Source organism: Astatotilapia calliptera, chromosome 16, assembly GCF_964374335.1.
Source record: "Astatotilapia calliptera chromosome 16, fAstCal68.1, whole genome shotgun sequence".
Lineage (NCBI taxonomy): Eukaryota > Metazoa > Chordata > Actinopteri > Cichliformes > Cichlidae > Astatotilapia > Astatotilapia calliptera.
This window is the reverse complement of record NC_137437.1, coordinates 6,373,836-6,434,783: the sequence shown is the minus strand read 5'-3', so window position 1 is coordinate 6,434,783 and position 60,948 is coordinate 6,373,836. Positions and strand designations below refer to the sequence as shown.

The 60,948-nt window shown below is 40.2% G+C and overlaps 1 long non-coding RNA gene and 1 pseudogene across 2 annotated transcripts; both read left to right on the top strand.

Moving 5' to 3' along the window:
- The first annotated feature begins 5,477 nt into the window (after positions 1-5,477).
- LOC113007748 (uncharacterized) lies at positions 5,478-12,112 on the top strand. Its single transcript, XR_003269939.2, has 3 exons — positions 5,478-5,624; positions 8,245-8,308; positions 11,745-12,112. It is a non-coding gene; the product is annotated as an uncharacterized LOC113007748 (long non-coding RNA).
- Positions 12,113-37,609: 25,497 nt separating this feature from the next.
- Positions 37,610-39,360, top strand: LOC113007347 (zona pellucida-like domain-containing protein 1 pseudogene; annotated as a pseudogene). Its single transcript, XR_013902507.1, has one exon. The product of XR_013902507.1 is annotated as a zona pellucida-like domain-containing protein 1 pseudogene (transcript).
- Positions 39,361-60,948: the final 21,588 nt, after the last annotated feature.

The following is a 60,948-nucleotide window of genomic DNA, read 5'->3' as shown; positions in this document are numbered from 1 at the left end:
AGTTATTAGATTTGCAAGACTGAAAACATCCAATAAGTATGACTGAGACTTACAAGCATATACTGCTCACAGTTATATGTCACCTTATTACTCAGCTTCTAATGGGTCAGTTGTTTATAACTTTAAATTCCTGCTGAAGTTCTGCAATTTAACTCTACAAAAAGCAAGAAATGAAAAATGGGGTTAAAACATGCTAAAAGTGTAAAAAAAACCCACTAGACTGCATGACAAGCAAGCAGTATGTGCATGAACGTGAAAAAAACATACTCCAAATTGATTAAATGTGTGTATAATAATTCTATATGATCGTCTGTTCTCTTGGTTTTATACTTTCCAACAGATTTTTTTTAAGTTGCTGCAGGCATTTGCTCTCATTCAGCCACAAGAGGATTAGTGAATTTTATACTGATTTTGGCTGCAAAGCCTGGCCTGTTGCTGGCATTCCTGTTCATCCCAAAGGTGTTGGAACTGGAGTTAGAATCGGGGTTCTGTGCATGCCAGTTAAGTTCTTCCCTAATAAACCAGAGAAGCTGTTCTTTTCACGGATCTGACTTTGTGCATGAGGTTGTGTTTATATTGAAACAGAGAATACTGCTACAGAACTGGAGGCACGCTTTTGTCTAAAAGTGTTTTGTGTAGTATTAATGTGAAAAAGCATTTATAAAATCTGCTGAATGCGGCAATAGACAGAGCTGACCTAGGGGAGCCATATTGGTCAATCCCATATGTACAGAAATGGTCTATAATTCAGGTGGGGGTCGAACACAGAACATGCACAAAATAGTCCTCGGTTAATTCATTTGTATTCAAGTGCAGTCTTTTGAGAGGGGCTCATAGTAGAGCTGATACCCTTCCACACTGAAAAGAGCCAGTTGAGGTGGTTCTACCATCTGATGAGGATGCCTCCTGAGTGAGATGTCCTAGGCCTTGGGGGAGGCCCAGGACACCGTGGAGAGATTACATCTTTCAGCCCGACGACTGGGATAAGCTGGAGGAGATAGTTGGGGAATGAGAGGTCTGGGTTTCCTGGTTCAGGGGGCCCCCTGCAACCAAGGCCCGGATAAGTGGAACAAAATTGACTGATGAATGAAAATGTTAAAAATCACATTTTACTTTAGTTTTTGGAAATACTGCAAATACACTATGTACAAAAATGCCAACATTTCATGGGAAAAATTGTCCTCCGTGGATGCCAGTTGTGCCTATGAAATACTGCTAATGCAGGCTGGTTTTAGAAGCACACACTTGCAAGATGGTACCTGTTTCAAGGTGGTTAAACCACAACAGAAACATATCTGGTTGTGGTAGCTGAAGGTGGCTGCTGTCAGATGGCCACTATAGAAATTCTCTGTTGTTGTCTTCATATAGGGGTATAATTCAAGCTTGGACTGTGAGCGGTCCTGGGTTTCAATCCTGGAAGAGCCCCCAAATAAAGCTCAAAGGAACCTGACATAAAAGATGCCACAATGCTGCTGCTATTAAACAAACTTTTATAATCAAAATATTTACATACAATTGAAAAACTGAAACAAAAAGGGAAGCGCCCCGGCTAAAACAATCAAAAGAGGAAGACGACCTCGAACCAGTCACATAATGGCCTGTCGGATTCATGCTTCTCCACTGAAATTGTTCTTGTAAACTCAGCTAACGGATAATAAACTGAAGCCAGAATTGCTGGTGACTCCTAACTCAGCCTGTACCTAATAAATAAAGTTGTAAAAGCAACAGAAACTTATGGGTGCTGATGAAGGTGAAGGAGGAGGAGGAGAGAGAGACCGAGAAGCTAGCTCTGTGGGTTCATATTCATGTGGCAAGCCCTCAGCAACTAATCAGCACTAATCAGTTGGTCCAACTGATTGGACCACCGCTCTGAGGTCATGTGTAACAATACATAAAATCAAAATGGCAGAATAAATTGGCTCGTTTAGCTTTCTGTAATGAACGTTAGTTTGTTTGATTTTTACCAAAATCAAAACCACTGAACAAACTGAACTATAAGCTAAACTGGAACTTTATTTAATGAAATGCATCCACTTTATTTTGATTCATCTTCTGTCCTTCCATTTGTCTCACAGTATTCAATACTGAATTATTAGCATTAAGAGTCTGCTTCTGAGGTCAGGTTTTTTTTTAAATCACCAGCGGATGGTTTGTTATCTTGCTTCAGTTGTTGTTTGCATTTTCCAAAGGGCTGAGGATTGTTTTTCCTTTTAGAGAGTGAAAAGGTTGTTTGGACTAGGTCTGATACCTACAGTCGATTTAATTTTTAAAAACCCCTGTAACCCCCACAAAACAAGCAAACCACTCAGCTACACACACACACACACACACACACACACACACACACACACACACACACACACACACACACACACACACACGCACGCACGCACACACACACACACACACACACACACACACACACACACACACACACACACACGTGCTTGTCCAACATTACCTCTATGGCCTCTGACTAATCCTATAATACTAATGCTGTCAAAACATACAATCTCACACACTGCCACATGCATTCACACACAAAAATGCACATGCTAATCTGCCTAACCTAACCTAATAACACCACTGGCTTGTGCAGTATAGGGGACTGCGGGGGGGAGGGGGTCCAAGCTCACAAACTTCTGTCAAAGCCTTCATTTCAAGCCAGACGCACACACACATGAAAGCTTGCTTTAAAAAGGAGGACAGGCACCGACTGCTTCATATTAGTGTTTAATGAAGTTAAAAGACCTCTCCCCACCTCTCTCACTCCGCAATCCAATAACTCAATTGAAGTCGTCTTTCCTTTCATGGCTCAGAGATGGTGTTCCTGCGGCCTGGGACCACAGGCCATAAAAACAGATTGTGCCATCACCGTCACAGCCCTGATAGCTGCCTCTGGCCATCACTGATGCCTCACTCACATGAGATTGACTCAATGAAATTATTAAGCAGACCTCCATCTATAAGCACACATTTCTCTAGCTTTGTTTTCTATGCCCCAACTTATTGTTTTCTTTTCATACTACCTGCCCTCTCTCATCTCAGCCCTCTCCTCTCGGGCAGTCCAGGCTTCGCTTTCTGTGGTTCGGATTTTACCCTCCGGCCAAGGGTTCAGCCGCACCGATGCCAAGACAAGCACGTCGGGTGCTTTTATCTTCACGGCGTACCAAAATGTTGGTGGGAGCAGGGAGCTGATTCCAAATCTGATCTTAAAGGCTGACTGTCAAAATAGTACCACACAGACTAATGTGCAGGGGAACGTTTGGAGATTATTTTATTTTCTGTAACCCTCTTCGGCTTTTTAGACGCTAGAAAAAAATCGAGAGGTCGTTTTTCTTTGAAGATTTTCAAGATAAAATGCAATGCAAGTAATTCAAACAATTACCAGTGTAGGACTGTTTTAATGGACCTGCATTGACTCACATAAGCATTATGCTGAGTTTGTCCAACCCAGACTGCGCTCTTTATGACAGCAAGGCTCTGCGACTATGTCCCTGTAAGCTGGATCTGGATAAGTGGCAGAAAATGGATGGAGAAATAAATAAGAGAAGGTGGACATGCATCTTTACCTCAGCTGCTTTGTTTAAGGTATTTCATCCAAAGTGAAATATTCATCAGCCACAGAGACCAGATTTGAGGTTGTAAAGTTGCTTTTTCCTACCTTCAAATGGGTGAAATGTCTAAATAACAGAAAAAGTCTTCTGTAAAGTCAAAGGTTTGCTCTGTATTTTCTGTTAATGTTAAACAGAAGTTAAATTCTTCATGACTTCAGAAACTCTCTGATGGTTTAATAACCCCACAGTGTATACGACCAAAAACCTTTATATAGTTTATTATAGTATTGGCTGCCTACATCACATGTAGGACCCTTATTTTACATGTTGGAGATTCAATCACAATCTCAGTCACACTACCTTTTTGAGTGAAACATTTTAGCTTGACTTCTTTCCTTACTCCTGTGTTTTTCCACCTTGTCTTCCTGCCTTGTTCAACACTTCTCCATTTTCTGCACCATTACTCCCTCCCACTCTCTAACACATCATCTCTTTCCTCCTCCACAGTGACAGATCTCTGCTTAGCACCTTCACAAGTTGCTGATAACTTTTTTAGCACCAAATAAACCCTCCTACATTTAGTCTCCAGAGCCTGCCGCCGTGCTTCCGATCAGATGACAGGGAGGGATAGAAAAACAGATGAAATCTCCTCTTCTTTCAACACTTGTTTTTGTGCAGCGCTGAATAGAGGGAAAGCCATATGAGATACGCTGCAGGGAATTTTAGTATTAATAATTCATAATAATTATTACTAAACAGGCTAGTACCTATTTGGACCCCTGTTTGGAAACTGGCTTAATTCTTTATGGCATAGATTCAACAAGGAGCTGGAAACATTCCTCAGAGATTTTAAACCATGTTGACATATCTCAGCTGTCATAGGGCAAGAGGTGGGGTACACGCTGGCCGCGAAAGGTTTAGCGTCTGTAGCTGGGCTAAAAGAGAGACAGACAATCATTCTCATCAAAAACCAATTCAGAATCACCAGTTAGCTTAACATGCCTCTCTTTGGTCTGTAGAGAAGCCAGTCAGCCAAGGAGAGGACATGCAAACTCCCCACACAAAGGCCCCAGCCAGCCAATGGATTCAAACTCATAGCCATCTTATTGTACGGTGACAGTGCTGCAACTACAACTATTGCACAATGCTACCCAAGTATGACACTACATCTGATGTATAAATATTTCTATAATGTCTAAATAAACACATGCACAGATCTCTCAATGACACTGTTTATTCCCCAACTTTATGAATAATTTAATATATAGTCCAGTTCAACCTGGTGTTATCCCAGTGTCAAATACTGCTGCTCTGGCAGATGCTACTTGTTTCTGAGAGATGTGTCCTCTGAAACAAGTAGCATGGTGATTTGACTTAAAACAGAAGTATTAACAACACTTCAGGCTGGAAATAATCCTTACTCAGTGAATTAAAATGAGATGCTACCAAGTGTCTGCATGTGAATCTCACTATTGTCCTGACCTACAGCGTGCAAAACCACAAACGCCAATCGACGCCTCATTCATATCTGTGAAACAGCTGTGACAAAGCATTTGAAACACTAATCTATAATGATGAGCTGTCTAACTGGATTCAACAAAGAAAGCTGGTATTTTAGTTTGGTTCCTTTAGGTTTATTCACTATGGTCGATGTTTAATTTTCCAAGACATTAATGTGATGGGTCCACAGGACTACTGTCATGGTCCTGGGTTTTGGACCCTGGGTTTTGGGTTTGTGGACTGAATTCTTATTCATTATTTATTGTTCCAATTGGTTCTTCATTTGATTGTGTCTGTTATAACAGTATGTTATTTATTTGTTTCCGTTCTATAGGTTTTTTGGGAAGGTATAAAGTTGTGGAGCCACTTCCTGCTTTATTTTGATAGTATTTTGTCTATTGTGCTTTGTATTTAATTTTACTTCCCTTGTTTTGTGATTAGTTTCAGCTGTGTTCTCCACCTGTTTCCACTTCTCTCATTACCTTTTGTATTTCTCAGTTTCCCCTTATCCATTGGGGAGTTGTCTCTCTAACTGTGGATCATCTAGTGCCAGGTTCTCTTGTAGATGTAAGTTTATGCATTTATAATTTTTAGCATTTGCTGATCTATGGACTCCTTGTTTTCTGTAAACTACATCGCGGATTCTGCACTTTATAACCTGGGAAATCAACATTAAAGATCGCTTTAGCTTCACTTCCTACCTCCGGCATCCTGTGTTTGGGTCCGTAAATATCTCGCCAATCCACAGCAAATTATGGCAAACCTTACAGACCTCACTTGATCAGACTTTCAAAAGAATGAAAAGAATCAATCTGTGGAGGAAGGTGATAGAAGACTTAAGTACGGCTCTGGGTTTCTTATGATGGTGCTTTTCTGTCTTTATTCCCTTCCTTGCTTTATCTGTCTACATTTGATATTTTAACTATCGCACACCAGCCACTCAGAGTCAGTGTCTTTTATTATTAAACACCTGCAGCAGGGGTTTTAAATTCTCTCAAGTAACATTTTATCTGGCTAACATGCTGCTTTGAGGGTGATAAATCTTCCTTTATGCTCACAGCGACTCCCACGGTTCGATTACACCACCTTGGCAGTACATTTTATTTCATATCCCCAAATTACTGTCTTAAAAAATATCTACGAGGCTGCATAAATCCTTCAATCATCACGCCGTTGTTAAAGTCCAGTGAAAGTCCATGTTGATTCAAGCCCCCTGCATTTCATCCTTCACCTTAGCTAAAAAAGCAGCAGCAGCCAATGATGTAACTCCTGTGTTGAGACTTGCTTTACGCTCAGATAAATCAAAGTGATTTCAGATCAGACTGCTGCTGAATTCCGGTTCTATGGGGTGTTGAGAAGGATAAGGAGCTCTATCCACTGATGATAGAGGTGGTAGAGGTCTCCCAGGCAGAATGCCACTGACTGGTAGGGGGCCTCATATTAAAGCGGTCTCATTCTCTGCTTGAATTGAATATAAATTTACACTGGAGGAGATTAAGCGCCCGTATCACATGAGAGCATTGTGTGTCCAAACTGTAAAAATAAAGTGCGTGTGACGCCACCGCTGCTTTCACTTCCTCTTACTGCACACTTGTGGCACATTTTTGCTAGGTTGGGTAAGAGTATCTTGTTCAGCGCCTGCGGAGATACCGGCAATGGATAAATCTACCGACTGCACAAATAGAACAGACGGGAGGAGAGAGACAGAAGGTGGGAGACAGGGATGTCCAGTCCTAACGAGAGGCCGTAACTCATGTCAGAGGGGAGAGCTGTGAGTTATGACCTTTTAAGCCACAGTGGGGTTAAATGTTTTCATTTCCAAACCAGCTGACACTCGACCTAAAGAGTGCGTGGACAGCTTGATGTGTCGGCGGCATAATTTACGACCGTGATCACTGTCTTTGTTATTTTTGCCCTCTGAACTCCTCCCTGCTGCGTGCCTGCCTCCCACCTCATCTCCAAACTGTGCATTTCTCGCTCGCTAGCCTGTAGCTCGATAGTCTCTGACTTTCTTCGACCAAATCTGGTCTCAGGCTAGAAGTGTAGGTGCAAATGAGAGGAGAAGGATGCTTGAACTGGAGTCACTCGGACTCTTGGCTGACATTTGGGATTTTATTTAACTTGAGAGAAACTGTTTGAAACATGAACCCTCATCTGCAGGAGTGGGTTTCACTTTGACGTAAGGAACCGAGGAACTTGTTTTTGATCAGACTGATAAGATGCTCATGTAATCCTTGTGAATGTCTTGCCTCTAAGTAAGAAGATTCTTACTTAGAAGCAGGACCTTTCTGTACACATACATGTTTTCCCAACGGTTGCGGGAGTTTCCAAAAAACTTCCAAATTTGCCTTTGGCTGAGGCACTGATTTACAAATAGATGTGGTAGCTGGGAAGCCCTGGCTGCCCTCTTTTCTTAGTCCCTAGGATGGTTTAAAAGGAGAGTGCAAATTTCCTTATGGGAATCATGAGCTTTTCTTTTTTTCATTCCCCCTCATCCATCTCCAGCACAACAGTGGGTCATACACCCTGGCTGAGCTTAATTTGCTTGGGTGACTCTTTTTCCATAAGCGTTCACTGTGGCTTCACACCGAGTCAGGACATCCAAATTTCCACCAGCCTCTCCTATAAAATATTGATCTCATCACCGTGTAAATAAACACGATGATGGATGGCAGAGGTCATTTTTTCTGTTGCCCAGAGTCCCTGCTTTGTGTGAATCCATCTCCCTTTGAAGGCAGCATGTGGTAGCTGTCTGACAGAATTGGGCAAAACACAACTTTGAGTCTTTGAAATATGTGAGGAAAAACATGAGGTTCAAATGAGTCGCAGCTCTGTGGCAAGTGGTGTTTCCATTAAATGGTGTGTGGGTGGTTCAGGGATGTACTAGAGGGTAACTCGCTTTATTGACCATTTGTGGAATTGAAATAGTTATAAATCTTACTCTGAACAGGGCATAAACGTTTATAAAGTATATGAAAATGAGTGAAAAAATTAGAGCAAATACAAAAGTAATTTCTTCATATTATGTCTTTGAAAGATATTTGCTGAGCAGTATGCAGTATTTTCCACTGAAGCGCATCCTGATGCTGGCTCGTGCTCTGGAATGTATACTTTATATACACCCTCCCTCATCTTGGTGAATAATATCGTGTTTCCAACATGCAAATGTTGAATCTCTTTGAACCAGGTCCTGCTGGACTGTCCTGCTCTGATACCCAACTTCACTCATTTTTTTTCAAAGCAAGTTTAAAGTAAGTAAATCCTTTAAAGTATTTTTTAAAATAATCATTTAATATGATACTTTTTCACTGCATGTTTCTTCTAATGTGGGGATCTTAAGTTTAAGAAGTATTCCCGAAGAGCTTCTTAACCTTTGCATTGAAATCACAAAGTAACACAAGAGTAGTGTTGGGTATACTGTATTGTACTGTAATTGCATTCCATTTTTCAGTAACACAGTGATGTAATGCATTACTCTACTTTACATTGCAGCTATGATTATGCCATTACTTGCCTTACAAAGGTTCAGGATAGAGAGACAACAAAAGCATCAAATTAACAGCTTTTTTTCTCCCTGCGTGCTTGTTGTACAACCAGCTGATTTCAGTTGTCTGGAAAGGAGGAAAATGGTGGGGCAGTCTGCAGCTTTGGCAGTCGAGATATGAAATGACTTTTTACTGTTACTGTTTGAAAGGACAAGACCGCTATGGTACACAGGAAACAGAAATAGTGCATCCAAGACAGAAATATCTGCTTTATGTATGAGATCTTTGCGAGCATCTGCACAGACAGCAACACAATGCTAGAAAAGAGCCCTGGTTCTCTTCCATAGTGTGTTTTGTGTCCCGCCTCACTGCCCTCACCCCCAACCAGTCACAGCAGATGGTTGCCCCTCCCTGAGCCTGAGTCTTCTGTAGGTTTCTTCCTGTTAAAGGGAGTTTTTCCTTCCCACAGTTGCCAAAGTTCTTGCTGATAGGGAGTCATTTCATTGTTGGGGTTTTCTCTCTATTATTGGAGGGTTTCCCTTTACAATATAAAACACCTTGAGGCGACTGTGTTTTGATTTGAAAGCTGAATGTATGCCAACCCCAGACAGCAGGGTGGCTGTAGCTCAGGAGGTTGAGCAGGTCACCTACTAATCGGGAGGTTGGTGGTTCGAACTCCTCCAATCTGCTTGCCAAGTATCCTTGGGCAAGGTACTAACCTCAAGTATCGGAGTATGAATGTGTGTGAATTTAGACACCACTAAGTTTAGAGAAAGCGCTTTGAGTACTCTAGAAGAGTAGAAAATCACTATAATTGAATCAGTCCGTTTACCAACCGGAGCCTGATCTTCAGCAGGTAACAAAGGCTGTGATGAGCAGCATTATAGCTCTATTTTGACCTGTTCATGTTTCTACAGTGAAATCATTGAGATGATCATCACAGTGAAGCCTTTGGACTGGTTGTCATCTTTGCTTTGTGTTGTCAGTCTGTTTGTACATGTTGTTGTCATATTGTTGATAATGCATTTCAAGTCATTTTATTGAGTAACATGATAATAATGTCACAAGCAGAGGTGTGGACTCGAGTCACATGACTTGGACTCGAGTCAGACTCGAGTCATTAATTTTATGACTTTAGACTTGACTTGAAAAAATGTTCTAAGACTTGTGACTTGACTTGGACTTTTACACCAATGACTTGGGACTTGAATTGGACTTGAACCGGTTTACTTGAAAAGACTTGATATTTTACCCAAAATATAAAATTTAACATGCATATTATATAGAGATTGAAAATGTGACGTCATTCAGGGGTAAACCGCAAAGGATTCTGGGAACTCGTGGCAAGCGGTACTAGCGCACGCAGGCTTTCAATTGAAATCAGTTACACAGCGATAAAAAGAAACACAAAAATGTCAAGAAGCCGTTGTATTATTAACTGCAATAGCCGGTCGCATGACAGCCACGGGAAGCCGACGGGTAAAGAGATCGGTTGTTATCGGATTACGTCGTTGAAGAGAAATTGTTCGAGCCATGTTTCCGAAGTAACAAAGATGCGACGGATGGCCTGGATTGCAGCCATTCAAAGATCAAATATAACATCCCAGAACACTCCAGCTCACAGGTTAGTCTGCTCCAAGCATTTACACGAAGGTCAGTGTTTTTTAGTAGTTAATACGTCATTTTCATAACATAATTAGTGATATAGGTTACAAGCAAGTCTGGCGCTGAACAGAAATTGTCGCGCTATGCTCCTTTATTTATTGTGCATAAATAGTGAATTGTCCTGACACAATATTGTGTTTCGCTTCTGTTATTATGGTACACTGACAAAAACATATACTTTTATTCACAGGATAAAACAGGTTTTTTGTATCACTAATTGCCCAGTACGATTACAGCATACAATATTGTTGTCACTGCTACATTTCTGTGATGCTACCAGAAATTATTTCCACTGCTAATTAATTACCGCTGAGCTCAAAGGTCCTATTAATAAACGGTTAAGGAATGTGTATTTATGACGACGATTTGTGAGACTGGTAAACTTATGATACGTACGATGGTCTTTACTTTCTACACGGTGCAGTTCAAGGTCCTGCACCCATCCGGCGGTAAACTGTACCTGGGCTTGTTGCAGTGACCTGAAGTTACTAAACTTCATGAGTGTATGCACTCACTCCAAGAACCGTATGATTATAAATATGCATATAAATATGCTACGATGAGATAGCTGACTTCATCTAACTAGCAAATGTTTTCAAGGCTACGTTGGTGATACAGTTTTTTTTTAATGTGTATGATATTTTTGTCATGCGATTTTAAAGCCGGTCCTACAACCGCATCCAAGAATAACATGCAGCTTATCTCAGAACTGTCGGTGAAAATTATTCTTGGAGCTAGGTTTAATTGAGCTGCATTTTAAAGAGGTGCAATTTCACAATTTGTGTATATTTTCTAAGTTAACTATTTTGTCATGTGTTGAGAAAAACACAGATTTTAAAATTACATGGTCTAATATTTACATTTAGCATAACTGCAACATTATTTTTTCGTTTTTTTTTTTTTTAAAGACTCGAAAGGACTTGAAATTCAAAGTTTCAGACTTGTGACTTGACTCGGACTTTTACACCAGTGACTTGAGACTCGACTCTGACTTGCCTGACATTACTTGAGACTTGACTTGAGACTTGAGGATAAAGACTTGAGACTTGCAAAACAATGACTTGGTCCCACCTCTGGTCACAAGTAATATAACAAATGTTTACCACATTACTTTTTTTTGAGTAACAGCCGCAACACGGCTGCAGAGTGCTTATGTTATATTTCCCTACATATTATAGTGTCTCGTCTGGTGTGGAGGTTTTTTGTAATTAACAGCTGTCTGACGATTAGTAATGGAAGATTTTAATTTAAGCTTTTCATGGACCAAGTCACATTTATGATTGGTCCAGACCAGTTAAGTGTTTGACCTTTAATCTTCAAACATAAAAAAGGTTGAATTACCCCTGTGACTCACCGATGAGTGCAAATTCATATGTGACATATTTAAGTAGCCTTGTCTTGATTTCCATACTAAAAGCTTGTCATTTTTAGTTTTGTGTCACATCTCGCAGCAGCGTTAGTTATTTCTTTCGCCTTGTCATCACTTTTTTCCATCTCGCTAACAACAATTCCTGCTTCTTCTACGTCTACATTTCAGTTCTCCTTCCTCTCCTACATGGCGTTCTCTGAATCTCGCTGCGTCTCAACATGAGAGCAGAGATGCTGAGTGGCAAGCTCATAAATTTTGCCTGGTGTGAAACAGAAGATGACCTCCCTGGAAGGCTGAGAGGTTTTTCATCACTGGAACCTTTTTAGTGCCCTCCACCGCCACTACCACATGTCACCAAATCCATGCTCCACTACGTGTTTATGTGTTTGCATTTGGGATGTCAGAGTGCAGAAGAGGAGTGCTTGAGTTAAAAGTGCCAGAAGAAAAGGGGTGGGTGAAGAAGAAAACAATAAAGAGGAGTAATTCGTATTTGGATCCAAAGTAAAGAATAAAAAGACTTTACTTGACAAGATTAACATGCAGTTGAAGCTGAGGTTTTTTACGACAGGGTGCCAACGAATAAACGCAATTCAGAGATGACACCGCCTCTGCGGGCATTTGCATGGCAAGGGGACAGCGCCGTTCTCTAAATTCCACCAGGCTGATCTGGTGTCAGATAGTTCAAGCATTTTAGCCTTGCCCCCCCTCCCCCCTCCCTCAAGGGGAGGAAAGAATATCCTATTCTGCAAGAAACACGAACATGGCAGGACGATAAGGTTCTCCGGGACAGCTGTGGCCTAATCTCAAATCCATAGCAGCCGTTACCCAACGCTAGCCGTCAGAGTCAGTTATCTGATAGCTCTGTGGAAATGACAGAATATGTTTTAACATACATAAAAATCAATTTTCTTGTGCTAGTGGTATCTAATTACTTCTATGAAGCTTGACAGTTTGGTTGAACATAACAAATACATTTTGTATCAAACATCCATTATTTGTTTTTACTGATGTCTTTAATTCACTTTTATGAATTCAAATGATTCATGATTATGTTGAGAACTTCAATAATCCATTATGCTTGTGCTCTCTTAAAACGTTATCCAGGAGTCAATGGAAAATCTTAGGTCCTGTATTTCCTCATATTACAAGCTCATTTTATAAATGGTGGATGACAGCATCAAACAAGCAAACAGGGTGTTGTGCACGCTGAAGTTGGCTGAGTGTAAAAGTAAAGCTGTTGATCTACCAGCCACTATATATTCTTAGCCTCACCTATGATCGCGAGTTCTAGGTAGGGACCAAAAGAATGAGATCACAGATACAACTGGGCTTCCTCTGAAGGGTGAGGAGGAGGAGGTTGGTCATCCAGAAGTATAGCCACTGCTTTTCCACAAAGAAAGGACCCAGTAAGGGTGTATTGGGAATGCCTTAATCGACTTAGATTCCTGCCTCTGCAACCTGGACTGGCAAAAGAGGTAGAAAATGCCATTGCAATGTGCCCATCCATGGATGGATAGATGGCTGGATGGATGGCCACTCTTCAATCAAGCACCTAGAGGTATTTTTTAAAGTTAAAAGTACTGGCACTGTACAGAATGACTGTGCAAAAGCGCTGTAACAGATCACTAATGAAATAAAAAGAAAAACAAAACAAACAAACACCAAAACAGGCAGCCAGCAGCAGGAAATAAAAGTGAGGATTTAAGGTGGAGTTAAAGATACAGTTTCTAAAATCTCACCACTAGATGTCAGTAGAATGCAGATTGCAGTTAACTGATTTCTGTTTTCTTACCACTCCCAATTCTACCAATCTTAGCTACGGTTGTCTGTCCTACAGACAACCCCAGCTGACGTTTTTCTATAGTGAATATAGGGTGTGAATCTGCTGCTTACCTTAGCTGGTTTCCACATCCGTTTTCCACTGTACAATTTGAGAAAGAAGTCCAGTACAAGTGGTTGAGTCAGTGAAGCTGACTTCTGCCCAGTAACAGCAATAGTTAGGTTAGTTAGTACTTTTCTTTTGGTAAGTTCTGCTATTGTTATTGCTGCTGTTAGCCTCCGTTAGCTGCTGTTAACTGTTTTTAGTTAACTTTCTTTGAAGTGGATGTAACATTATTGGATTCGGCAGTTAATAAACTCTCATATGATGTAAGGATTTAATCAAACTGAATATCAGAGGGAAAGTGTGATATTCAACACACTCAAGCCTAACTTGAGCTGCCATTATGCTAGCTTATAACCAGCTGCTGTTGTTTAGATGGCTTGCTGTCCAGAGACAGGAGCTTTGCATATCTAATCTGCTATCAGTATCAGAAATAAATAAACATGTTTATGCATGTTTAAACCAGTACTCATGATTATGTGTTTTTAATGGCTTCATGAGAACGCATCATTTGGTTGGATAATGTAATTACACACTGATCAATATATTTTTGAGTAGGCTGACGTTACCTTTAAGATAACAACCTGGGTGGACACGCAGACTTCATTTAGGGATGGATAATTGGGCACAGGTTAATCAAGAGAATAACAAGGGTGGGAAAGGAGGAAAGATGGATTGTAAATACACAAAAAGCAGTGATCATAACATGAGACTGTGACAAACATTCATTCAGGCATGTAGTACTGAGACGGACTGCAACAAACCAGCTAAATATCGAACTTAATCCATCTGTGAAATTTAAAAGCTCTGTAAATGTCTTGTCTGAAAGCTCTTTCTGAAGTCAGATACAAACATGCACTATAGAAATGAGACCTTTTATGGCTATCATCACAATAACATTTACCAAATGTAAAAACCATTTCAGAATGCTTATTTCAAAAATACTTTGTACTGCTTTTTCACATATGGTGCGACAGATATTTAAAGCACAACCTCCAAGAGCAACTGGAGGCACTAATTTGAGAAACAAGAGGAAGCAGAACACGATGCAAGCGAAGCTATGATCCCTCCCCAGAGGTATGAAGTGTCTCACTTCATCAGCTTGTCCCGTCCTGTGCCAAGTTAAACCTTTACCCCCTCATCTCTGTCTGTTACCGTCTCAGCACACTGTGGGCTCACAAAAAGACTGCGATCGAAATAACGCGAAAGAACAGATGGTGTTAGCACTGCGCGCATGCTAAAAATATAAGAAATACTTAAGATCCAACAAAGCAAATGTTATATTTTGCTCTTTTTTTCTCATCTTGAATGAACTTTAGGAGTGGCAGGCAGGTGTGCAATTCAGTCATTAGTCTCACAAGTCCTCAAGAGAGGCTCAGCACTCATCCAAATTCATAGAGTCACTCAAACACCCACTTAGGATTTGTGTACATGTGAGGAGAATGCTGGCAAGACACAGATGGAGGAATGCAAACAGACAAGCATGGAGAACAGACAGAAGGGTTGATAGATAGAAAGCGATGCCAGCCAGCTACCCCAGGGTGTCGGTGCGTCTGAATACACTGTATGATTTATGTGCTGCTTGAGATGTGGACAGTAGAGGGGGACAGAAAGTCAAGATCATTACCGATCCAGTGTGGGATCTCTGGAATACTCAAGACCTTCCCCCCTATTCCTGCCTTAGCTGTGTTTTCTCATCAAACTGGTTGCACGATTACTTTTATCTTGGAGGCAACAGCTGGAAAATGGAATAAAGCATCATTTGCATAACAGGCTTGCAAAAACAACAATTTGAAGCACTCGATACAAGGACTGAAGTGATGTTTACATTTAGTGAAATTCAATGAGTTGTTATGATGACAGGTAAAATGACCTTTGGCAGCTTGATGTGCACAAGTCTGGAGTTATCTCAGGTTTGAGGTGAGCCAGTGAAGTGTCTACCCGTGGGTTGTTCAAGGCTAACAATAGGGAGGACAGCTTCTTTCCTTATTAGGTGACCTGATGAAACATAACCTACAATTCATGGTCAGGTGCATCATGTTCATATACTGTGGTCACAGTGTTTTAGACACGGGTTTAAAAAAAAAAAGGTTTCACAGTGTTCTTGTTAATGTTCATGTTTGTAAACCCACAGGCCCTAATAGAGAAAGGATGAACATGCGGACAGATGCACAAGAATGCGAGTTATCTCAGTGACAGGTCTGGAAGGCACATCCAATCCTCAGCTTTAAATTTATCCCAGCATTTGAAAGACTGGACGTAGTGTCAGAGCTGTCACCGTCCTCCTGCCCTTGTCTCTGTCTCTTCTTCTTTCGCCTCCTCATCCCTTTCACTTGTCCAGTCCTTCATCACCATCTGAGCACCTTCTCCATCTCCACTTTATCTTCTCACATAGCAGTTTCTTCTCACATGTCCTGTTTGGTGGATACATTTAACCCAAGATCCTTGCGCACACCATGGCTGTGTACGCTTTTAGCATGTTTTTTTTTTTTACATTTCCAAAGAAACAGATGAGTGGGAAAATGAGGGCAATACACACGTCCTCCTCTGAATGGTTACTTTACCTTGCCGAAATCTGAAGTAGCAGAGAAATTATATCTTGCCTGGTTCTGTCAGAGCTTTCTTCCTGTCAAAAGCGAGTTTTTTCTTCCCACTGTTGCCAAAGTACTTGCTGATAGGGGGTCTGATTGTTGAGGCTTTCTCTACTTTACAATATAGCACACTTTAAGGTGACTGTTGCTATGGTTTGGTACTATATAAATAAAATTTACAGTATTGATTCCTCATTGAGGATGGGGCTTCGTTAAATAATTATTAAATAACTGAGAGGTTATTTGTCAGCTGCCTCAAAAATAAATATTTTTCCTTTCATGGTAAATGCAGTAATGAGCTTTTCCGGATTATAAACATCTGGATTATTTGATTTTGTTCACGTCTTTTGTCTTGGGATTTTTTTCTGCTAACCAGTCCATTGCAGTTGTGGGTGTTCTGCATGGGATTGGCAGATGCGGACTGTTCATCTTCCTCAGGGATTTTTCCTGTGAGTGTTGGCAACAGTGGCACATCCTGTGACAGTAACTCACTGTGCATGCTGAGAGATGCAAAAGATATGCCGCTCAACCTGTCCACTCTGTGACCTGCGCCAAATAACCCTCAGAAGGCCACCTCTGACCCTTAACCTCAACAATTGCTCATATGCATGCGAAAAGGAACCCTTTCTATGCAGTGCAAAACACGAGCTAACTCAGACTCACACAGTTGAACACAATGGCAGGAGAATCGGTATATTCTAGCATGCCTGTGAGACTACAGCAGATACAAAATATCTCTCTCTCACCCTCTCTCTCTGTCACACACACACACACACCTGCTAGTGCGGCTAACCCCTAGAAGCCAAGGATCACAGAGTCCCTTTGTCAAACAGGGAAATTAGCGCTGGCTCTCACTCGTTAGAGACCCATTGTAGCATTAGCACATTGTCATGGTCACTGAGCCTTTTCACTTTAGCGCTGTGGCACTTCAGCTCAAACGTTTCCCTTAAGGGAAAGCACTTTTAAATATTTTTAGCAAAAGTAAGGAAGCAGTTTTACTTGACTTCAGTGTAAAGGCTACAATATAGCCTTGCAGAAATTCCAGTCTAATTTTTCTCAACAAAAACCTTTGCTCTTAGGCAGTGACTAAAGACTTGGGAAAGAAGTGTCACCAATACAAAAGAGGACATCCAAACGCCACATGACACTGTAGGCATACTTGTTTGGCTTCTTTGAGAAATGCCGTGCATGTGAGAGCTGAAGTCTCTTTCTTGTCTGGTCCATGCTGTAAGCAACTGGTGTGTTGTGTTCATTAGCAACATGTAAAGCTACAGTTTCTAAAGCTGTTGGTAAAAGAATCACAGTTTATCTCTAAAGAAAAGTCAATAAATACAATCACAATTAAAAGACTCACATCCGACCATTCTGCACTATTTTACTGTAGCACAGGTTGTGAGGTCAGAAGAGCAGTTTTATGAATACAGAACAAATATAAACATATAAAGAGCGCAGTCTTACTTATAGTTTGGTCATTAGCCAAACCCTTCTCCTCAATCTGATCACCATGTACACTTAATAACCAATCTGAACAAGCTGTAACTGAGAAAAAGATCATTTTAACAACCTTAAAGGGGAAATACTGGGGTCTTAAGTGTTCATTTATGTACACTGCTATGCAAAGATTTGAACATGTGTTTGTAATGTAAAACCTGCAAAAAGGTCAATAGCCTTTGGCTGAGAATATGACTTAGCTAACATGTGCATGCATATATGTGCATGTGGGAAGGTGTTGAGTATAATGTTCAGTGTTAGTTTCAAGGTCACAGGCCTGGGTAGCTTTCACCCACCCGGTAACACACACATACACGCAGAAACACACAGAGGATGGTAATAGCAGTGTTGACAGACATGCGCGACCAGCTGAGCTGGAAGCCTCGGTTGCAGTTGAAAGCTTCGAAAAGGCCGTGCGGACACTTTTAAACATCAGCAAACTTAAAGCAGTAAAGAGAAAGACATCTGTAAACAAGAGCCGGAATAGACGGGGGATTACTAGAAATGTTGAGGACTTGCAGTCTATCTGTCTGTCTGCGTGACAAATGACCTGTTTATTAACGTCAGTACAATTATTAAATAGTAATTCCTTCTTCATTTTTCACTTGGTAAAACTCAAAACATGAATAAAACTTTGCAGCATTGCTAAGTATATTTAAAAAGCAACATATATTTAACCTGTGAAACAGACATGAATATTGAATATAATGTTAAACAGCTCAATTCATAATAGTGATAAATTAAGCTGAGGCACTTGCACTGATAATGCACGACACACTTTAAAGGTGAGGTAAAAATCAGTCTTTACCTTTAAATATGTCATTTTTAAATAATGCAGAGTATCACTGTTGAATAAATAGAACAGTAAATACAAATCTATAGCAACTAAATTTGAACATTCAAACATAAACAGTTTTGCACCTTTTATAATTGTGACGGAAAGTTTCTAACCTCTTCATTTGCATATATGTCATTTAAAAACAGTTACATTTTTGCATTTAGTGCTAATATAAAGGTGTTTAATGTGGCAACAATGAATATCAATACTCAATGCTGCTTCATATCATTTAGTTGACTCATATCAACAGTAAATAATAATGCATTTATTTGATCTTTTATTTTATATCAACATTTTTGAAACATAGCTAACATTCATACACAAACTCATGGCTTCACATTTGTCTCTCTGACCCTCAGGAGACATCGCGACTTTTTCTCAGTACAAACTGATGTGCTCGTGGAATCTTACAGCTCGCCGTCTTCTACCTTGTAAGACCAGCGTCTGGGTTTGTCACGCTCATGCGCCAAATTCTACCAAACATGCAGCACCAGTGTCTGTGAGTGTTTGTGTTAAGTGTGTCTATGTGTGAAGGTGTTTCTCAGTCTGCGAGTGCTAAGTTGTGCTTGTGTTTGTGTGACAGTGTGAGTGTGAAGCCGACAGGTTTCACCGCCTCGCTCATCCGCGGTCTCGGCTTGAGTCTCTCCTCTAGAGAATCCAGCTTGTGGTCTTCAGTTCCTGAGACTCTGTCACCTTGTGGACGATGGTAAACGCATTTAGGCCGTTCATCCCACTCGAGCGTTATTTGCCTATACAAAATTACACTGGAGCTTTTAAGACTTAACACAACCGTTGCCCATTAAATTTGTGAAATATATCAATTTGGACAGAAGTGGTTAAACTCATTTGGCTCGGTGTATTTTATCATATAAATAAGGAAATGTTGTCTAAAACTCAAATTCTGATAAAGTTTGATTTACACAGTTTGAATGTTTGTAAAAAATAAATCAGTGACTGGTCTCTTGTCTAAAAGTTTAATTGTAGCCTTGTCAATAACCAACATTTACAGACAACTATACTTCGAATCTTGTCTCATTTTAGTAATAATGGATTGCCTTTATATAGCGCTTTTCGAGACCCTCAAAGCGCTTTACAGTTCCACTATTCATTCACTCTCACATTCACACACTGGTGGAGGCAGCTACAGTTGTAGCCACAGCTGCCCTGGGGCAGACTGACAGGCTGTCGTATCGCGCCATCCGCAAGTGTTTTGCCCAAGGACACAACGACCGAGACTGTCCGAGCCGGGGCTCAAACCAGCAACCTTCTGATTACAAGACAAACTGCCAACTCTTGAGCCACGATCGCCCCAAGTAGAATCACTGGATCATATCAGTCACACTGTGGATTGAAAAAGATGCAAAGCTTAAATTCTTCTATATTGGAAATGGGACTATGGACAAAAATCGTTAAATCTTTAAACTATATTTAAAGGGAAGTCTTTAATACTCTTCTGTAGTTACAGAAACAAGCAATAGCTGTATTGGCAATACTGCATAGTAAAGTTTTTTTTTTTTAATTTATCATGTAATTGCGTACTATATTTTTTTACAAAAATAATCCAGTAATTTGGCTTTACCTTCAGTGCATAATGGTGAAAAACATCATCGTTGATCCCAGTAATAACGCTTCAGTAGGATACATTTCTATGCAACTTTAATCAGATTGTATTTTTTTCTATATGACTATTTTAGCGCTGTAGGGCAGCAATTATCTAATACAAAGATACATTTTATCCCTCTTACCACAGATTTTATTATTTTCTAGAAAGAATTAACGTTTTCTATGGATTCCCCTACTACTGTTACCAACAATAATAATCCTGAAAAAGAAAACCAGAAAAAGCAGGGTAAAAAGGGTTTGGGCCCATCCTGTGTGTCTCCTGGCAGAGAGGGCTGGTTGTGCTGATCCAAGAGCAGCTGGAGAAACACAAGGTCACATGGGATCAGGCTTTCCCTCCAAACAGCTGGTCAAACAAACCCAGCTTGGCCAGACACATACACACACATGGGGACTCAAGCATACGCAATATACATAAACACCCATGCTTAAAGTGTGCAAAATGTAAAATGTGTGAATGTAATATATATGCATATGCTCACCGGTCACCGCACAGAAACTATGTTAGTATAACACACACTGTGTGAAAGGTTTCCGGGAGGCCGTAGAAAGTGATAAATGGGCATTCGTCACTCTTGCATCTCACAAATGTTAATGCTTCAGGTGCAGAAAGAAAAGCAACCACCATGCATTAGTTCAGGATTAGGTTCAAACATTTCAAAATGACAGTATGGACGTTCCATATGAAACATGGAAATTACAAGAATCAGAGCTAGGTGGGTGAGTCACACGTCAGCAGTGACTTTTTTAGGATTTAGACATTTCGGGGTTTTCTAGTGCATTGGCACAAAAAAGCAAACTGCTGCGCTCATGGCACATTTATTATCTGTTTATAGTGGATGAACAGCTGTTGTTCTTTGAAAATGAGAGTGAAAATGAGCTTCAGAAAAGGCCAGTGCACAAACAAGAAAGAAAACACAATTCTATAGAAGCACAACATGAACAGAGAATTTAAATTAAAATCGAAAAAAATCAAAAATAGAAATACAGTAAAAAAGTTAATAAATACTTCAGAGAAAAATAAGCACCCTCTTGCTAATGGCAGGTTAGTCTTCTTCTAAATATGTAAAGAAAAAAATAAAACAAGCACTTGGTGGTAAAAGCCACATCATCAAACTAAGAATATGTCTGTGGAATATCTTCAATATTTCGTGAGTATTTCATTATTTCAGCATTAGTTCCACAACAGAAACGAGTGCACACATGTATCCTCATTTTGGTTTGTTTGTTTGACGTCGTGTTTCCAGGCGGGATCATTAACGTGCAACAACATTGTTCACAGCTTATCGGAACATTTACGTCTCACCATGAGATGTCTGCGCTCAGAGAGATCACCGGGCCCTCCCTGACAAAGACAAATTGAGCCAAAATGCCAGTGGAGAGGCAGTCAGGCCTGTTTGAATGGGTACGAGCGGCTGCCCCAAATACTCCATCTAAATATAGGGTGGGGGCACAGCACCCACCTGACAAAGGGAGGGGGTGAAGAGGTCAGTGGATGATTTTTCATGTTTTTAAGCTACTAGAACCTATAGGCCTTATTCCTCTCAACAATTCTCTCCACCCAATCTCTTTCTGGCAGCAACAACAAAGAAAACAGCTTTTGCAGATGAATGCCGTCTATGTGTGATGTGAAACTCGTCTGCTTTCACAGATTACAACAGATAAACTGATGTTTATTTATACAAATATCTTCCAGAGGCAAAATAAACAATTGACAGACCTGAAGCTGGAAATTTAGTTTCATTTATATGAAGCAAGCAGCAACAGAATGTCCCTTTTAAACTTACTACTAAGGTCAAACTCAAAGTATTCCTTCTTTACAGCAGCTTGACGGCTGGATCTGAGGAAAACTTTAGTGAGATTTACATTAAGGCAAAACGATGTGCACTCAGCTAATTGGACAACAACTTCCCCAGTTTCTCCATCCACAGAACTGGATGTAACTAGCACTGTGCCTGGGGAGAGATTAAACCGCGATTCGCTCCATCAGCAGTGAACAGTCTGTGCTGACTGATAGAGCGTTTATGCTATAAAAATGGGGACCTCAAAGTGAGCAGTGTGTCAGCATGGAGAGTCAATTTATAGCAGTCCCCCCACCAACCCTGCAGACACACTGTGTAAGCTTATCTGTTCACTCTAGACCCCTAACACACACACACTAATGCACAAAATAGAGAATTTGACACAACAGTCACATTATAAGGGAATCACTTGACATGAATAAAAAGGTAAAGTCATATATGGTATAATGGAAGTATTTTGTATGTAATTATCTAATAAATAAGTGCAAAAATATATTTTAAATACATATAAATTGTTTTGCAGTTATTAAAGGATCCTTACATACAGCATACTTAACCAAAACATTTAAGAATATATGGTCTACATTTATTTCACAGTATAGTCACTGTAGTGGACAGCAGGACAATTTTAGTGTGGAAATAAAAGTATATTTAGAAAATAAGGAATGAGGAAATTATGGCTATAAGTGCATTTAATTTGATTAAAAAATCTTTATCATTCTTGACATTCAATTCTTTTTTTTCATTTTCTTTTTTGCTTCTTGCTTGCAAGCAGAATAATAGCCCAAACTATAATTGTATACAACATGCTTCCATATTTAGGTTAGATTAAAAACAATAATAGGACAATATTAAAGAGAAGTTTAGTCTTCGCCTAAAGCTCATTAATAACACAGTGAGAGGAAATCAGGAAGTGACAGTTTATGGGGTTTTGTTGAAAATGGTCATGAATGGCAGCTTTCTCCACGCTGTTATTGCAGCGTATCCCCATATTTCCCAGGGGCACCGACAGCTTTCACCAAGTTTAAATGATTTACATTTTCATTGGCACTGACGTTTGTTTTCTGTCAGTCTATCAGTTTAAATGTCCAGCGACACCCCAACATGCTTCCTGGGGCAAAGGTCAAGAATTGGAGGCCCATTACAAGGCGAAACTGTGGGCCTCATTTTCCCATAGAGCCAGGATAAAGAGCATGATGATGGGAAACTACATCAGCCAGTTCCAAACACTGAGCGAAAGTAATGGAAGTGGAAGGCAAATGTTACAGATTTGACTATGTGCTTAATACGGACAATACAGCAGACAAAAAAATAAATAAAAAATGATTTCCATTTCGCTTGTTTGAACCTCAAACACTATAACTGTGGAAGTCCTAAAAGGCACTTTGATTCAAGTCAGTTCAAAACAAACTCAGAACAGATACATGAAAAGGGGTTACTAAAGATTTTTTTAAAAACAAGATGTTTATATGGTAATATAAACATTGGAGACAATTCTGACGTACAATTCTGCGAGTGAGACTCACCAATACACCTGCAACTTCAACACCCAGCGCTTGACTACACTGATGTGAAGGTTAGATTATGTGAGATGAGAAGAAGCAGAGCGTGAGCGGTACAAAAGAGATGGACTGCTGGCGTCCAGATGTGCTGCCCAGGGAGAGTTTCAACTCTGGAGCGTCCATCTGAGGAATGACGCAGACGCTGACAGGAACCTGACTCGCCCTGCAAACGCATATATGTAAGCGATTGAAAAAGTAACATGTAGTCACACAGTCACAGCTTCTTTGCACATGGCACAAATATTGTCAATTCTTCACACTTAGCTGGCTTCATTTACTATGCAAAAGACTTTTTTTATTGGCACTGTCACCGCACAGTGACGACATTACTTCAGTCATCAGTGGAAACTGGTATTTTTCAAAAAGGAACGTGTCATTATCTGTCTGCAAGTCCATCAATCTCCAAAATGTCATCGCTGTGGGAAAATCGGCCTTTTTTAAGGGTCGGTGAAAATGCATTTGGGATTTTAAATCAGTCTAGCAATCATGTGAGGCAAGTTCGGTAAATTACAACAAGATGTGACAGGAGCGGGGAAAGCAGTGTGTTGATGCAAAAGAGAAAAAGACCACAAAAGCTATTTAATAAAAACAACAGAACAGTATGGGTTTACTGTTTGAATTTTCAATTTGAGAATTGTTTTTAAGAATAATGTAGCATGTTTACGCAAGTGTTAGAAAGATCATTACTGCTTCTTCTAAATGTTAACGTTTCTACAATTTGAATGCATGACTGAATGAACACTCAGTAGAAGGTTGTTAAAAACTGCTCACACTGAAGTTAAAGAAGAAATCCTTGTATTCAAATTTAAATCGATTTATGATGTGAACACCAGAAATAAACTTCCATTTACCTTCACTGTAGTCGGCTGGAGGTGTGGAGCAGGGAAATTATTTTACTGCTATTGTTAAATAATCTGCGTACAGAGTGGTCTTCCCACGCGTGTATTCATTAAAATCAATTGTTTGACCAAGATCTTCTGGACCTGGTTGTTTGTACTCTCCTTCCTCAATTTTTGAACCTTAACAGAGGCAAAAATGCCAAAGCTTGGGCTAACGTTAGCCTAAAACTAAGAAAATCCAGCTTCATTTTATCATTGTGTGACTTTTCACTAGTTGCATTTGCCAAAGTGAAGCGCAACAAGCTGTCAGCAATACGTTTTCTGTAAGCACCGACGTGACGATAGCCATTGCCAGAACTTAATTCTGGAAAATATTGTGAATTTCACTAAATATGGAAGGGACACTGCAACCCTGCTGTGTGATCCATGCTAGACTTTCCATCCCTGTCTCTCACGCTCTCCTCTCCCTGTTTCTCCCTCTGGAAGTCAGCACTCACGTCTCATCCAGAAAAACCAGGGGGTTATATTTACTGCATGTAGACACGTGAAGGTCAGATGCGTAAAGTCCTCCTGATGGTTTTCCCAAATGTCAGCTCTCGCCTCTCGCCGTCCCTGCCGGACTTCTGCGAGGAACAAATGTTCTTTCCACCATTCGGGGCTCGTATGCACCTCTGCAGAAACAGCCACGCTGAGAGTACAGAGAAACTTTGGGAGGTGACAAAGAGCAGTCTGTGCTGACATCTCAGGAGTGATAATAAAACAAGCGAGACGACAGGCTCGGACAGGCTTGCACCAGCAAACTGTTCCTGTGTCACAGGAAAGAAAAAAGCAGGGAGGGAGACTCACTCTGAAGCTAGGAGCCAGGCTGTAAAGGGACAGCTGAGGCCCTCGAGTTGTGTACAGTGTATAATTCACGTTGAAAAGTTTTTTCCTCCTTAATTTTCAGTCTGGCAGCCTTTTCCTCCATCAGATAATTTAGAGCTTGTTCCTTGGGAGCAATGGGCATTGGGTATTAATCACCCGCCATCCACTGAAGACTTGCTGCAGAGCATAAATGTCTAACTATCAGCGACTTCTTGCTGCGTGTGTAAATAGCACCTTCATAACCACTATTTTCTCATGGAAACACAGTAAACTTGATTGCTCTTTAGAATTCATTTCCACATGGCCTTGAAATGCACTGAAAGTTCCAGAGAAACTACAAACTTTCTGTTGTGGGACAGTTTTCACTTTAGAGCCTGATATATATATGTATATATATTTTTAAGTATTAATAGTAATATTGTAATATATTAAATATTAGATTGTGAATGGCAAGTGGTGCACATAGTGACAGACATAGCAGGGTGTTGGTGGTTGGTCTCTTTAGTGCCCCCTGCTTCCAGACTTGGAAAAGTCTTGAGATTCCAAAGTTTATACTCATTTGCTGCTAGAGGAGTGTGGGCTATGTGATCTCAAAGAGTGAGGGGTCAAAGGTGAATGATGTAAAACATGGATATGAGAGAGGCCATACTTGGGACTAATAGACAAACTCACCTGACCTGTAGCATTTAGAGAGATCGAGGAAGTTTTGTTCCTTATTGTGGCAAAAACATAAAGATCTCGTCTTGTGATGTATTATTTTTCCTCTTCGTGGTGCAGTCTGTTGTTTCCTTACCTCTATAAGACAAACTTTACACCAACCCTATTCTATGTAGGCACTGACGGCTTTTTGGAAGATGCAAACGGGCACCAGTGCAGGACCCATATATCCAGCATGACATACTGAGACTACGGCATGTTGTAGTCAAGTTTTGGATTCTTTTTTTTTTTCTCATAATGAAACAGTGGCATCTTTTCTTCATGGGTCTGGGAAATATCCACAACTGTTAGAGTCTAATCTGACTATAATGTAGATTTGCAGCTTTAGGCTTTTTCCACACCACATAAACTCCAGGTAAAGCATTCCAATAGTTCGAGCTACATCTTAGTATTTAGTTGGTGAAATTCATTTACAGCATTGTGTAGGTCAGTGCTACATTACATCAGCTATTTCCTTCAGAGCCTTTGTTTCAGGAGACACAAATTGTTCTGCTATGCTCAGCAGATCATCTCCTCCTGCTTCTGAAAATCAGTGTACAGTTGTAATGCTGTACACAAAAATGGGGGTGGTGACATAAATCCCAGTTACAAACATATAAAAATCTCCATAGTATCACACATAGGAGTATTAGGGCCACATTAAGAAAAAATATTAACAGTTGAATTGAGAATTGAATTTGAAATTTAAGATTAAAGCTGTAATTTTGTTTCAAGAAAAAAGTTAAAAAGCTACTTTTTGAGAAAAAAGTGGAAATGTGGCGATTACAGTTGCTGTTTTAAGACAAACTGCCACTGTTGCTATACCCTCTGAGTTAGTGAAAGTGTACATCAGAGTCAGTTTTAGTAACATGGAAGAAAATTATTTTACTTTTAGCCCATAAACAGTGTGGTGGTCAGTGCAAGAATGTTGAAAAGATGGTTATTGATTTGTACAAAATGAAATGTCTTGTGATGGACTGATCCAAGGTTTTCAATGGTTAAAGTCTCGTGCAATAAATCTATATGGTGTATCTCAAGGCGACTGATCAGTTTGTTTCACTAACAACAACTGGGTACAACAACTGTGGCAGTTGATCTTGAAAGAGCACCTGTAATCTCCATATTTCAGCTTTTTTCTTATAAACATTTTTTCGACTTTAATCTTGAAGTTTTGACTTTATTCTCAAGATGATCAACAATATTTTTTCTTCTTAATATGGTCCTAATACTCCATCGTAGTATCATGATACTAAAAATAAACAAACAAAGAAGCGCGTGGACACTGAAGGTTGGGATGTCTTGCTTCATATAAGGAAAGACAACCTTGAGATCGCTGCAGTTCCTGCTGGTCTTGCATAGATCCCAGGTGCCCCAGTACGTCTGTAAGGATAGAAGAATGTGTGTATGTTTTATTGGAAGAGAGCACATCCTTGTGAAGGTCGGACCACAACGAGCAGAGAGGTTCATCACATCTTTTTCCATCTCCCACACTGTCTCTGACGTCAGCCAGGGATTTTATCACACATGAATGAAGATGATGGAAAGGTGACTCTCTATGGTTTAGCTACGGACTGAAAGTACCTCAGGCATCTGTTACAAACAGGCATAGAAGATCATTCATTGTATGTACACAAGCACACACACACAGAGCTTATAGCTTTAACATCTGAAGTCCAGCTTTGGGTTTTATAGTCTTGGCTTGGCTTTCAGGATTCCTGAAATAGATATCGCAGAGCACAGAAGTGGGTGAGACTACAATGTCAAAGGCAATCTTTCTACTTTTCTGTTTTGCTTCCATTATTGAATCCGATTTCATTACTGGCTGCTACAAAAGTCACTTAGGCCATAAGCTGCTGAGAAATAACTGTAAATATTTCCTTTGTAACCCACAGAGCCTTGATGTAACTGACCACGGTCCTGCTGGGTTGTGATTCTCCGGTTATCTTTCCTCTGATTTGTGAGTGCTGTGACCTGTAAATCTATTATTGGGGTGTATTTACTGGAGAATGTAAAACCTGCACATCAACAACAAGCTGACAGGCTCAGCTTGTTGCACAATACAGGCGTTTCATAGCGTGATACTAAGTGGTGTCAATCAACAACACTCCGTCCATTTAACAATGTCATAGTTTTGGCCATGGCATCACACTTTAGATATTTAATATAGCTGTTGTGGTGACTCAGTGTCAATTCTCACACTGTGGCAGTGATAACCACACAGCACCCTGCTTGCTCAGTCAACTCTCCTCCCGGCTCTTCTGATAGTGTCACCACACAGACTGAAGCAGCTGCCACATGTCTGATGTTTCTTTTAAAACATGACTAAAGTGAGGGAGCTTGCCTGTAACTGTTGAAATATTGCATAGTTATTTCTCATGGACCTGGCTAAAATATGCTGCATGGCTTGTAGCTTGTACTTTATCATAGATATCTTATGAGACATGGTTGAAGCCAGGGGCACAACCCACTGATAAGTGACAATATTTGGACCAGAGGGTGGAGTGCAACAGGAGTGTAGACCTTGGATGCCAAATGAACTTTAATAGCACACCACGATACTTGTCAGAGAACTGAAACAGAAGAAGTCCAAAATGCACACATACTCTAAACACTGCTGAAATATCTAGTTCAGAGACTGAATTTAGCTCAAGTGATGCCTAGCTTACAGCTGGTGGACTATTTGAACGCTCACTTGCCCCTCAAAGCCTTAATAAAACAACACGTTAACCAAGTGAATTTAGTGATAGAGACCCCAAAAACCTATTTTTGTAGGAGATTTATAAACATGTTTGTGTCATATGGTCATATGCCTCCGCTTTATTATATATACTAGATATTGTGCCTACAGAAATATGCCCAAGGGATCCTTATCAGCTATGAAACATGCTGCCCCTGTTGGGACACTAGTCATACTTGTAAGACTTTTTCATTTACATTTTGTGTTTAATCTATGTGGAGCCTACAACTAGCCTATACAAGTGGCTAGGTCAGTGCAGCAGGCATACTTAGTTCTATTTCCAGAAACGTGCACATCAGAATATGTTTTATACTGTAGGTTTGCGCTTCCGTTATGATGCGCAGACAGCATATATATTTAATAGAGGTGGGAATCACCATATATCCCACGATACGATATTATTGCAATTTTTAAAAATATTTTGCGATATTCAGATTCTGTACATAAAGGTAAACTTTATCAATATTCATTTTATCTAATGTCAAAGTCTCGCACTCAGTCTTTCTCTCGTTTCAGTCAGTTTTATTGTTGACAAACTGAACAGTTTGTATTACAGTCTAGTCCAACTTAACTGAATGCAACCATCTGGTACGATTATAGCTATTCTGAACTATGCAATTTATGAAAACTATGCAGCCCATTCAGCAACTGAAGAATTTGACAGTAAATGAAAACAAAATATAATTTTACATTAAATAAAAAAAGTTTTAACTTAATTAACATAAAACATGTCTTAAATTAAAATAAGTAAACTGTCATGTTTATTGCTGCCAAAAAAAAGCTAAACACATTTGGACAGTGAAGGAATGTCAGGATTCTTGCTCAGAAAAAGGATCAACAGGCTCTGAAGTCAGAGCACAAAAACATTTTTGTAACAAAATATCGATTTCTGCTGTCCCTGTATCGATACATTATTAGAAAACAAAATATCACAATACTACACAGAATCGATTTTTCCCCCACCCCTAATATTTAACACAGACGTATAAATCCCCTGTCACAGTGTGTAAAATACCACTACATGTCACAAGATAGCAGATTGCAGTCAACAAAATACATTGGCCACAGAAATAAAACACAGTTACATGGAACAGTGACATCCATTTCAGCCACTGTATTCAAAACTCCCACCCTTACTATAAGGTAAATAATATTAACTCCTAATCAAATCTAATTTTTTGACAGCTACTAAGATCTAATTACTATTTGTCAATAACAGCATTAGGTCCCACAAACCAACACAAATCTCTGTCTGAATGAGGACTTAGATAAGATCTTTCTTTTAGTCTGGCTATCATCACTCTGTGTTCTTGGTTAACTTTACGTTAGCAGGCAAAGCTAAAGTTGTATTAGCACTATAATCTGGATGTTTTTGTACTGGATGCAGTTTCTACTTTTTATTTATACGTTATGTTCTTATCCTTTTGTGTCATAAAAATAAAGGTAATTGTCCATATTGCCACCCATTAAAAACTGTACCGCTCCACCATTTTCCTCTTCGTACACATTAACTGAAATTAAGCTACCTGTAGGCTAGTTGCACTAGAAGAAAAACATTTTTTCTGTCTTTCTGTCCACTTGGAATGCAGATAACTGAAGACACTTTTTAATGCAAGTAACAACATAATTGTAACTGTAATGTAATTACTGAATTTAGTACATTACGTTACTGAAAAAATGTAATGTGTTTACAATAACTCATTACAGTGTGTTGCTATTATAATATATATATTATATTATTAACACTGGTTAACAACATTGGTTAATAATAGGTATTATAAAGTGTTAACCAGTGCAGTCAACTTGAATTTTTGGAGACAAGTTGCCTCAAGTGACCAGTTTTGCTGGCATTTGCTTTTTCATCACTGTAGTTTTCTCCTTATCTTTTACATACAGTATGTAGTTTATATGTATTTTCCATTTGAACTCCATTCTCCAGCACTTAGATTGACCTAGCAGCTGACTTGAGGCTCAAGGCCATAATACGTGTGTTTGGAATTTGTGAAGTTTCTACATCGGCTTCTTTTAGCCTGTACAAATAACTTCCTTCTCTGCATAGAAATATGCAGAGAACCCTAATTCCAGATGACACTTCAGGGTCGGTGCATCTGCTACATCCATAAAAAAAAAAAAGAAATCATATCTGGTTGTGGTATGTGTCTTAAACAAAGTGCAAAGGCTTAGCAAATCTGTTCCTCTGTATCCACTGGCTCAGCAGGCATGATAAAAGCGTTACAAAAGACTGACAATAGTGTTAGTCTATCATCTGCAAGCACAGAGACTCACGGCACAGCTGCAGCCACTGCATTATATGGAACAGTCTTAACAGGGGCTGACTCATACAAAATACTCCAACCAACCCCCTACTCCCAAATTTTCTCTTGCAAACACTCTCTCTCTGTCACACACACACACACACACACACACACACACACACACACACACACACACACACACACACACACACACACACACACACACACACACACTGTCTCTCTCTCTCATGTCCAAACCTCATTCGGCCAGCTGCAGCGTTTAGCACTGAGCAAACACTTATTTCACCTGGACAGAGATGTGAAAAGTATTGATCGCATTAACGTCTAGGTGTAAAGACAAACATGCCTGAAACGAATGCACACATACACACAAGTCTGAGCAAACATCAAACAGCTCACACAGAAAAACGCAGAGAACTATATTTTCACCCCACACAAGCACTGTTTTCATTTATGCAAGTGAACGCACATGCAAACTCACATACACCATGCAACATTGATTACTCTCGCTGCATTAAAGCCAGACATTAAGCCTTAAGCTCCACAGCATCCAGAAGCGACACCTTAGCCCGGGATTTAATTTTGTGTGGCGGCGGGCGTTAGAAAAACACATGATGTAGCCAGTTGTTTTGGAGGGCAAATGGAGCCGCCATCATAAAGAGCGGTTTTATTAGCTGTTGCTTGATTTGTTCCTGCAGCCTGGAGAGTGAACTTCTAAATCAATGCGTCCAGCTGTTCTCCAAGCTAGCTGGGGCTCTCTGAGCCGCGCAGCAGGTGTATGGCCCACTCAGCCCAGTCACACACACCCGCTCACATAACAAATAATAACAGCCTCCACACACGGCCCATCCATCACTGTTATGGCCCAGCCCTGGAGACTGACGCTCACGCACACATGCACGCACTCAGGGACTGCGAGTGTGTGTGTGTGCGCAAGTCTGGAACACAAAGCACACACACTTCCTCGTCCACAGTTGTGGAAACACACAGTGACACGAATTCCTGCACATATTATTTGCACGCACGTGTTGGTGTTTCAATACTTGTGAGAACCCTTGTTAAATCTTCTTGTTCCTAACTCATACCTTAACCACCAGAATTACATGCTCGACACTCAACACTCAATGCTTTACACTTACCCCGGCCTTAAACTGATGTAACCTTAACCTGTAATCTCTATAAATAGATATCTGCATATAAATGTGCCAAATCTGTAGGTAAGGGCTGAGAATTTTTGGTACAGAGAGATTTCTGGTTTCCATTCGTAGTGGGATTAGACCTATTGCCCAGTCGAGTTTGAGTAGGCTTTGGGTGCGTTCCAATAAATAGTTCACATGGGGAGCAAAAAAGGGAAGGATATGATATAAAACGTAATATTGAAACTAATGACAACAATTTTAAAGCTTTTAAGAGTTTTTTAATCATTAAACCACAGCTAGTGAATCAAACAGGAAGTCTTGAATCAGATGCCCCTTATTTGCAAGGATAAGCACACCAGTAACACACATATACTGTATGCATACATATCAACACAAGTGCATCGGAGTGGGTATAGAATGGGCACCCTGCACACACATATTCACCCCCATTATAGTTACATACAAAACCCATTTTATAACCAATCAAGGAGCTGAAGTTGATTCATAAATCTGTTTATCCCCTGCTGCTGTTGCTGCTGCCCATGCATGTTACCCAGTATGTTTCAAGGAATCACCCAGTATCAACACCACTATATATCTCATTAGTGGTGTGTATAGAGATTAGCCCTTCATTCATTTTCACTGTGTTAGTTGGTGGTAAAAATCTCAGAGACCTGATCTGCACGGTTAAATACAACAGAGCTAAGTAAGAAAACCTAAATTGCCAGCAGCTCACAAATGCAACAGCTGGACAGCGGTGAGGCTGAAAATCAATCAGCCGTCCAAACAGCGAGGTTCCACATCTGGTGTAACTCAAAACTAGAGGGGGAGGTGAGGTGATTCAGCAGGTGATGGCAGCAAACTTCACCAAAGAATGAAAGTGAGATGAGAAGAAAGGCTGCAAGGAAGGAGCAAAGGAAAGCAAAGGAAAATAAAATAAAAATGAAGATGAGTGAAAGGAAAGAAAAAGGGCATGGCTGAAAAGGAAGGGATATGAGCGGAGGAAGGACAGAAGAGAAGAGGAAAGAAAAGATGAGAAATAAAAGCAGGGATAAAGTGACAGTGAGGAGGATGAGGAGCAGAAAAAAATGGGAGAGGGAAGAGGAAATATAACTGAAGCCCATAAACAGCTTGGTCTTCATGAAACCTGTGAACATGCTCAACCTGCTTCCCACCAAGCCAGAAGCTCCCCAGTGTAACTGGCAGTCAACACTATGTCAAATTCAATGACACTTTATAACTGTACGGGAATGCATGCATGCATGTATGTATGGGTATGCATATTTTTATGCGTCTGTGTGTGAGACCAAGTATCAGAAAAGCAACTGCTCAGGCTAAAAGGACATATCTGCTTCAGTTCTTAACAGCTGCCCCCTGCAGTTGCCCTTTTCCACACATGAAAGAGCAACAGTCACACTGTGTGTACACGCGTTTGTGTGTGTACAGTGTGTAAGACATGAAAGAGTGAGGCAGCAGCAGGCATCAAGGAAATATTCAGTGTCTTGTAAATCAGCGCTATACGATGTGTGCCTTGAACAAAACACTTTGCGTGTGTGGGAAAGTGTAATTTATACATGTAGGTTTGTTACCTGCTGTTACTGATTAGATGTATAACACTGGCTCAAACATGATCTATCTATCAATCTATTGATCTATCGTAATCTCTGAGTTTCTGCCTCTAGTTTATTTTTGCTTTACGACGTTAGAAAAGTTCAGGAAACCTTACATGTTTCTCTTGCTTAAACCACAGATGGGAGTCTGTATATAAATACTGGCAAAGTGCTCTGCATGTCCTTCATTTACCCGAACCATATCTCGCCAAGCATGTAGTTCTTCAATGGCACTGTAGTCATTCAGAAAATGCAAACTGCTCAACAAGTATATTTAATTTTCCTAGAAGACAGCATTGGTACCATACAAAGAAGACTTTTGCATCACATAAGTGACAAATCCCATTAGTGATTTGTCATCCCAGTAGAGATTCAAACAGACCTTAAAGGACACACAAATGGTAAAAAGTAAATATTAATCACACAGATCATACAATTGTCCCTCAGAGTTTTTAGATTTGCTCTTCTGTGATGTCCCCGTTTTCATGCACTAACACTACTAGCACTGCAGAGCAATCATTTCTTTTTGAAAAGACTTCGGAGTAAAAAGAGTTCTGGTTTCACGGGTCAAGTCTCAAATTAGCACTAAGGTGTGTATTGTCACTGTTATCTTTTTTTTCCTCCTTCAAGTTATACAAAGCTCAGTTGTAGTGCTTAGGAGGTTGTGGTCTCCATTGCTGGACAGCATCTCCAACACTGACACACCCAAGTTTAGGGGGGAAAAAAACAACCTTGATTTTTAGCACAAAAGGTTTTTTGCTCACATTTGTGTTCGTGCCACCTTTTCCTCCACTGGGGATTTCTTAATGAGCCCATCATGACCATGTCTCCTTTAGCCTTTTATGTAATTCTTATAATTTTCCAGTGTCGTGCTCTTTAACATACAGTTTGTTGTCCCTCTGAGCACTGACAGCATTTCATATGTGACATTTAATTTCCTTAACATAACAATTGGGTGTTGGGTCAGCTTCTACGGCGGCTCGCTTTACAGGGTGATATATCATCTGGTGTGAACCAGGTCAGTGCCTACAATTGCTGAGCAGCCGTCAGCCAACAGAGGAGGAAAATGGCCAAGGAAAGTATAAAACAGATGAGCTTTCAATTAGTACACAGCTTTACATTTGAAGAGCCACAGCCTGTGTGTGTGCGTGAGTGAATAAAGTAAAGCTTCCTGTGAGGAAGTTAGTGCTGCTCACCAAACCTCTCCTAGAAATTCCCCTTTTTAGTAAATGTAAACTTTCATTAGGTAGCTCATGTATCCTGAAATATCAAACTGTTTATTTTTTACTTTCTCCAAGTTTCCACGTCTTGTATTTTTCTTTTTTCTAATGTGGGAAAAAATATAAAGCTTTTGTTAGACCGAAGCCACAGAGATACAAACTTGGAAGTTGTGTTGACTTTCTTTAAGGACTAACCTGCGTGAGTTTCAGATACGAAGTCAAATCAAACTAAAAACTCTCACATTGTCAGTTAAGACCTGACCCTTGATCACAGCTTGCCTTTTTCATTTTCCAGATTATAGTTTTTTATTTAAAAGTTAAAATATCTTTTCAATCCATTCAAAATATAAAATTAAAAATAAAAAGCTAACAGAAAAATCACAAAAATTCTTTCATATTTAGCAGGAGTAATAAATAATGAGCAAAAGAACATATGAAAACAAATGCAAACTACAGTTAAAGAACTTGCACACTCTTGCTGATCTCACTTCACTTCCTCTGTTTCAAAAACTATCGTCACCTTGCTTCTGCTAGCCGCTAGACAAAATAATCCGTAAGGTCCAATCAAAACACAGGGTCGTTTGGTCACGACCTGCGTAGTAAAAGAGAGACAGGGGTTGTATTTTTCCTCCAAAGAGAATTCCCACCTCGTTTCTCCGTCTTTCTCCATGTTTCCGCCTCTGCGACTCTTCAATGCCACAGACCCTCTGGCTGATTTGGCGGCTCAGGCTATTAATCACATGGTTTTAACGGTGCTGCTAAGGCAGAGGTGAGCGAGCAGCAGAGCAGGTGACCCTCCCTAACCGCGCTCCCGACCCCCATCAACCCCCAAACACCATGTCTGTGCCCCGATAAATTCACAGCAGGACTTTGACTGAGTCTGTTTTTCATCCTTCCTCTCACTTCCTGCCTGATGTCATCACTATATACTTAATAATGGACAACAAGGAGATCTAATGAGACTGACAGAAGGTGTGTGTGTTTGTGTGAGTGAGTGTGCAAAACAGAAATAACTAATAATGTAGAGCACTCACATTTATATAGTGCTTTTCTATTTGACATTCATGGCTGATTTAGAATCACCTGGAAATTCACACACATACAGAGAGAAAATGCGAACTCCACACAGGAAAACCCGGGTGGGGTTTGAGCTAGGAGCTTTCATGGCGAACCTTCTTGCACCGCATACATGGTTAAATTTCTTTATTAAATCATTTTTTAAACGTTTTTGGAATATATGTTAAAAATAAATAAATAAATAAACTTCTCAAATTGGACATTTTTATTATTTTCTTTGTTTTATTTTCAGTGTAATATGAAGTTTAAATGATTGTCTGAATAGGCTACTGCATTTTATTTTTATTGGTTTAACTTGTGTCTGCCAGGAGGAAAGAAGAATGTAAGGATTTGGGCAGAAATACAGTGCAATGTAAACTACCTTGGTTTTATATACAGTGGTCTCTCGCTATAATGCGGTTCACCTTCCGCGGCCTTGCTGTTTCGCGGATTTTTTTGTGCAATTTTGCATGCTTCTTTTTTTTTTCTCTACAGCGCATTGTGTTCTGTGTCCTGATCGGCTGTAGAGCATTGTCAATCAATCTCGTGCCGTACAGTACAGAATGCGTTCAGATTCAAATTTACATAAATCTGCGATCGCTAGCTTGATGAAGACTAGTGTCTTAGTGTGACTTTGAAGTGCTGTACTGTAGGTTTGTAAGTTTTCTCCCCAACAAACACAACGTCGATGAAACATTTTGCACCGTCAAAGGCACCTGCGGCAGCACCCAAAATGCAGAGGAAGATGCTAACCATCGCACAAAAAGTTGGACTTCTGGACATGCTAAAGGAAGGTAGAAGTTACCATATTGTTCAGACCATCAGGCACACCAGATTATAAGGTGCACTAAGCAAAACAAAACAGTCAGATAAGTCAAACTTTACTCAACTCATTCTTCTTGCTTCCTCTACCTCCATACCATTGATTCATTAATGCTGAATTCTCTGACAGCTTCTCTGTTCCCATGTTCTGGACCTGAAAACAAGGTTTGATCTTTGGTTTCATTTTATAATACTGGACTTATTTTTCTACGAAGGTTTGATCGTTGAGAGTGTTTGAACAAGAGAGAAAAGTGTATAAATGTTCATGCCTGTATAGTGTGTAGTGAGGGGTTTTACAGCTGGCTACTTCGCAGATTTCGCTTATCGCGGGTTATTTTTAGTAACTCTCGCGATAAACGAGGGACCACTGTATTTGCATATTCTGGTATAGTATGCTGTGTATATGTAAATTTAATTTATCTGACTACTTTTTAGATTGCAGTTGTTCTACTGTTCTTCTTGCCTTTTTACCGACTATTAATATAACAACATAACAGGCTGATTCCCTTCCCACATATGATGGTCATTGATATTGCCTTCTAATTTACATTTAAAATGGCTTCTAAAGTGAGTTTTTCTGTCAATACGTTGTCAAGAAACCCACACAGGATTTCAACCAGGTCATTACTATTGTTTGTGGCACTCAAATGAGGTAGGAGAACTGTCACAGCATTGTAATTGCTGGTCAGTGACTCAGCTCATGTTTACCTACTGAAATGGGGTTTTGTAAAAGAGGACATGGAATTTTATATTTAAAAACATAATCAACAAAAGAACAAGCCCATTGCCTCTGCATTAAAGAAGGTAAGGTGCTTCAGTTACTGCCCTTAGGATACAGTCCAGATTGGAGTTCTTCTGCTACATACAATGCAGTTGTTACAAAGAAAATGAATGCTTGACCTTGTTTTGGGCCAATCCCAAAGCACATACTTGTGTATAAAGAGCTTTGAAAACATAACTTTGACTTCATGCAAACTATGAAGGCTTTCCAGCTCATGTACAAGTCGAGATTTTTAGCATGTTGAAGACAAGGCTGCAAAAGAATGATGAAGATTATTTTACCTTTTCTTTCTCTGATAGTTACAAGTAGTCAGAGTGTGGAAAAGAGGCACGATGGCCACGGATCAATGACATCGCAGTGCAATGCGGCACTTCAGCCATTGAGCTTGCAATTGAAATCTGCCCGGTTATCTACGCTGGCTACAATGAGACCCTCCTGATCCTTAAACACATGTTGGACCCACTTTGTCGAGCCACCCTAGATCAATCTGTGACTCCACCAGTTGCTCGTTTTCACTTTCCACTAAATATGACCCACGGCTGTGGAAGCATATTCAGGACCACCAGCGCTCCTGGGACAGGTATATTCTCTGACTTTTCCAGCATTGAGACAATGAACATCAGTGGTGTGGTCCAGTCTTTTGAGCCCACAACAGGAAAAATTTCCTACAAAACTGAGTTGATGTACTACTATTCCTGTTCCTACCCCTTAGAATATATGATCAACTACACCCAGCTTAATGTGTCAGCCACCTCTATCATAGTCAAGGACAACAATGGCAGTTTCATCAGCACCTTGAGCATGAAGCTGTTTAGTGATGCCAACTACACCCAACCACTGGTAATCCCACAGTGGGGAATTGAACTGAGGACCGATGTGTATGTTGAGATCAAGGCCACCAACCTCACACGCCAGTATAATGTCCTGCTGGACCGATGCTATGCCACCATTTCCCCTCTGCCATCCAACTCTAGCATCTTCAACTTGTTTGTCTCCTGCTCTAAGGATCAGTTCACAAACATGATTGAGAATGGAGACAGCCAAAGAGCTCGCTTTAAGTTCCCAGCCTTCCGCTTCATCGAACACGAGAAGGAGCCTGTGTCCACCTACTACATCCACTGTGTCATTCGTCTATGTGAAAGGAGCACCTGCAGCACATTCAAGCACTGTGCACAAAGAATGAAGAGGAGCACCCTTGATACTTCTGAAGTGGGCATAACCAAGGCTTACACCATCATCTCTCCAAAGATCATTACCAAAGCTGAAAATGTTGAGTCCAAAGAGCAGCCAATTGTTGTAGAAAAATATAATTCTGATGTCGGGCTCGGTGTGGGTGTTGGTGTCCTTGCCTTTGCTTTCTTAATTGCTCTCATTATTGCAGCTGTGTTTTATAAAAGGTTCAGGAAACATTAAAAAATAGTAGGGAAAACAGCAATCAAATGTCAAATTCAAATATTTGTAAGATTTGTGAATGTGTGTGAGGTCTTTTAAAGCAGTCAGAGTATCCTAAAAAAAAGCTTTTTGTCTTCCGCAAAGCAACTTGTCAACTTTCTGTCTAAGACTAACCATTACAGCATTGATGATACTGATTTTTGAAAATGACTCTAAAATCCAGCATTGACTTTGTAATCTCTATACTCTATTTATTTATATTTGCATTGATGTGTCAAAGCATAGGTCAAAGGCTCATGCTTTTTAGGACTTATTGTTCCTCGTGCATATCTGTAGATAAAGTTATCAGTGTGCCTGTAGGACAGGGTTACGAGTCCAAGATGCATAAATACAAAAAAGGTAACATGACAATATATCCTGTAAAATCCATGAACTTGTATATTAGCTTGAAAGAAATGTAGTTTGCACAATATCTAAAGGATGGAAGAGATAATATATGTAAAACATAATTAAAAAAATAAAAGCAAGAATACCAAATTAACTATATTGTTAATAAAGCTAATTGAGATAAAGATATCCTGATGTAAGAGAGGCTTGAGAACAAATTACACTAAACCCAAAATTACAACAAAGAAATGTATTCATCAAACTAGAATCTTAGTATGTCAAACTCTAAGGTTTCTCTCCATATCTTTTCCTTTGTGAAAGTACTCACTGGTTTTTCAAACTGACGTCATGCCCCATAAGGCCAGTCTATATGTCAGAGGAGGAAGCTGCCTACCTATGTGCAGTATATCTCTGACCCCACTGGGCTACAACTGCCCCATTGCTGTGTGATGTCGTCTGGAGACAGGCTGATAAATGGAAAGAAGAGCCAGAGCTCCCTCGTGAGAGATTCTTGACATGTGACATCTTTAGTAACAACTCCCTGTTTCTCTTTTAGTGCTTTTGTGATGCTAGACGGATTGTTTCCTGCTTCAAATAAAAACAAAGAAAGATATGCCAAAAGTCATCACCATCAAATGATCATTTAAGAATTAAATGCAAAATGCTTTAGATTAGATGGAGGACCTGTAGTTAGGAGTAATTACATAACTTGAAGAAGGTTAAAATTGTAAATTCATTTCAAAGTACCTCAGTTATCTAATTATGATAAAACTTATTAAAGTTGGCTATAGATAGTTTTGGTCACTTACTAAAATCCTGGTTAATCGCAAATGAAACAACCACATCACATCCTGGAAATATAAGACAGGCAAACAGAGAACATTAAATCTTCTTTGACTGGAAACACTGTTACTGTTTCAGCTGCTGTTGTGATACACTGACTGAGATGGCCATGAAGTGTGAAAGTTCACAATACAAATGAAATACATAAATCACAACTACAAAACAAAGCCAGAAGTGAAAATAAGAATGAGAATAGGTAAATCTAAAATTTAATATCCATTTGGCAGGTTTTGGATCCATCCAGTTCTCAAGTAAGTTAAGTTTACTTCAAAAAATTTCACTTCAGCATTTGGGTCCATAGCGACGCCATACCAGTTGTAAATGATGGGCTAGTCAGCACTATCTGTCAGTGAAATATAGACTGGATAAAAGTGAGGTGGAAAATTCAGAGTTTCAACAGAAACATTTGGCATTGTTGTACAGCCTTTACTGTAAACCTACCCACATATGCGGGTCACTTTCACACACAGCACATGGAGCAAGTTATTCACGGGCTTCATACTAAACCCCGAACCTGATCAGATCATTATTTTTGCTGTAGCAACGGGCAAATCTGGAATTGAACCACTTCCCAGAGTCATGCAGGATTTGATCTATGGCAGTTTAGCACCAACAAGGTTTGGCAGGGAAATGATAAGAGCCAAAGACCAAGAGGAAGGAGGCCCATTTTTTGATTGGTCTCCTGTGTATAGGTATTATATATTTTGAGATATATTCTCTAAGGCTTTATTCAAGGGAGTTTAGTTTACTGGGAAGTCAATTTATCTGCTCGACTGTCCCTGACTCCAGCTGGCATGTGCATGTATGTACATAGCAGATTGAATTTCATTTATGCACAGAATGGAACTTAAGTTCAATCTCAGAGACAGAGATCCTCTGGAGGCAGAAAAGCTCACTGGCTGAGTTAAATTTCAAAGAGATTTTTCTTGTTGGCTTGCAATATACTACAAAAGAAGAGAAAGGGACAAAAACAAAGTTGTTTGCTCATTCTGAAGATACAAAAATAGATACAAAATGAGGTGAACAGGTCTGCTAACTAAGAGTGATCTTTTTAAGGTTAAGAAAAACAAGTCCTTAGATTTAGATTAGGTAAATAGTGTAAAAGTATTAAAACATTGTCCCAAAACTTGCAATGAGTTGGGTAGAAGGACAAATATGAATTGTGCTAACATGTTAGCTTACCAGAGGAGTCCCTAACAGCCATGAAGTACTCTATTAATTCTCAGATGATATATACTTAATAAGCTCCTCCAGAATACTATATTTTTATCTTCTCTCTCAGTGGTTACCACCTTGGCTGCATAACACAAATGGAGAGACCACAGAACAATTTTCATCTAGTAGATGAGCACTTATTGTCAGCAGCACCAGTGATGGTGGAAATCTAGCTAGCTAGCTAACAACAGATTGATTTTTAGGTACATAAAGTGACACTTTAGATGCTTTATCGCATTAGTTCATGCATCATTGTGCTGTTCAGTATTTGCAAATTGTCATTTCAGGCAAGTGCACAACCTGTTCTTTTCTGTGAGATACCACTCTGTTAAAATTCAAATGCTACATATGGATTTATGTAAGCTATGTCTTTACTATGTGAAAGGATATCGAATAAAAAAAGAAATATTGAAATTGACTACCTACTGTTAGTGTTGCTCATGTCATTAGCAATAGCTCATTGTGCTGTTAAGCATGAATGACACCATATCTGAAGAAGAACTACAGTTCCTCTTAGCTAGCTGGCTAGCCAAAAGGCTATTTAGAGGCTTTTGTCCAGATGCAGGGCTGGAAGGTCTAAAAAGGGGGCTAAGGTCTGAAAATGTAACAGACTCAACATTAATCATATTGTATTTTTTATTCAAATCAATATGATACTTTCTGGTTCACACTCAGTAGCTAAATATTTATGTATAAATGGTAGGTAGTTTGAATCGCAGAATCTGAGAAGAAATAAACAACATACATAAAACAAAACAGCTGCAATATAAGCCTGAAAAGGAAAAAGAAACTATCTGACTTCTTTGATATTTCATTACAGATACTTAATATTAGTGTTCCATATCCTTGTGACGGCCTATTCCGACCCGGCTGTGCTGATATGGTTACACCCAGTGGCCTTCAGAAGCGGTAGTGAGATGACGGCTGAGCTACAATATGCTAAACATATTATGTGAGTTTATGACTGAACAGCAGGAGGCAGGCAGGCGGGAATCAGGAAACAGGAGGAGGAAGGCCTGCTGTCCATAAACATTGCCGTGTATGCATGTGTGGGAAAGTTTGTGAATGTATAAGAATGTTCCTGAGAGAAAAAAATAAACATTTTGAACCCCATAATTTTAATCATTTATTCTTTGGTAGGTTTATGCATTAAGGCCTGATTCTCACAGTAATAATAATAAGAGAAACAAGATCAAATAAATTTAGTTTTTATATCATATACGAAGAAAATTTTGTAATCCATGTTGACTGAGGTCTGTCTCCTTATCTTTTTGTTACCCTTCCTCACTGTGTGCAGATAGTGAAGATGGAAGGGGAAAATAAAAGCATGCAGTTTCAGATCCATAAATCTGGACTTCCCTGCAGAGAGAGATGAAACTGCCTCCTAAGGAGCTGGCATGGGCAGACAGTGGGAGCCTCATATCTCATATCAGCAGCACATGGACATCCTGCAGTTTGAGTTAGAGATGGACAACCTTACTGCTCTCTCAGTCGCTGTCTATGTTTATGTTTAACTTCCAGTCTCCAAATTTACTCCCTTTTTCTCTGGCCTTTAGTCCAATAAAATGCCATACGAATGACAAATGATTTTATAAACATATTTTGTTTGTAAAACTGGTTTATCTTGCTCTGGGTCATATCAAACCCGGTCCAATGGGCACTGTAGCTCCTTAAATTCAGGACTGAGCTTGGGAAAACTCCTTTTCAGTTTTTATGCTCAGATCATCTGGAACTCTTATTCAATCTAAATTCATGACTACAAGCCATATTTTACAATATTAAACTATTTATGGGAATTACAATACAAACAAACATTGAAAATGGTCAGGGGAGATAGGATTAGAAATGAGTACATCAGAGGGAAAGCTTACGTTGAGTAGTTTGGAGGTAAAACTATACAAGCGTGGCTGAGATGGTTTGGACATGTGCAGAGGAGAGATAATGGATATATTGGGCAAAGTATGTTGAATATGAAGCTGCTCGTCAAAGTCAATTAAAAACTTAACATCACTGAAAATGAAGGCTAGTCTCCTGTGATTTTTTTAAAAAAGTTGATTACATTGAATTAAAATTTGTTAATGTCTGTTAAAAATATCAAAGTCTATTTTTGCAAGGTCTGATTGCTAAACACTAGACAGCTTCACCAGGCTAAAGGTCCTTGGTCATATGTGATTCAATGGAAATAATAATGTTATGAATATTGTAAATGCTGAGACCCTAAATGAGGCTGAATTATGACATTGTGTGGGCCAAACATCAGGACATTAGCAATGTAAACACATTGGCTGTTGCAGCACAATACCATTAACAGTTTTGTTACCACTTGTGATATCTGAAGAGTCCAGTATCCCATCAGAACAGCTTGTCATATGGTCAAATAATCAAACAGCAACCTCCTGGCTAGTGCTGAAAGCTACAGTTGCTGGAATGACTGTCCACTTAGACTATGCTTAAGGGGAGGGCCCTTAGACACCCATGTTAAAATGTCCAATTTGATACAAATAAAAGCATCTCTATATCCTGGTCATTCAGGCCTGTTTACACTGTAGTCAGTTTAACCTCCTCCAACTGTCTAACATTACCGTTTCTCATTTATCCATTCAGTCTCTGTAGTATATTCACTGAGCACTTTATTAAGATCACCTTTTATCTTCTGAACTGCCTTAATTTTTAGTGGCATAGATTCAACAAAGAGCTGGAAACATTCTTCAGAGATTTTGGTCTATAGCAGTGGTAGGCAACCTTTCTGATGGCGAGGGCCATTTAAAATTTCCTCAGAAGTCAGTGTGCCGTATGATTGCATTAGCAATAAATTTAATAACGCTCTATGAACAATTACACAATATATAGAACCACTTTATAGAATTATATTTGTTTGCAGATGTTGGCAGCTATCAGCGAATAGTTATCAGCTATTTTGAAACAAAAAAGACACTTTTTATCCATAACAGCAAATGAACTGTACAACGGAAAATACAAATGCTATTTATGGTCTCCTCACAACAATGATAAGAAAAATAAACTAAGCCAATATGGCATGTTTGTTAATACAGAGACACATATGTTAATGTGATCTCTGGCTACCTGAGGACACAACCTGAGATATGTAGAGCCAAGTACTGTCAATAAGGCCTGTGCAATGTTCTGAAGACAGTTAAACTTGTCAGGTAGTGATGTCCAGCAGGTGAAAATGAAAGCTCCATGCATTAACTCAGCCAGTTAATGCGAGACAAATCTAGCTGCTCATTAAAGCTTTCTGGTTTGATCAGAAAATAAAACATTGGTCCATACACCTGAAAGTCCCAAAAATGCATTGTGTCTCGAGTCTACGGATGTATCCGTGTATTTCCGTGGTGCTGATGCTGCGCTGAGCGGAAACCTCCTGAAGCTTTTGAAGTGTCGGAATGTGGAAAGCTAACAACGTCCCTCTTACCAGTAGGCCAAGTTATTTTTAGCCAATTACAAGTTGAATCTGGTAGCTGGGGTTGTTAGCTAAGATACCGTCATTAAGAAGAGGAACAACTAATGTGTCTATGCGAGCTGATTTGCGATGTGTACCTCTGGTGCGGCCATTTATTTTTTGATGCACATTCTCAGATTAATTCACTGCGTGTCGTGCCCAGGGCTGGACTGGGACAAAAAAAAACAGCCCGGGCATTTTGACTAAAGACCGACCCACCAGGTATTAAAGCCATAAAGCCTTTGAATGAAAACAAACGCTGTTGTGACAGTGATGTACAATCTTGTTGGTATATGTATGATTTCTATACATTTTATGTCAGATAAAAACTTTGGTTGTAAGCTTCAGATAATTATTTGATAACAGCCAGACATTTTAAATGAGAATAAGAAAGTATTTCTTTGTGCCCCTCTTTCCCTGCCCCACCTGGCCCCCCTGGCAGAACTTTGCTAGACCCACCCCTACACAGTTACCAGCCGTCAGCTACATAGAAAAGTATCCTGATGTTATTTGTCTCTCAGAAACAGATCATAACTTCCCTTCAACTCATTCATGTCACCTAAAAGGTAAACCTGTTTCTCCATCATCTGTTCAGCTCTGATGATTCAGTAAGGACATCTCCTGGTTTCATCTTCATGTTTCCCTCTCACCAGCAGTGTTGGGAAGGTTACTTTTAAAATGTATTCCATTACAGATCACAGAATACATGCCCCAAAATGTACTCTGTAACGTATTCCGTTACGTTACTCAATGAGAGTAACGTATTCTGAATACTTTGGATTACTTAATATATTATCATGCTTTTTACAACTACATGAATGTACTATTGCTGTGATTTATTACTATTACTGAAGGTCCACGGCTCCGAACCGTAGTAAAGGGACCTCTGGCTAATATGTCGGGTTCTATGTCAGGCTCATAGCTGAAAAATAGCTTTACTTTGTTGTCTGGGTCAAGTTTGCTAGCGAGAGACAGAGAGAGGCGTTGAAAGGCTGCTGCAACGGAACTTATTGTTTCGGAGGAAAACACGAACACAGCGTACAGTCGAGTCTTAATAGCTTACTTACAACTGGGCTCGTCAGGCACTCTTCTTGGCTGAAGTGGTTATTATTATATTTACATGCTTCCAGCTCCCGTTTCTGCTCGATGACAGCTCATACTTTTCCACTCTCATTTTTCTCCCTCCTCGCGCTCACAGACACATAACGGGTATGGCAGTCCATTCTCCCTGCAGCACGGACTACACTGCCCATGATGCTACATTCTTTAGGGCTATGCCTGTAGTATTCTGCCTATTAGCTTAGCACAACAACAACAACAACAAAAAAAAGGCGCTCTCTCACCCGGGAAACACGCAGTCGCAGAGAGTGCGTGTCACCATGGCAACCGTAACGCTGCCGCCTGGAACAACAGAACTTGGCTGTCAAACAAAACCCAAACAGTCCTGACAGTACCGCCGTGTAATCCATTTATTTCAACAAAGTAACTGTATTCTAAATACCACCTTTTTAAACGGCAACTGTAACGGAATACAGTTACTCATATTTTGTATTTTAAATACGTAACTGCGGCACATGTATTCCATTACTCCCCAACACTGCTCACCAGATATACAAACTGACATCATGGCCAGCAGCTTTACAGCTGTGACTCCAGCAAACATCAGCTGATACTAGAAATTAATATTAAATAAATTCTAACAACAGCTGATCAAGCTTAAACATGCTGCTGTTGTTTAGCGTGACATCTAGCGCAAAGTGGGCAATAAACAAACAAGAGAGAAAAGCCGATTAGCTGATCATTGATCAGTTTCATGATTAAAGTAGCAACAGGAGAGGGAGGGGAGAGAATGAGAGAAGAAGAGGCAGCCGTGCAGCAAGACAGAATAACTCCAGCTTTGTGTCTTTTTCCATTCTAGCTGAAGTACGGGACAAACTGCGTCCCTTCTCAGCTCAACACGAAACACGTAATAATTTCTCTGAATGCGGGAGGATTCCGTCTTTTTACAGGACGATTGGCAACTCTACTAACTAACCTTATGAATAAAATAAAGTTCACTATCAGTAACATCAAAGCACCCACCCAGCTGTATAGAAACTCTGTCATGCTAGCTAGTACGCAGTACGAGTTATTGTAACTGACTGTAAAAAGTTAGCACAACGAAAATAAACTGCACCTAAACTTGGTTTATATCTGACCCAGATAGACTGCAGGGCCCTGTTTCAGGAAGCCGGTTTAGTGCAAACTCTGAGTAAGTATACCCTGAGTTAACGAAAACTGGGTTTTCGGTTTCACAAAGCGAGTTCAGCTGCAGCCTGAGTGAGTCACTATGACGACACACTCCGTGAAGCTAACCTGCCCCCTAGCAGGTTTACTACAACTAACCCTGACTGTCTCCGCCCCTTTGTCGGAAACCTGACAGTAGGAAGTGTCGGACATGGCGTGCCACTTCCTTGAAGAGCCAGTAGATCGTGAAGCCCAAATTCTCCGCAGAGCTCTCCGCCGGGAGAGAGTGATCAGAGCGCGTTTGGACATTTTATCATTTCCTGATGATTTTCTGTGCGAACGTTACCGTTTCTCAGCACAATCTATAATTTATTTGGATAACATCCTCAGGCCATATATTACGCATGTGACACATCGCGGACATGCTCTCAGTTCATTGCATATTATTTGTATTGCACTTCGGTTTCTTGCAAACGGGAGCTTTCTGTATAATATTGGTGACGCTGAGCACGTTTCCAAGGCTACCGTCTGTCGGGCAGTCAGGAATGTTACAGTTGCACTGAAACGTCTCCTGTACTCGTTTGTGGTGTTCCCCGGTCACAGACCCACAAGATTTATCAAAGAGGGATGCCACAAAATTGCAGGTATCAGGATGACCAAAACTTAATTTATGATGTGGTGATACTTGAACTACTACTTAAATTTTACATTTATTTTCAGGGTTCCCAGGCGTGATTGGCTGTACAGATGGCACTCACATTCCAATCATTGCTCCTTCAGTAAATGAAGGAGACTATGTGAACAGGAAGTCTTTCCACAGCATTAATGTACAGGTACATAGTTCCCTGTAGCATGTCAAACTAACAAATTATTTCATTATAGTAATGGATGCTAATTTGTGTTCTCTGCACTGTGAAGATCATATGTGATGCTGCCAACATTATCACAAATGTGGAAGCCAAGTGGCCAGGCTCTGTCCATGACTCACAAATATTCCGTGAATGTACACTGAGCACAAAATTTGGACATGGTGAGTTGAGAATACTTTAAAATATATAAAGACCAATTGCTTCAGGGACATTTGAACTGAAGTGTACCCTTCTGTCTTAGGAGAGTTCACTGGCTACTTGCTTGGTGATAGGGGGTATCCATGTTCACCCTATTTGCTTACCCCTTACTCTGACCCTGAACCGGGCCCACAGCAACGATATAATCTGGCTAATTGCAGGACAAGAGCCAGAATTGAAATGACTATCGGAATGCTTAAGGCCCGGTTCCAGTGCCTGCAAAGACTCAGGGTCACCCCAGAAAGGGCATGTGACATTATTGTGGCATGTGTGATTCTTCACAACATTGCCACGATTAGAGGAGAACACTGTCCTTCTGAACCAAACATCAGCAGTGATCCAAACCATGAACATCCTGACCCTCCCACGGACATACAAGATGGAAGTGCAGTCAGAGACACCATATGTCACAATCATTTCTTTTGACCCATCACCTCAACATGTTGAAAGAAGAATAAACAGATTTTTTGTTCAACTGGCTTTATTGGTCGCCTGTATTTCCTGTACACAAAGTATTAAAAGATGTAAACCTCATAAAGTGTCTCTGTTGCTTCCTCCTCTGTAACAGCTGTCAATGTTTCTTCATTATTTTCCTGTAGTAAAGAAACAGACAACATTGCTGTTCTACTGTAAACTCATATAATCTGTGGAGTATTACTCACAACTGCATGTTGGTCTGGCTCAACAGGAGGCTGCACCAGATGCAGTACACCATCACCATCAACTGATAGAATATGAGGTTTATACAGGTCACTTATAACTTACAAGGGACCAAATGGCAATTAACAAACATACCAATCACCTTACACTTCATTGTCATTATGCTCTCAAAGACAACCAAGACTGAGGCAAGGCAAAATCAGTAGGAAAATAACTTCACTACAAAATAATTCATTATGGTAAAGAGTTTATCAAATGAATGAGTAGCACTGCAAAGGTGACTGTGAAGAAAGGATGTATGCACATCATGTATTATTTTGGATTTACCCCCTATGTAGGCACTTGTGTCTTGCGGGGTTATTGACTCAGAGGATGTCCCCGCAGAGATGCCTTCGGCCACAGGGCGCCCACTGTTTTGGCTGAGGGCAACTGCTCAGCCTCTGTGAGTGGTGGTGGTGGAGGACCCCCACCTGTTTTTCGGGCCTCCGCTTTTTTTCTGTTGGCTATAACGGGCCACATTTGAGCATACAGAGTAAGCAAATATGTACTTGTAATGTGCTCAGATAATTTCAATAAGTGCTTACAGAAAGAAAATTAATGTAGCCTCTAACTGCAATTGATTTACATAGGACAAACAGACCAAGCACTATGGCTCATAATACAATTACACCTTATCTGTTTGGACTATATTTTTATATTTCATTTTTACTTGCTGCCAGGAACGTTTGGGGCCTGTTGGGTTGCACCTGCGCTCACATCACGTCACAAAATAAAATGTATAAAATAACAAATAAAATAACATATGATAAAATAACGTGTTAAATGGGTGGAAATCCCTCGATCAATGTTTATATTAACACTCACGCATTGACTCTGTCGGCTATGTTTTGCCATGCATGCTTTTGCAGCTGTGGCTGTGTTACTTTTTTCCGCGGAATTTGCATGTTATCGGCATATGCTGCCATCAGAATTTCGGCCTCAAGCGCTGTGAAATACATTGACCGCGCCTTCTTTCCCTCCGTCTCCATGGTGACTCGCTTAATCTGTGCTCCGCTTATCAGGGCTTTATGTATCCTCGTCCGCGCGCTTCACTTGGGGTTAAAGCAACTCCGCGTTGACTGAACTAATTGTTATCAGCCTTTCTGAAACGGAATATTCCGAGTTGGACAGTTCGGGGTTACTCAACCGTGAGTGTCGTTTTTCACTCTGAGTTTTCCAAACCGGCTTCCTGAAACAGGGCCCAGGTCATAACTTCTTACCTGAAGTTCAGTTCACCTGACAGTCGGAGCGGCGCTGCTCCTCCTGCCTCCCCTGCTGGCCTCCACCACTCGCTAATGTTACTGAATCTGTGGAAGCTCCGCCACAGCCACCACCAAACAACTGAGTTATTTTTACACACCGGCCAGCATCTGGCCAATCCACCACCTTTCGTTGTTTATATACTGTTACAAAAAAATAAAATAAAAATAATCGGCCCACCGAGCATGCCCGATGGCCAGTCCAGCTATGGTCGTGCCATCAGTTAACCCTTCAGGTGCCAACTGTGGCACGCGTGCCTGGTCTATAGTGATATGACAACAGATTTGTGAGCTGTAAATCCATGATGCATATTTCTTGTTCCCAAACACCTATAACAGCAGCTTGCACAAACTGCAGCCTCAGTTTTCTGTTCTTAGCTAACAGGTGTGGCACCAGGTGTGGTCTCCTGCTGCTGCAGCCCATCTGCTTCAAGGTTGTGCATTCAGAGATGCTCTTCTGCATACCTTGGTTGTGGTTATTTGAGTTACTGTTGCCTTCCTATTAGCTCAAAGCAGTTTGGCCATTCTCCTCTGACCTCTGGGATCAACAAGGCATTTTCACTAATACAACTGGTGCTCACTGGATATTTTCTCTTTTTCGGATCATAAACATGGCTGTGTGGGAATCCCAGTAGACCTGGAAACACTCAGACCAGCCCATCTGGCACCAACAACCATGAAGCTTTCAAAGTCACGTAAATCACCTTTCTTCTCTATTCTAACACTTGATTTTAACATCTGCACGTTCTCTTGTCCATGTTTGCATGATTAAATGCACTGCCATGTGCGAGTTGCTGCCATGTGATTGGATAATAGATATTTGTGTTAACGGGCAGTTAAACAGGTGTACCTAACAAAGTAGCTGCTGAGGCTAAACCTCCTGTATAGCACTCCCCAGCTGACAAATTTTGTTTGCATAACCTTGTTTCCTATGTTCTTCTAGTTTTTCCTCGTGTTCCTGTCATGTTTATTATTGATCGCCTCCAGTATAAGCATGTTTTTCTGTTTTATGGACTTTTACTGATATACCAGTGTATATGACTCCTGCCTGGAAATAAGTCTCAGTTGTCCTCTTCTACTGATTGCTACAACAAAAATGTTAACCTCAAAGTTTGAGAAAGTTTAGAAAAAATAAGGATTACCACTTTCATGGAGTTGAGGTTTAAACTAATCTATTGATATAACTAATGAAACTCTATGCTTTCTGTTTCTATTGAGACTTTGTGCTGGTTCTTTTAACATGACATTCACAGTCCTCAGTTTCAAAAGAAAAGGATTTGAGAGTGTAGTGGTCATGTGGTGCAGAAAAGGACCCAAATGTAGAGTCTTTGAGGCAGAAGTTACTAACCAAAAAAAGAAACAAAATAAACAAAACCAACCTTTATATTTGTGGGTCATGAAGTTCATTAAAATTAAAATCAGCTGCAGAATATAAAGGTCTGAAGCAAATGCATATAAGGCATAGGAGAGTAAAATAGGCCTGGAGCATAGACCATCTGACATAGGATAAAGAAAGACAGTGACTATACATAGCAAAGTGCAGACACCTAGGGAGACTAGATACAGGTGGACAGAATCAGGTAATAAGACATCGGGAAGTAAAACTAAAGCGTGGCACAAGAAACAAATTAATATCGACATAAAACAAAGTAACAAGACACAGAGGTAAAGACTTGGCAGCAAGACATGAGAAGACACTGGGGAACTAGACCAAAATGATGAAACTAGTATGAGTAACTATATTAGCAGAGACCAGAACAAACATCAAGTAATAATAGCTAGAGACATGACACAGCAACAATGAGCCTGATACAAAATGAAAGTACAGAATACAATGGAATGAAAAACCCTGGGAATAAGAAGAAACAGGAAATAACAAGAATAAACACTAGAACTGGTAAACAGAGGCCAAGACAAAGAACAACACAAACCTATTCAATTCAATTTTATTTAAATAGCGCCAAATCACAACAACAGTCGCATCAGGGTGCTTTATATTGTAAGGAAGGCCCTACAATAATACATACAGAGAAAAACCCAGCAATCAGATCACCCCCTATGAGCAAGCACTTTAGTGACTGTGGGAAGGAAAAACTCCCTTTTAACAGGAAGAAACCTCCAGTAGAACCAGGCTCAGGGACGATCGGGGCCATCTGCCACGATTGGTTGGGGTAAGAGAAGGAAGACAGGATAAAAGACATGCTGTGGAAGAGAACCAGAGATTAATAACAAGCAATTTCAATGCAGAGAGGTCTATTAACACATAGTGAGTGAGAAATGTGACTGAAAAAGAAATACTCAATGCATCATGCATCAAACCTAAAAACCAGACTGACGGTTACAGAAGTAAAGAAAAACTGGACTATAAGCATTCTAAACAATGAGATTCTAAAACCATAAACAGAATATTTAATAATAATCCAGAATTCAAAATAAAAAAACAACTCAAGCTTACAGTTCAAAACCCCAGAACCATGACAATATTCTGGATCATAGCTTCATTAAAAATGTACTTACGTGGACTTGGATGAAGCCCGCTAAACCAGTTGAAGTGGAATTTCACACACATGTCGTTTGAGTGCAGCATGTAATAAGTACCACACACAAGAAAATATAGCATTTATAAGGGCATCAAACCCCTGATTGAGCCAAGCTTTCCGTTGGTCTCACTGCTTGTTGAGATGCCAAGTCTTCAAGTGTCCCAGTTAGACTCCACAAACGTGACCCTACAAACTGAAGGGAGATTTATGGTTTGGTTAACAGCATCATGATCTGGGATCATGTGTTTTGGATTTCAGTCTAAAAAAGGTTTTCATTATTTTGATCATTAAAACAAAGCGGGAAACATTTCAGCATTAAATTCTCCTAACCTCAACCAAACACAGTTGTGTTTTCTTTTTAAAGCAATCCAGCCTGGAGTCTGAGTTTGAAATTTCACCCACTTGTGTTCTCCAGTGGGGTGTGTGGCTTTTAGTATATAAGAAACTAACTAAAAAGGACATCTAGTTTGTTCTATTAAGAAAATTAGATGATCTGCTACTGATCCCTCATAAATAACTGAAATGTAAGTGCCACTAGACAAGTGCTTGAACTTGGCTGTGGTAAAGTAGTTTCCACAGGTGTCATCAGATGTAAAACATATGATGAAGAAACAGCTGTCTTATGTGATTTTAAAGGCATAATAAATCAGAGATTACAGGTATAAAAGATAACTTATCTATGATTGGGCATTAAAATGGGTAACAAATAACAATAATAATATTAGAAGAAGAAGAAGAAGAAGAGAACAAGATTCGGAGCAATTCTGGACTGCATTATTGCATAGGTTATCAGCAGAGTCTCTAAATTTCTTTCACTGTGTAACCCACTTCAAGGTCCAACCTATGTTTACAGTACAAAGTGTATAACTACACAAGTAATCCAAACCACATGTCCAAATCAGTGGGTATTCCCCACTTTAAATCCAGACACAATGGGTCTGGGCCATATCTTAGAACAATTCTAAATCAGTAGATTTTTATTAAATATACTACCCACCCACATGGCTCTCGACACAACAGTTTTGCTGAGTTATTTATACAGTACATTTTACTTCAATTGTTTTCTCATCTTCTCTACATTCCTTTGATTATTTTACAAAACCAATAACCACACAGTCATGGCTGCGATGGATGTGTCAGGATTGCTTTTGTCAGGACTTTCATCACATGTTAGTAATGCTCTAAGACCAACTGTGAGTAAAAAGTCATAGTTGTTTCACATGATTTCACAGAAGTCTGTTGGATTAAAGCAATAGCACACAGTAAATATCCAAGAAAATTCTGACCGCACTTTCAGCGTAAACTATACTTAACTTGCAATTCAATAAGACTGGACTTTACAAAAGGTGAGCCTTTATTGCGGCAGCTACACAAACGTGCACTAAATGAGGGAAACAGCAAGAGGAGAGACTAACATTAAATCTAAACTGAAAAACTAAAATCAATTAAACCTAGATGGACTTGAATACCTGAAGCATGCAAACACAGGAGAGTTTAGCAGGTGATTGAACAATGAACAGAGGGAGACAGAGGACTTAAATACACAGAAGGGTAACGAGGGAAGTGAAAACACGGCAAACACAGCTGACACAAATGAACAGGTCGCCACAGAGGAAGCAAAACTAGACAAACCATAATATAAAATGTCATCAAAACACCAGAAACTCAAAATGCTGGGTCAGAATGACCCAGAACCATGACAACTTCTAATTTAATCAGCGCTGTACCCATTGTCATTGACGCTTGCTCTCTTCTGTGACAGGCTTTTGTTCCTTCTCTCATAACCTTAAGCGCTCTACGTATGCATGTGGGTGGTTCGGGAGATCCTGGAGCAGAGCCTGACAAATAAAAATACTGCTTGGAATTAGTTTGTATAAACTTTATATAAAAATACACTTTAGCAATGATAAAATATCTGTAATCAGTTTACTTTTAAGACAGGCTTGTTTGTTTTTTTTTAATCATTTGCATCAGACCTGAGGATCTAGCCACAGCTTTCCAAGCAAGAGGCTGTCAAATGGGTGGATTCGTGTGGATGGATGTCTAGGCAAAAAAAAAAAAAAAAAAAAAGAGGCAGCAACTGTATGATGCTATCATGTCAACATGGACCAAAATCTCTGAGTAATGGCAGATGTACCTAATAAAGTGTGTAACCAAAGACTTGAGAGGCTGAGAGTAGCAGTCCTTATCTAATTTTATTTTAAAAAGCCCCAAGCATTAAATAGTTCCTCACTGCTTCTCACAGTAGACATTTCATCCCTCTGTTAAGGTGAATAAACCCTGTTCTAGTGTAAATAAAAATCGATATAATAAACTGCTGTGGATCATCTGGATAAAAGGGATCTGAAAATCTGTAACAAAATTGGAAGCCAAACAAAATCAAAAAGTCAAAAAACAAAAATTATACAATAATTTTTACTTCCAAAATTTCCAATTTAACTTCCTGGACCCCATTTAGACCAAATGCCTGTACTTCTATAGACACACACCTTGAACCTCACGTTTCTATATGTTCAAGTGTGAGCAGAGAGCGACGTGGTGAGTGAGGACTCCATGTTTATTCCTCCATGGGGAGACAGCTGTCATTGCTGAATTCCTGTGAATGAAGTATGGAGTCCAATTCCTGTGAGCTGGATAATTCACCTACGTTATATGTCTGATTTATCCAACGTGGACACGACACTTCCACAACAGTGCTGAGAATTCACACGAGGCCCAGCCGCGCAGACTCCCACGGAGCCACTAATGCCGGCAGTTTAAGAGGGGCAATCACCAGCAGATATGACGAGCAGCCCGCAAAGGTGTTGAGTTATTTAGATGCCCAATCCAAGCTGTAACAATACCAGAGGAGGTGAAGGAAGAATGTGCCACTGGGGAGCTTTCAGTAACAAATTAAGTAGGATAAATATGAATGTGTTCCTGAATTATAATCAGTGTGTAAATCCCATAAAACAAATGGACAAGCTCAAGATAAACGTCCTTTAGGTTTAGGTATTAGTAGCTGTAGTAGCTAGTTTTATATCAACGTGCCATTTTTACATTTGTCAAAAATTTGTTGTGACTTGCTCAGCAGTTCAGATCAGTAACTTTTCTGTAATTAACTAATGGAAATGTACTGTATGTAAACATTTTCTTGAATGCATAGTATTCAAGAAATACAAACATACATAATTACAATAAGGTACTTCTAACAGGCTTAATAGTGATTATGGTAAGTTACTAATATTGATATTAGTGCTCTTGTAAAATGTCTAAATTACATGAGGTAAGCTGGTAAAACTAGACATGCACATGTATTTATTTATTTATTTTTAACTTAGAATAATGTGATAAGTCATTTTAATTCATGCATGTGACAGAAAACTGGCTAAGCATTTTTTTTAAAGGCACATTCTGTGGTGCTGGAGAGGTGTCTTAGGCTACGTCCACACGTACACGGGTATTTTTGAAAACTGAGATTTTCCGTTTTTGTTTTAAAAAATAATCCCGTCCACACGTAAAAGCAGAAATGAAGGAAAATGCTGCTAGGAACATGCCAAAGTAAAAGGTGGCAATATATTCCTAACCGTGCAGAAATGTTGGCCAATCAGAAGTCTAGAAGCCTCGGTGGGAAAAAGTAAACAAAGCTGGGGCATAGTCAAAGGAGCTTGCAAAGAAAAGCGTCTGGACTTCTTTAAGTTACTTGAAGATGTTTCACCTCTCATCTGAGAAGCTTCTTCAGTTCTAAGGTCAAATGATGGAGAGTCCCAGATATAAACCTAGTGGGAGTTTCCCCCCACAGAGGGACCAAAGGACCCCCTGATGATCCTCTAATCGCCTGAGCCAAGGTGTGAAACTGGGTGTGGGTCCCAATCAGCCAGAGTTTCGGGTGAGTTCATTGTGAAACCTGGCCCCACCTTATCATGCGAATTCCTGAGGTCAGATGGCTCAGGATGTGAGTGGGCGTTAAGGCGTCTGGGAAGGGATCTCTAAACTGGATTATAGATGGCAGAGAGTTGGTGTCGTAAACCCCCGCCTCTGTTCAAAGATGGTCGCTCACAGTGGACATAGATGGCTTCTTTCACTCCTCTTTCAAACCATCTGTCCTCTCTGTCCAAAATGTGAACATTGGCATCCTCGAAAGAGTGTCCTTTATCCTTAAGATCTCACAACATGGCTGTGCCATGGGCTCCCCCGTGTCACCTATTGTAGCCAACCTTTACATGGAGGAAGTGGAAAGGAAGGCTCTTGGCTCTTTCAAAGGAAGAGTACCCAGCCACTGGTACAGATATGTGGACGACACCTGGGTCAAAATCAAGACACAAGAAGTGGAATCCTTCACTGCGCACATTAACGCTGTGGATAAAAACATCAAGTTCACCAGTGAAGACACAAAGGACAACTGTTTGCCTTTCCTGGACTGCGCTGTGCACATTGAAGAGAACGGCAACCTCAACATCGAAGTTTACCGGAAGCCCACACACACGGACCAGTACCTCCTGTTTGACCCCCATCACCCTCTGGAACACAAACTTGGAGTAATTAGGACCCTACACCACCGGGCAGAACATGTTCCGTCTAAGCCTGAAGGGGAAAAAAAGGAACACACACATGTAAAGGAAGCACTCAAAACGTGCGGCTATCCTAAATGGGTGTTCTTAAAGTCAGCAAAGAGGCACAGAAAAGAAGATCAGACACCAGCGAGGGAGGATAAGAAGGACAGACGCAACAACATTGTCATCCCCTATGTAGCCGGTGTATCAGAAAAACTCAGGAGGGTTTTCTCCAAGCATGACATCCCAGTGTATTTCAGACCCAGCAACACGCTCAGACAAAAACTGGTTCACCCGAAAGACAAAACGCCAAAACACAGACTTAACAATGTGGTGTATGCTGTACAGTGCAGCGAGGAATGCTCAGACCTCTACATTGGAGAGACCAAACAGCCACTTCACAAGCGCATGGCACAACACAGAAGAGCCACCTCCACAGGACAAGACTCAGCAGTCCATCTGCATCTTAAGGATAAAGGTCACTCTTTCGAGGATGCCAATGTTCACATTTTGGACAGAGAGGACAGATGGTTTGAAAGAGGAGTGAAAGAAGCCATCTATGTCCACTGTGAGCGACCATCTTTGAACAGAGGCGGGGGTTTACGACACCAACTCTCTGCCATCTATAATCCAGTTTTGAGATCCCTTCCCAGACGCCTTAACGCCCACTCACATCCTGGGCCATCTGATCTCAGGAATTCGCATGATAAGGTGGGGCCAGGTTTCACAATGAACTCACCCGAAACTCTGGCTGATTGGGACCCACACCCAGTTTCACACCGTGGCTCAGTGGATTAGAGGATCATCAGGGGGTCCTTTTGTCCCTCTGTGGGGGGAAACTCCCACTAGGTTTATATCTGGGACTCTCCACCATTTGACCTTAGAACTGAAGAACCTTCTCGGATGAGAGGTGAAACATCTTCAAGTAACTTAAAGAAGTCCAGAAGCTTTTCTTTGCAAGCTCCTTTGACTACGATGACCTGGATGACTGAGAAGCTTCACAGACACAAGCTGGGGCATAGAAGCCGAACCGAGTCGTATGTGTGGAGGGACAGTAACTGTTTGTGTATATGTAAACATTTAAACACTGCAGAGAGTACAATTAACAGTAACAGTATTGTAGAAATTCATTTCACCGAAACAATAACGTGGCGCACAGTGTGAAGTCAAAAAAGGCGCACACCTTTGACGCTGCATTTTCTGCGTTTTTCTCGTCCACACGTAAATGCAAAAACTGAGTTTTCAAAAATATCCACCCTGGCCGGAGTTTTTAAAGATCTCCGTTTTCAGTGACCAAAAACGCAGTTTACGTGTGGACGTACATCTGCGTTTTCAAAAATACCCGGGTACGTGTGGACGTAGCCTTAATGTCATGAGACTTGCTAGAGTTTCCTCCCTGCTTCGGTTTGTGTCACATCCAGAAAGATGTTTTCTCTCATCAAACATGAAATCCAACTTAGCCTGTCGCTTCTGGGCTTCCTGGGGTTCTTTGGCTCTGCTGAGCAGAGACAGAATTCCTGTGCAGCCCCCCGAAGGCCGGCCCCGAGGCTTCAGTCCTGTTCTCTTACTGACAGTTTTTCTAAGCAATTGTAAACTGTCTCAGGTTTTCACCTACTGTGGCCATGAAACCCAAACTGGCTGTAAAAGCCAAAAACAAACCAAAAAAGAACACGAGAAAAAAATGACTTTGTCCTTAGTCTCTTCCTGCTTGGAGAGCGAGTTATTTGCTGCTTTAGAGCGACGCACTGTTTGCTTTAAAACACACTCAACTCTCTCCAGTATTCATGAGTGGGAGGCCATTGTACCGGAAATGAAGACAGCGCACTGGACTCCACTGCCATGAAAATGAAATGAGCATTTTTCCAGTGCTTTTGCCATATTATACCTGTGGCACAGCTATCAGTGTTGCTGTATTTTACAAGGATAGAGGAAGATAGAGCTGTACTCCATGAAAGGTATTTAAAAGGTCTACACCCTTAGTTCCCATACTCACACATACACACTATCACCCTACATCTTGGCATGTCGGACCTGCAGTGGAGCGTGTAATCGTAACACCATGTCCAAGGCTGGAGAGAACTCACAGGACAAATTGTCCATGTCATCGCCCGCTTCTGGCTGTGAAATACTGGATCTGACATCATCAAGGGCACAGAGGGGTGAGAGGTTGTAGTAGGGTGGGTGCTTATATAGAATACAGAAAGATGGGGGAGTGATGAAGCTGTGGGGAATGTATCTGTAGAAGTCATTACGTCAGGTTTTCTGTGTAGACACTTAACATTATATCTTGGTTTCTTTTTAGCCTCACCGTTGCTTTCTTCCACTTTCTTTTTCTGTCTTCTTAATAATCTGCTTCACATCCTCCTACTTTACCTCTCTCATTCGTTACTTCCTGTTTTTTTCTATATCTGGATTGTCTTCTCAGGATATGTACACTCAGACTCTTCTACTATGAAGCCATGCTACTGTAATAGCTCCAGTATGCAGTTGAGCATTGTCTTGCTCAAATATGCAAGCGCTTCGCAGAAAAAGCTGTCATCTAGGTGGGACTATATGCTGCTCTGAAACCTGTATATACCTTTGAGTACTTTTACCAAAATTCAACCCTCCATTACAGTTGCTTGCATCTTGGTTGTATTGTCCAGAGGGTATGTATCCCAATGCACATCAACATTTCAGTGTAATAGCAACAGTCTTCTTTATTCCCATCAAAGTGACAACAACCCAACAAAAATCTAGTCATTGCAATTTGGAGCTTTTTGTAGTTATGTTTTAAAGTTTGGACCATGCATGTGATTGCAAAAATAATATTAATAAAAGTTTGATTGCACTTAACAACATTCATTTTCCTGAAGTTTACTTTTGTACACTTCCGGGAAGTGAAGATGACTCACAGAGAGCCTTCAGAACAAGAAACATTGCTGTTATTTTCTCATATTTCATAAAATGTGGCAAAATCGGACGTTGATATTAAACAATCTGATGTCAGTGAACTGCTCACGTCTCAGGAGTCTTACTGTATTTGGGAGGAACTGATTTAGAACCTTTTAACTAATAGTGGATGGTAACATATTAAAAAAAAGATTAAAATGCACTAAATAAAGGAGTAAATAAAAACTGAAGCATCACAAGTAAAAAACTGAGTCCATTATGGCACTGACATTTCTTATTAATTGGTTAATATCAGGTGGTGTTCAACTTAGATCAACATGCCTTTTCTGGGGCCTCTGTCATGATTGTTGTAGATGGGCAGCTGCGACCTCAGGAGACCCACTGGCTCGCACTGGTTCTTTTTAAGTGCTTGACAGGTGAAATATGACAACCTAATCTCTCTGTCCCCCTCAGGGACACGGACAAAGAGAAAAACATTAGTCCTGACCTTGGCGTTTCAGATTCAAATATATTCTAGAGGAGACAACCAGTTGACACCCTGTGATCTCCATAGTTTACAATACACGTGTAGATATGTAGATACAGAGGTATTTTCTCAGAAGAGAACAATGACTCCGTTAGGTTAGGGAAAGCAAGTCCACACACATCCATAAAAACACAGCCACACACAGGTAACTGTACACCTGTTAATACTTATTCATGCCTGTTTAAGAAGAGGCATTTCCACAAACTATAAAAGGTCCCACACTGTTTTCATTAATCCCACAAAATATAAAACCATGCATAATACAAGCTAAGGCCAGTCTTCACTTAGACGCCAAATATGTGAAATCAACAGTGTTATAAACAACCACTCTTTTTGGTGAATAAAAACTCACAGTCCTTCTATTTGTAAGGTGTTTTTTTTATGTAACAAAGTAATCTTCCAGGTTTGTATCCAGCCAATGTGAGAGCTCACACACAGTGAATCCCACTGCAAGGCTCTAAAGATGGGCTCTGTTACATTTTGGCTGTTTTACATGGAAATGGCTGTA